At 36.2% G+C, this 72,089-nt stretch overlaps 1 protein-coding gene and 1 long non-coding RNA gene across 10 annotated transcripts; both read left to right on the top strand.

Annotated features, from left to right (window-relative positions):
• Positions 1-11,583: 11,583 nt before the first annotated feature.
• LOC145820447 (uncharacterized) lies at positions 11,584-11,978 on the top strand. Its single transcript, XR_014362011.1, has 2 exons — positions 11,584-11,716; positions 11,826-11,978. It is a non-coding gene; the product is annotated as an uncharacterized LOC145820447 (long non-coding RNA).
• A 14,046-nt stretch (positions 11,979-26,024) lies between these two features.
• On the top strand, positions 26,025-41,569 carry LOC114257122 (putative disease resistance protein At4g27220). Of its 9 annotated transcripts, none has more exons than XM_082916103.1 (6): positions 26,064-26,175; positions 28,640-28,703; positions 29,276-31,650; positions 31,735-32,088; positions 35,803-36,159; positions 41,084-41,569. In XM_082916103.1, the coding sequence occupies exons 3-6, from the start codon at positions 29,299-29,301 to the stop codon at positions 41,513-41,515; spliced, it is 3,495 nt and encodes a 1,164-aa protein (XP_082772229.1). In that variant the 5' UTR covers positions 26,064-26,175; positions 28,640-28,703; positions 29,276-29,298; the 3' UTR covers positions 41,516-41,569. The 9 variants fall into 9 exon arrangements, with proteins under 9 accessions (XP_082772224.1, XP_082772231.1, XP_082772226.1 ...); XM_082916101.1 differs by lacking the exon at positions 26,064-26,175 and adding an exon at positions 26,611-26,790; XM_082916098.1 differs by lacking the exon at positions 28,640-28,703 and having other exon boundaries at positions 26,025-26,175.
• The last annotated feature ends 30,520 nt before the right edge of the window (positions 41,570-72,089 follow it).

Raw genomic sequence — 72,089 nt, forward strand, 5'->3', positions numbered from 1 at the left:
GATGTCTTTCTTGCTTTGCCTTCCTATCTGATTATTGTTTGCAATATTTGTGCTCGGTGTTCGAATTATACTCTGCCAAGTTTGATCATTCAAATAAATTTTGGGCTTAATTTGTTCATTTTGTTTGAGGTTTTGTTTTTCAAACAAATCAACTTGGGCTGCTAGTTCCAACCTTGAGAGAGAATATTTCAAATGTATATTGTTGATGTGTGAGTTGCAATATGTTGTGAGAGGCATAAGATTGGCTTTTGGGTTTTCAAGTTCACAAAAAGGTTCATAGTTTTAATCTTAGCTTTGGAAGCTTCATGGGGAATCCACTACAAATCAGTTAAGGCCATGTTTGTTTGAGCGGACTGGATTATTAATCCGTACCTCAATTTTTTAACCAAATATCGGATTAATAATTTTATTGGACTATTAGTCCAATCCCAAGCACATGTCCGTCGAAACAAACATGGCCTAAGTGGATCAACAGAGCTATGAGATTGTTTGAAATAATCTAAATAAGTATATGAGAGGGAGATTTATGAGCTGGAATGGGCCATGGTAAAGGCCGGGCAAAATGAGGGGCCGAACGTGTTTGGGCCGTGATAGCTTGGGCTCGTTCAGATAAGGTTTTGCTCGGTTGAGGCCTAGGACCATGTTGGGACCGAGCTACTTGGGCTTGTCTATGTAGAAAATTGAGCTACTTGAGTTGCTCGGCCGAGATGATTGCCTGCCAATCTGGATTCCACGGTTCACGCGTTTAACACGGCAGGAAGGCCTTCGGTTTGCTGGCTCGACCTATCTTGAACTCGGCTTTGCCGGAATGCAACCGAGCTCGGTCGTTCTGGAGCTCGGCGAGTGAAGCACTCGGGTACGCTACGCAGCCCGGTCGTGAAAGGCCGAGGTGGTTCCGCCGTTCTGCTGGGCTCCGCCAATATAGCCTGACAGTTTGGTTAGGTGGTGATTACAGGATTTGTGCTGACAATGGGAGAGCAGCACCACATGTCAAGAGACTAATGGGAGTAGATTTGGGCGCAGAAAGTATATAAACGTGTCTGCGCCCCCCATGCTGGGGATGGAACATCATTTGGTGAGAAACACTCTTTGTGAAACACATCTCTTCCTCTCTCTCTCTCTCTCTCTCTCTCTCTCTGAGTGTGTGCTAACTTGACCGTCGGAGGGGTATTCCGGCAACACACCGCCGGGTAGCTCACCGCCGTTGTGCTCGCAAGTTGATCGGACAGACGAGTAGCTTGGACAAAAGGAGTACGGGCTCTGCGGAATATTTGCTCCCCGTACAATTGGCGCCGTCTGTGGGAATCTTGATAGACAAAATCTTGTCTTCCAAGCTCATCTGATCGCCTTCCATGGCAAATAACAACGAAATACCGTTGTCTGCCATCGACGGTGTTACCCCGGAATCAGCCAGACGGAGAGACGGACTCCCCGCCGTTCTGAACATGGTGGACCTGGAGACTTCCCCAGAAGGACATTCAAGAGATGCATGAGATAAGCGCACTAGAAGTTTTGGTCACTCGCGAAGCCCAGACGGACATCGGCGGCGAAGAGAATCGCACGCCAGACGTCTGGAGCACAAGCTAAGGAACTAGGACGCCGTCATCCGAAGAATGGCAGTGGAGATGGAAGCTCTAAAACGGCATGTCAAGGGGAAGGTGTTGCTGGAGTGGAAGACCACAGTGAGCGCACCCAACCACGTCGTTCAGGCAGTCAGAGCCAGCGACACACTCCCTCCCTTTCTATCACCAAAAGTTACAGGGTTGGAGATTCCGACGCGTCTGTAGAGAAGTCTAGTGTGCAAGATAATACCTACCAACCCTCACGTCCGGCGATGACGTCGAGATATTCCTACTCTGCTCACTCAAAGGACTTGCGGGTTGTCTTGAAGGAGCGGGCTCGCCGGCGAGAGACTCAAAGGGTGACGGCGCTCCAGCGGCTATCTTATGGGGGTCGCGCCAATGAGGAGGTCATAATGCCGCCACCACGCCCAACCGTGCCCGTCCTTCTAGACACAGATTTGGCGAGGCTGAACGCTACCCTCTTCTCCTTTGAGATAGAAACCACACCGCTCCCCACGGGTTTTCACCAGCCAAAGTTTACGCTCTACGATGGAAAGACCGATCCATACATGCATGTAAGCCACTTCCGGCAGGTCATGGCCGGACATAGGCGCAATGACGCTCTCATGTGCCTTATTTTTCCGTCATGTTTGGGCGAGCTGGGCTTGAAATGGTTTGAGAGGCTACCGGAGGGAAGCATCGAAAGGTGGCAGCAGTTGGCGGAAGCATTTGTGACTCGTTTCAAGACCAACACCAAAATGCCAAAGGAGGTGGACCATCTTCTCAGTGTCAAAATGGAGTCGAGCGACACACTCAAGGTATACAACTCCAGATACTGGGAAACCTTTAATGAAATTTTAGATTGCCCGATCAATTTGGCAATCACCCAATATAAGCGCGGTCTCCCGGTCGGACATAGGCTGCGGGACTCGCTTACCATGAACCAGCTGACATCCATGGGCCAACTAATACAGCGCATCAATGAGCACACCCGAGTCAAAGACGATGCAGCCACAGCTACCGTGACGACAAGTCCGATAGTAGAGAATAAGAGAGTAGTGCGAAAGGTTCACGCAGTCAGACAAGATGGTGGCCATGCAAACCACCATAGAAGAGATATAGGGAGTTCAGTTTTTAGAAGACGTCTATAAGAAGGCCGAGAAAAAGGGGCATAAAACTCGCAGAATGTAAATGGCCGATCCATTTTCAGAACATCGAACTTTGCCAATCTAAAGTTTTATTCTTAGTTCTATTTTTGTAACCCTTTTTGCCATTGGCACAATGAAATAAGTAGACAATTTTCTTGAGAATTGTTGTATTTTTGCCTCGTCAAGCGGATTTAGTGCGATCCAAGGGGCAACTAACAATCATTTTGACGGAAAGATCAAAATTCCTTGTAGGGCGGATTTTGCTCGGTAAGAGATTTATTGATGGTTTTGATCAACTTTGGAATTCCTTACCGGTCGAATTTTGCTCGGCAAGAGGTTTGTTGATGATTTTATCAACTCTGGAATTCCTTGTCGGATGAATTTTACTCGGCAAGAGGTTTGTTGATGGTTTTAATCAACTTTAGAATTCCTTGTCGAGCTGATCTTGCTCGCCAAGAAGCAAGTCGTGGAGCGGACCTAGCTCGCCTTGGAGTTCCTTGCCAAGCTAACCTTGCTCGCCAAGAAGGGAGTCGCCGAGCGGACCTTGCTCGCCGACCTTGGAGTTCCTTGCTGAGCTGATCTTGCTCGCCAAGAAGGAAGTCGCGAAAGCGGGCCTTGCTCGCCGACCTTGGAGTTCCTTGCCGAGCTGATCTTGCTCGCCAAGAGACAAGTCGCGGAGCGGACCTTCCTCGCCTACCTTGGAGTTCCTTGCCGAGCTGATCTTGCTCGCCAAGAAGCAAGTCGCGGAGTGGACTTTGCTCCCGCTCTTGAAGTTGCTTGTCGAACTGATCTTGCTTGCCAAGAAGCGAGTCGCGGAGCAGACCTAGCTCGCCTTGGAGTTCCTTGCCGAGCAGACCTTACTCGCCAAGAAAGGAGTCGCCGAGCGGACCTTGCTCACCAACCTTAGAGTTCCTTGCCGAGCTGATCTTGCTCACCAATAAGAAAGTTGTGGAGCAGACCTTGCTCGCTTTCTTTAAAGTTCCTTGCCGAGCTGATCTTGCTCGCCAAAAAGGAAGTCGCGGGCCTTCCTCGCCGACCTTGGAGTTCCTTGCCGAGCTGATCTTGCTGGCCAAGAAGAAAGTCGCCGAGCTGACCTTGCTCGCCGACCTTGGAGTTCCTTGCCGAGCTAATCTTGCTCGCCAAGAAGGAAGTTGCGGAGCGGACCTAGCTCACCAACCTTGGAGTTCCTTGCCGAGCTGACCTTACTCGCCAAGAAGAAAGTCACCGAGCTGACCTTGCTTGCCGACCTTGGAGTTCCTTGCCGAGCTGATCTTACTCGCCAAGAGACAAGTCGCGGAGCGGACCTTGCTCGCCTACCTTGGAGTTCCTTGCCGAGCTGATCTTGCTCGCCAAGAAGGAAGTTGCGAAGTGGACCTTGCTCGCCTTCTTTGGAGTTCCTTGCCGAGCTAATCTTGCTCGCCAAGAAGCAAGTCACCGAGCGGACCTTGTTCGCCGACCTTGGAGTTCCTTGTCGAGCTGATCTTGCTTGCCAAGAAGAAAGTTGCGGAGCGGACCTTGCTCATTTTCTTTGGAGTTCCTTGCCGAGCTGATCTTGCTCTCCAAGAAGGTAGTCGCAAAGCAGACCTTGCTTGCCTTCTTTGGAGTTCCTTGCCGAGCTGATCTTGCTCGCCAAGAAGCAAGTCATGGAGCGGACCTTGCTGGCCTTGGAGTTCCTAAACCAAGCAAAGTGGATCACCGAGCAAAAAGTATAGCCCGGCCTTGTAATGTAATCTCAGTCACGCTTGCGCGGACGGAATTAAGGGGCAATTGAGAGGGAGATTTATGAGTTGGAATGGGCCATGGTAAAGGCCGGGCAAAATGGGGGGCCGAACGTGTTTGGGCCATGATAGCTTGGGCTCGTCCAGATAAGGTTTTGCTCGGTTAAGGCCCAGGACCATGTTGGGATCGAGCTACTTGGGCTTGTCTATGTAGAAAACCGAGCTACTTGAGTTGCTCGGCCGAGATGATTGCCTGCTAGTCTGGATTCCACGGTTCACGCGTTTAACGCGGCAGGAAGGCCTTCGGTTTGCTGGCTCGACCTATCTTGAACTCGGCTTTGCCAGAATGTAACCGAGCTCAGTCGTTCTGGAGCTCGGCGAGTGGAGCACTCGGGTACACTGCGCAGCGCGGTCGTGAAAGGCTGAGGTGGTTTCGCCGGTCTGCCGGGCTCCGCCAATATAGCCTGACGGTTTGGTTAGGTGGTGATTGCAGGATTTGTGCTGACAGATGGGAGAGCAGCACCACATGTCAAGAGACTAATAGGAGCAGATTTGGGCGCAGAAAGTATATAAGCGTGTTTGTGCCCCCCATACTAGGGATGGAACATCATTTGGTGAGAAACACTCTTTGTGAAACACCTCTCTTCCTCTCTCTCTCTCTCTCTCTCTCTCTCTCTCTCTCTCTCTCTCTCTGAGTGTGTGCTAACTTGACCGTCGGAGGGGTATTCCGGCAACACACCGCCGGGTAGCTCACCGCCGTTGTGCTCGCAAGTTGATCGGACAGACGAGTAGCTTGGACGAAAGGAGTACGGGCTCTGCGAAATATTTGCTCCCCGTACAGTATACTTTTTGACTTTTTATGAAAAAAAAAATATGTAGAAAAATAAAGAGGTGATATAACCCAAATAAGTGTACTTATCTAAATAAGTACACTTATTTAGTTTATGCCAAATAATTTATGATTTAGAATAGGAACTATTAAAAATCTATGAGGGCTTAGATTGACATGGGTCAAGCTTGGGGATAAGGATAACGTTGTTGTCATTTTAGTAATTAAGCATAGAATAATTTCAAATTTGGTAGTGATCTAAAACAACCCAACAAATAAAATTTATTGTTGTGCTTTGATTGATCATAATTTTCTAAACTATGTAATCATAATGAAAGTCAATATTGTCTAATACTATTTGATATCAGGGCATATGATCATATCACCAATACATATATATATTTCACTATTATTATTTAAAATCATCATTATGATATTTTTTAATATATGATTTATACACCATATCTAGAAGACAAACCTATTAATCATGGACCACCAGTTCAGTCCATGAGTTTTTTTTGTTAAATTTTTATTTTTTAACGTGCCAAATATTAAAAATTACAAAATTATATTTTTCAAAAGTATGTTCTACCAATACAAATGGAGCTTTAGTTGGAATCCATTGAAATTTGTGTGTTAATTTGATTGTTTGGAAAAATGTTGGTGTAGTGCCACTGACATTTTCCTTGCCCAAACCAGTTCAATGTGATGGATGAATGTTTTAGACATGAAAATTATCAATAAGAAAAATTAATGATAATAATAATAAATAAATAAATAAATAAATTAAGTGAACTGTTGGACCTAAGTATTACAAAATGTTTTAAAGCAAACGAGTACAGTGTGATTTTAGAGAATACCGAGAATGTCAGTGTGATTTTAGAGTTATTGGGAGTGTTTTACCTAATATAAAATCAGATTATGAAGTATATATATATACTAATACTAGTGGTGGCACATGCGTGTGGAATTTAAATAAGTAAAAATAAAAATAAATAATAAAAAAGTTAGTATTATAATAATATGTATATTGTCTAAGTGATAAAAGTATTTTTAATGAAATCTAAAGTTGTGTGTTTAAACCTTGTGCACCACCTTTTTGTATAAATTTTTATTTTGAAATAAGAGAGATTTAGTCATAACCCCCTCACTATTTAATTTCTCTTTCAAAAGGATAAGAATTATATAAGTACTTTCAAAACTCCTTGATATTTTAAAACTTGTTTCTTTTACTATATTACCCTCATATCTATCAACTCTCCTATTAAGACATTTTCACTATGTATTTCAGAGTAAAATTTTACTCTGTATGAAAGTAAAATTTTACTCTGAATGAGAATAAAATTTTACTCTCTGAAACTAAAAGTAAAATTTTACTCTGTATAAAGGTAAAATTTTACTCTGAAAAATAAGTAAACTGTAAGACTCTGAAACTAAAAGTAAAATTTTACTCTATATCATTCTCTCTACATTTTCACTATGTATTTCAGAGTAAAATTTTACTCTGTATGAAAGTAAAATTTTACACTCTGAAACTAAAAGTAAAATTTTACTCTGTATAAAAGTAAAATTTTACTCTGAAAAATAAGTAAACTGTAAGACTTTGAAGCTAAAAGTAAAATTTTACTCTGTATAAAAGTAAAATTTTACTCTGGTTCTATCAAATGAAATTTGATGTTTACTCTGAAAAATCGATGAAACTTTGAGCTATGAGCTTTGAATCAGGCCTATAATCCTTGAATCAATCGATGTTTACTTTGAAAAACATTGAATCATGCCTATAATCCTTGAATCAGGCTTATAATCTGAAAATTTTAGAGAAATATCAATTTTTCATACCCCGGTTCTTCAGATTTTTCAGATTTTTAAAACTTTGAGCTTTAAAAAATCTATATATTCGAATTCAAATCTCAAAACATACAAACACACACATATATATATAGATATATATATATATATATTCGAATTCAAATCTCAAAACACATATATTCGAATTCAAATCTCAAAACACACACACACACACACACATATATATATATATATCTATATATCTCGGGAGATTAGAGATCGGAATCGTTCATGGTGCACAGATTTGAGTTGAAACCCTATATCGAAAGAAGGAAGAGAAGCTTGCGGAGGCTCTGGAGGATGATAAAGTCATGGAGAGGTAACGGTCGAGGACGGAGTCGATGGAGGGGTTGCCGAAGGTGAAGGTGTTGCCGGCGTTAGAGAAGGTGATGACGGCAGCTTCGGTGCCGCACAAGTTGCAGAGCTCGCCGATCTTCTTGAAGAGGCCATCTGTGGAAAGGAAGAGAGTGGGTATAATAGTCATATAAAATATTTAAATAATAAATTTGTCCTTTAAGGCTTTATAATTATGAAGGGGTTTAGAAAGTATAATTTTTTTTTTAGTCATTTTAACAATGAAAGGAAGGTAAAGGGGGTTTATAGCCAAATTTCCCTAAAAAAAAAATCTACCATGTGACATGAAAAGAAAACTTGAATATCAAATTGAGCATTCACTTAATAATAATAGGGCAAATTACGTGGAAGTCCTATTTAAAATAAGAGAAGCCTATTTAATCCTACAACTTTTTGGATATTCTCAAAAATCCATTACGTATTTTTCTTCTTCATTCTTCTCTATGCATTTGTTCTTCTCTGCCTCTTTTTCTTCTTGATTTCCAGCGATTGACGATCATGCCTTATTTCTTCTCTTTCTCTTTCTAATATATAGCCACCGGTGACCGACAACCACCATTGATTGAGGTTTACCGGCAACCACCAACCGCCAACCACCTACTTCTTACTTCACCCCACCGACATCGAAAGCGAGGAGTTTCCGGCGAAGAAGATGAGTAGATATACTTAAATTTGATGTAGATCTACATAAGATCCGACTAGATCTAAACTAAAAATAATTGTCGGAGTACAATCTTCTCTCTGTATTTGTTTCCCTCCTTCGATCTCTCAATTTTTCTACATTTTCTCTGCTACACACTTCTCTTTTCTTATTTTAATGGAGAAAATTCACAAGTTCTGAACAAGTTGCTTTCGAGTTTTAATTATAGGCGATGAAAACTGTAAAATTTTATAATTTCAGTTTTTTTGTGCTAAAATGGATCATACTTTAAAATTGTAAAATTTTGTAGTTTCATTCTTTAGAACTTTAAAATTTTACAATTTCATAGCATGTTTTCCAGTTTGATTAATAAGGATAAATGCTTAATAGAATCATATTTTGAAACTATAACATTTTACAGTTTTAAAACTTACTTTTCAATTTGATCAATATTAGAGATTATTTGCTTAAACCCTACAAAAATTGAAAAATAATATATATTTTTTCCCGTTGTTGTTTATTTGTTTTTTTTTTTTTTAGTTTATCAATATTTAGTACATTTTGCTATGTTTTTTCAGTATAATTTCTCCATTTTTTTTTCCGGGCAATATTCTAAATATTTCGGTGAGTCTCCAGCGATGTTATTGACGTCTAGCTAATATTTTGGACATTCCAGCGACTTCTAGTGACGTTTAAAACACTCCGACAATACTCTAGCAACTTCCTGGTGATATTGAATATTCCGGCGAGTCTCCAATGACTATCTGACGGAAGTCTAGCTGTGATGAAATGTAGTAGCGTTTTTAAATTTAAAAAAAAGAAAAGAAAAGATTTTTTTAGTAACAATTAAAATATGCAAGATTAATTGTTGTAAATATTTTATTTTGAAAGCAGACAAATTTTAAATATTGTATATGAGGCTTACTTGTAGGTGCCCCATAATAATATATAGGACAAATTATATATACCCCTCGAGATTTAGCAAAATTACAGATATTCCATGAGATTTGAGAAATTACAGATATCCCTTGAAGGTACTATTTACATAACAAATTAGGAGGTAAATTGTTATGAAAATATAAACTTCATGAGGTAATTTGTTATAAAAATAAAAATCTCAAGAGAATATCTATAATTTTTGAAACTTCAAAAAAATAACTATAATTTAACTAAATTTCGAGAGAAGTATACGTAATTTACCCTAATATATAGAAGCTAGTTGCTGCCCAGTCTAAAGTTAAAAATTTTAAAATTGCACAATTATGACCATGCCTAGAGTCTACCCATTGCCAGTATGTTCAGAGAGACAACTGATCACAAGCAGTTCATTTCATTGGAGGGGTTTGAATCTGACTATCTTAATTATAAAATTTCCATCCAAATTTTATACACACTGCAATATGTTGATTTTCTGGCTACTTTCTAGTTGGAATTTGAGTAATTTCCAAGCAAATATTTAAAGGGGTTGTTTGGAATGTTTTAAATAAGTGTATTTTTTATTTTTTTAGATTAAAAAGTTGAGGTTGAAAATATGAATGTTTGGGTTAACTTTTTGACTTTTTATAGAAAAATGTGTATTAAAAAATTGTATAAATTAATGTGTAGGGGAAAATTAGTATTGAGAGTTGTGCAGCCATAATTGTTGACTTTTGTGAATAGTGATAACTTTTTAACTTTTTGAATAACTTTTTGACTTTTTAATTTTTTTTTTTTTGAGACTTCTTAGCTTAAATCTTCAATTATGTTAAGATGAATAATACAACATGGCTATCTTTTTCCAAACGAAAATATGCATAAATTGATTTTTTATTGAAACGTAGCAAAAGATCTCAAAAGTCAATTATTGAAACTACAAATATTTCAAAAGTCACTGTATCGATGAGACCACTACCTTTTTATCTAGTGATAAAAATTTAAGATTGATTACACTTTATCGCCTCAATTATTGTCACTTGGTTCTATCTCATCAACTAATTTTTTCAATGGTTAATTGGTAAAAATTTCATTCTTATGGGTCATATGTTATTTAATTATGATAAAAATACGCATTGAAAATCACTGAAAAGTTGCTAGCGGCGACGAATAAGATGGACAAATAGGTATTGTTGGATCTGTAAACCTTGATAAATACTGTTCACTGAACCTTATAGGTCGGGGGGGTTTGGGGGCCTCCTTTTAAACGGGAGAGGTCCGTGAGAGTTTACCTCCTGGTTCGATTTTTTTGGATACTTCACTAATTTCCCTATTATTTTCATGTTGTCCTAATTCTATACTTATAAGAGAGTTGCATTATTTTCTTATCATAGTAAAAACCGTAGCAGCCGTGAATGTAATCTTATTCTGGAGTGATCTACGTAAATCCTTATATTCTTGTGTGTGTTTGATTTCTTTGATTCGATTACCTTTCTTGTTTGCTATTTTATGTATCACCAATCCTGGATAGGTGACACATGTACAGATAAGTAACATTTGAACATATAGACAGATAGCTAAATTTTGAACATATAAGTATCCTTTTGTATAGATAAGTAACATTTGAACATATAGATAGATAGCTAAATTTTGAATAGATAAGTATCCTCACCAAACCAAATAATGTAGAAATGGTTGAATGGAAAACATTTGTGAAACAACGAACTTCCAAAGAATTTAAGGTAAGTTTCCTCATAGAAACTCTCTAGTTTTTATGAACTAATTAGACCACCAAATTTCTCATAGTGATTCAATTATGAATTATTAATCATATAAATTATGACATTCTTCTTTTGTATATGTAGAAAAGGACTAAAAGATTTAGGGCAATGAAGAAAAAGCAAACCCTCTTACACACCATAAGTCGTAAAGGTTATGCATGATCAAAGGATGAAATAGTAAATTTAAGAGTGATTCAAGTAGTTTTGTAAATTGGGTATGAAGTATGGTTACTATGAGATTGTTTTTAATCATGTTGATTTTAATTTTCTATTTTATTTTCTAGAGAAGAGAAAGTCGAGCACCATCATCCATATCAAGAGTTGCTGTTTGGATTAAAGGGCATACGAGAAAGGAAGGAAAATCCATGAATGAAGTGCTTGACGCAACTGTGGTACCAATATTACTTTATTTTATTTTATTTTTATTTATTTATTTATTGTATTATAATTTGTATTCACATCAATTTATTAAGACATGCTTTATATTTTCGGGAAAAGGTTCAAGAACTTCATAAGGGTCCAAAATCTATAAAAGATGATGCGATTTTTTATACTTTTGGTCCCGAGCATCGTGGGAGTGTACGAGGGCTAGGATTTGGGGCATTACCATCTAAGGTTGATGCACAAGTACACTAAAATGAACACGTGAAAAAACTTAAAGGCAAGGTGCCGGACTTAGAACAACAACTTGATGAGATAAGAGCCATGCTTATCAGAGAAAGAAGGCAAAATGAAGTAAGAGGAAAAGCTAAACATGATAATATATTGTTTGATGATCTAATTCAAGTAAATTTTGATTCAAATCATTTGTTATTTTATATTTAAATCACTTGCATGTGTTGCCTTTGAGTGTAGGGCACCAATCCCTCCCAAAGAAGCTCCGATCTACTCCAATCTACTCCTCATGACAACCTTCCAACTTCAGTGAGTGAAAATACTATTTTCAGAACATTTTTATCTACTCTTCATGTCTTTAATTGTTGGAATTATGTGGTAGCTATATGCTTAATGAAGTGTTTTTATGGTTTTTTAGGTGAATGAAGTTGGTTCTGTTACTGAAAGCATTGAAGTTATGAAAATATCTAAACGTGCTGGTTCTTCACTTGCAAACCTTCCAACTAGTTTAGATACGGTAAGCTATGCTCTTTTTAGAAGTCTCAATTGTTATGATATGGTAATGAGTTATGGTAATTGGTTTAAAGACGTCTCAACCTCTGAAATGTTTATGATTAAAACCAAAAAATAGTTACAGAAATAAACCACAGAGAGTACAGACTGCTATGGTACTCTACCATGTTATTATCAAGCAGAATGCATCTTAACTAGCTTGCTTTGTGCAATGATGTGCAATAGCCTTTTGCTAGCTTGCTTTTATTATGCAAAGATATAGCTACTTCTTGATTGCTGAAGGGCATTTAGCCATCTGTGGAAGTTGAACATGCAACACTCTTTTTCCATAGCTTTGAAATGATTCAGTCTTCTTGGTGTTCACTTTTTCCCGTTTAATAGTCTTAATTAGCAGTAATATGAAAGGAGCATGTTAAGTGAATATACTCTACACTTTGATGTAGTTATTTCAGAGTAGTCTTCTAGAATGCATAATCAGATTGAATATAACATGTTTTCTTCCAAATTAATATCTTTATGTATTATGGATGTAATAATTATTGAAAGAGGAAAGCAAGAAATGGTAAATACCATGATAACACATTGGATAATGATAAAAAGAATAAGAATCATACCCTTCAACACACATTGGACAGTACCTTTTGAATTGTTTGTTGAACAAACAATAGGACTTAAATGCCTAATTTCTTAACCTGTCACCCCTTCTTTGGACCATCTCGCATTGTTAATATGCTACAAGTATTTTGGGAATTTAAGATTCATGTTTCAAATTAAAAGATTTAGAAGTTTAATCATACTAATGTTTTGAAAGTAATATTGAAACAGACATTTCAAGCCCCCCATGTGCTGCTATGACTCTATCAACATAAATAATTTTTTAATTTGGTTGAAGCTTTTTGACACTTTCATTTCATTTGTTGAACTAATACTTGGTAAATGGGATGAATGTTATGTAGCATACTTATATACTCCTAATTTTTGTAGGATCAAAGTAATGTCAAATGCAAGTTGTTGAATTGGGAGGGGACAAACTTGGTGGTTACAGAAGGCCAAATTGCATCAAGGGATCCTAATTCAAAGGTGCATCATGTGAACCTTGGACCTATGTGTTGGAAAGTATGGGTGAATCACGTAACAGCCAATGTGTCATTGTTTTGCTTTGCTCATGAAATGTATGATCTTCAAGATGCAATAGGAAGTATAGTTGCATGGCTTAGTCAATTCATTTTTTTGGACTAAATATTAGAATAAGTGATTTATGATTTGTAGTTATGCTTTTTGGATATTTAAAGTCGTAAATATTTAAAGTCGTATTTTAGAGATTCGTGAATCTTATGATTTGGATACTTTTCTTGGTTTGTATGTTTGAGGTTGTTATCAGCTTGATATGATAGAATTTGAGGATAGAAGTTAGTATGCAGGTTGTTTGGTATATGCATATTGGATTTTTTTGCTTACTTCATAGTTTTTGCTTCTGCTTGGTTTGTTCACATGTTGCATTTTATAAGCTACTGTCTACATACTGTTAGGCAAGGTTATATTCATGTATATATATTATATATTAAAAATAACCTTTCACGGCATATAAAATTATGTCATAAAAAGTGTAATGATTTATGATATGCAAGAAAATACCATAAAATATTATATATGGTATACAAAGTATGCCATAAATATAATAAAAATAATGTAACGCCCTCAAAATAATAACATTAACCCATCAATATAGACATACATTGACAATAAAAATAAACGTTCTTCTATTTATCAGAGTAGTTTCTTACAAAAGTATTACATGTTAATAACAAAAGCAAATGCCCTACGAGCTTACAGCTTTCCAAGTTAACACTTGGTTACAACAAAAGAGTATCAACTCCATTACACTTTAAGCCCTTGGCTTGAAATTACATGTAATACATCAAAAATAAAACGACAAAAGTGTGTCCGCCTCTAGCCTCCCAAGCTATGTCCTTGGAGGTGGCATGCTACCTGCACCTGAAAATGATATTCCCATATAGGGTGAGCCACAGCCCAGTAGAAATACACTAAACCAACCATGAACAATGACTAAAAGATTAGCAATTGATAGATGGCCAACACTGATACATCCACATAAATCACATTTTTATGTCATACGACTTATGAGTCCAAGTTACTTTTCATTTTCCCTTTTTTCAACAGGCAAGCATATTAGCTCCATCATCATTTCAACAGATATGTATATAAACTATATCCTACATTCACAAATAAGCATATAAGCTACATCCACATTTCACAAAGATAAGCATATTAGCCCTATCTTCACTTCTCTAGACAAGCATATGAGCTGTATCTACGGAGTTCATCCCCCATCTCCTCCCAAGTCTATCCGGTTTAGAGGTACATCCCCCATCTTCCCCTAAACCGCGGAGTACATCCCACATCTCCTCCTCTACACACAATGCATATAAACACAAGGGTTCTATACACAATCAATCAATACATAAATTTAATGTATTCAATCCACCGTCATACTCTATGACACATTCAATCGATGAGTTTTAGTTTGCCTAATCATCATGCATTGTCTACAATAATCATGACTATCCTCCACCGATAGCCCAAAGCAGTTATTTCTAAACAGAAAATAAATGCACAAATGGATATTAAATCAACATTTCACTTCAGTGAGTGATAAATAATTCAACTACACCCTTTAACCCCATGCATTCCCAATCTCAACCATTCCATTTCGTAACCTCATTTCTCACAATTAATTATCCCAATTAATCAACAATGTAATTAGGTCATTTTCCATAATTAACGTTACAACCCTTAAGGTTCCATTTTTATCAAAGATTCAACATTTATTCCATTTCTCTATGCCAAACATGCACCTAGGTTTATTACGAATAAAACCCCAACTTTTGTAAAATTACACAAAAGCCCCAAACTCTCACAAAATTACCAAACCAACCCCAACATCTCAAAATACTAAAATTTAAAGACAAAATCCATAGAGAGGAGTAGGATATCCCTACCTCAAATTCGGAGCCCCAAAGGAGAAGACGACAAAACCCAACGTGCTCCAAAACCCGAGATTTTCAGATTAAAAAGTAGCCCCCGACGATCAACAACTCTTTTGTAAAGGCCAAAGACAAGGAACTCACCCTAGCTAGATCAAAATCTAGAAAGAAGGTAAGATTTTAGAGAGAGAGGCTCTCAAAATGGTTTTTAGAAAAAGTAGGAGAGAGAAAGAAAAGTAAAAAGTGATTTAAAATCACCCAGCGGATAACTCATATACGTATGACCCGCTCGAGCGGAGAACACGACGCTCGAGTGCCAAGAACAAAATCTGGACACGCTCGAGCGCAATAAGGCCCGCTCGAGCGCCAAGACACAAGAATAAAGCATATCCGCTCGAGCGCAAGAATACCCGCTCGAGCGTAGATTTCCCCCTCCCAGAACTTAGACTCTGGAAGCACTACCCGCTCGAGCGCCAACCGACCTGCTCGAGCGCCACCGCTCGAGCGTAAAAACCACACCTGCAGAAGTTTTGCAGGAACACGAAAATACTGGAAGTGTGCAATCTCCGCTCGAGCGCAAGAAGACCCGCTCGAGCGGACCACCTAAAAACTGAACGACAAGGAATTGAAACCAAGGCCTAACCAACCTGTAACAACCTTCCTCAAAACATCCTAAAACTCAATCAAAAGGGAATTAAAGGACAACAACAAGGTAGATACCACTACCACTCCACGGAACCGAGTCCGGAATACAACAGAACAGTAAAGGGGCAACCGGGATCGCTATAAATAACCTTCTACGGAATGCAAAATTATGCCATGGAAAATATAATGATTTATGGCAGGACAAAAATGTCGTAAAAAATTATATACGACATACAGAGTATGTTATTAACATTTAATTTATTACTTTTTACAACTTTACTTGCATACCATAAATGATACTCAACTTTTCACGGCATGTCATATAATAGCATTTGTGTGTATGCCGTGAAAGAGTTTATACGGCATGCATTGCAAGCCGTAAAAATTCAATTTTATTATAGTGCCTACTCTTACTAGGCATTGGAAATTGAGTAAGCCTTAGTTGAGCTAAGCATCAGAAATTAAGTAAGGCTTAGTCGAGCTAAGCATTGGAAATTGAGTAAACCCTAGTCTTACTAGATATTGGAAATTGAATAAGCCTTAGTTAAGCTAAGCATCAAAATTTAAGCCTTAGCTGAGCTAATCATCGGAAAATGAGTAAGCCCTAGTCTTACTAGGCATTGGAAATTCAGAAAGCCTTAACCGAGCTAAGCATCAGAAATTGAGTAATCCTTAGCCGAGCTAAGCATCAAAAAATGAGTAAGCCCTAGTCTTACTAGGCTTTGGAAATTGAGTAAACCTTAACCGAGCTAATCATCAGCTGAGATAGCAAATGAATCACCTATAAAACATGGCTTATAGATATAGCTCAAACTTGTGCTACCTATTTGATGTACATCACATGGATTTGCGAGAACCAAGAATGAAAAAGATAAGATACAATATCAAGGATGATGGGATACCAAACAATGCATTAAAACCAATTGCCAAAAAAATTGATCTTGCTGAAAATAAGGAAAGACCTACGAGGGTCTACTTTCAAAGTTTGCTTAAAGGCAGTAGTTCGGCGACTAGGTCGTCAACTTATCTAACCAAAGAAATGAAAGACCTATGATAGTCCTACCAACATAATTGTCCAAAATAGTAGATTAGCAAAACAAGAAAGATGGCATACAGAAAATAAGTGACCACATCAGGGGCATCACATAGAAAAGATCAGAAGGCACGTGAAAAATATGTTCACGTTCTGCAAATCGAAGGCAAATAAAATTAGTTTATCACGGCCATAGGACAAAAATTCATTCGATTATAGAAGTAACAAAGATAAATGAGTCTATCAGAGATAAGAGAGAAATTTCCACTCTTTCTCACTTCGATCGACTAAAGCGAAAACTTGTGGGCAATTACAGAGGGATAAAAATTAATCATGTAAAGTGGCTCCACCCAATGCCTACGTAGAAATAGAAATAAGGTAATAAGATAATAACTTGCAATGTAACTTGCCAACTTGCCAAGTTGCTCTGATATACATGCCTCAAATGGATTTTGGGCCATACAAGTGGCTTACTTTTATTAAACCAAATTAGTGGCTTAAGCTCATTGGACAAAATGAGGAGCAAGGATTCTCTCCTTGAATCCTCTCCTTGACTTCCTACTTGATAGGTTATTGGATCCACTTTTGGGTCCAATTTTGATGATCCGAACCATTCACATTTTAGAACTTGTCATGTATATCATACCTGTAAAAAATCAAGTCGATTGAATATAAAAAATTACATGAACTAAAAGTTTTATTAAACAATAAAACTGTTTATTAAATTTCTTTTAATAAACTTTTTTTAGTTCTTCTGATATTCGATCAATTTTTACAGGTATGATGTACATGACAAAGTATAAAATGTGAACGGTTTTGATCATCAAAATTAGGCCCAAAAGTGGACCCAATGGCCCATCAAGTAGGGAGCCAAGGAGAGGATTCAAGGAGAGGATCCTTGCTCCAAAATGAGTGGCAAGTTAGCCTATATAAAGAGATGTAATCTTCAACTTCTGGAGAAGCATGCTTGAACTACTTCTTTAACTTGTTCAATTTCATTTAGATATATGTTATCTAACTTGATCGCCGGAGTGCCCTTCGGTCGGCAACCATCGGTCGGAAGGCACAAACTGTTTATTCTTTTGTAGATTCAGAATGGTGTAACTCAATTCTTCATTTATCTCTCAATTAATATTTCTGGGACAATTTATGCTTCCATAACTAAAATACTTATTTTTTTTTTATTGATTTTACTTAACGAAAATAGATAAATGATTTAAATTAAAAATAAATAAAAAATTTACGATTAAAATTGATAAAATTAAAAATACAGGGTTTATTTTGGTACAAGACTCTAATCCTAGGATTTTTTTATATAATTTATGCTAAATATTTTAATGTAACCATCATTCTATTCCACTCCATTCAATTGAACCAAACACTAAGGGTTTATTTGGAAAGTTGGCTATGTTATTTGGCTTTGTGTCTGTAACAACCCAGATTTTTAATTATTCTGTAGAATTTATATTAATATTATTTAATCTCAGTTCGGAAAATATATAATTTATTATATATTATTATGTGTATTTTTGTAAAATAATATAATTATTAAAAGTTTAGGGGTCAAAATATAAATAATAGTAATATAGATAATATAAATAATAATAATGGGTGTGGTACTAAAATAAATAATTAATTTTTCATTAGTATATGATAAAGTATAATTTAATTAAGAATTAATTTATTTATATAATTATATTAAAATAATGGGTCAAAAGTAATTATCTTAAATATCTATTAAGGATAAGAATAAATCTATATAATTATGATTTAAGCCGCGAAAGAGACATTTGCCACGTGTTGACTGGCTGTGGCTGCCTCCTCCCTAACCTGCGTGAAGGAAATAAAAGAAGAAAGAAAAAGAAAGAAAGGAAAAAAAGAAAAGAGAGAAAGAAGGAAAAAGTAGTGGAAGTTGAGAGGGTCTTTGATAGTAGAAAGAAAGGGTGAGGTATTAAAGTTAAGGTGAGTTATATTATATCTTGAGTTACCAAAATATATTTTACGTATATTTTGACTGAAACAAATAAGAGAGTGATATTGAGAGAGTAAGAAAACTCTTGTATTGAATGTATCTGAAAGTGTAAGAAGGGACTCCATTTATAGGAGTTGTTTGATACAACATCATTATGAAAGCAGAACATAAAATAAGATAAAGCAGCCGAAAGCGAAGGCACTACTCTGGCATCCTATAATAAGAGAGTGATATTGAGAGAGTAAGAAAACTCTTGTATTGAATGTATCTGAAAGTGTAAGAAGGGACTCCATTTATAGGAGTTGTTTGATACAACATCATTATGAAAGCAGAACATAAAATAAGATAAAGCAGCCGAAAGCAGCCGAAAGCGAAGGCACTGCTCTGGCATCCTATAGCTATATATGATATATTAATATATGCATTAGTATGATACAGCTATATGTTAATATAATATATACATGTTAATATAATATTAGGATACATTAATATAATACATATTAATATAATACATTAACAGCCCCCCCAAACTCAAGGAGGACAAATATCAACCAACTGGAGTTTGGAGACAAGTTCAACGAAGCGGCCAGGAGAATGAGCTTTGGTGAAGATATCAGCAGGTTGATCAACAGAAGAAATCGGATGGAGATGGACAGTACCACGAGTGACGTGTTGACGAATAAAATGGCAGTCAATCTCAATGTGCTTGGTGCGATCATGAAAAACATCATTGTGAGCAATTTGAAGAGCACTGTGATTGTCACAAAAGAGGTCAGTAGCACCAGAGGGGGTAACACCCATGTCAGCGAGGAGCCAACGAAGCTAGAGAAGTTCTTGAGTAGCATCAGCAAGAGCACGGTATTCGGCCTCGGTACTGGAACGAGCAGTAAGAGATTGTTTCTTGCTGCGCCAAGAAATAAGAGAATCACCCAGAAAAAAGCAGAACCCAGTAGTAGAGCGCTGGTCAGTAGGATCGCCAGCCCAATCAGCATCTGAGAAAGCACGAAGCTGAAGAGATGAGCGGGCGGAATAATGAAGACCATGAAACAGGGTGCCTTTGAGATACTGAAGGATACGAAGCAAGGCAGCATAATGAGGGGTACGAGGAGCCGACATAAATTGGCTGACAATATGAACGGCATAGGCAATATCAGGACGAGTAACTGTGAGATAGACAAGACTGCCAACCAGCTGACGATAGAGTGTAGTATCAGAGAGAAGAGTGCCATCAAGAGGTGTAAGACGACTCTGAGGTTCCAGGGGAGTAGAGGCAGTCTTGCAATCCGTAAGACCAGCACGTGTAAGAAGATCAGAGGTATACTTAGCCTGAGAGAGAAAAGAACCCGTAGAATCATGGAAGATTTCAAGACCCAAGAAATAGCTGAGAGGACCAAGATCTTTCATCTCGAAATGATGGCTAAGAAACTGTTTAAGGCGAAGAATACCATCGATATCATCACCGGTGATAATCATGTCATCTACATAAAGTAAAAGCAGGGTGGTCCCTTGAGCTGTTTTTCGGATAAAAAGAGCAGTATCATAAGAGCTGGAGGTGAAACCACATTTCTGAATAGTGGAGCTGAACTTGGCAAACCAAGCACGGGGAGCTTGTTTGAGATCATATAAAGCACGCCGAAGTTTGCAGACTTGATGCGGGAGATAAGCAGACCCAAGGGGAGGTTGCATGTAGACCTCCTCGAGAAGAACACCATTAAGAAAAACATTTTTCACGTCCAGTTGATAAAGATCCCATTGTCGAGCGGTAGCAACAGCAATCAAGCTGCGAACAGAGGTGAGACGAGCAACAGGAGCAAAGGTCTCCTCATAATCAATACCATATTCTTGATTGAAGCCTTTTGCAACAAGGCGGGCTTTGTAGCGCTCAATAGATCCATCAGAACAAGTCTTGATTTTGTATACCCATTTGCAGCCAATGGCAGTCTTGCCAGGAGGAAGATCAACAATGTCCCAAGTATGAGTTTTGCCTAAAGCTTGCAATTCATCAGTCATAGCTTGCTGCCAAAGAGGATTAGAGCGAGCCTCACGATAGGAGGTCGGTTCATAAGTAGAAAAAGCAGTAGAACCAACAATAAAGTCACGAAGACGAGTAGAAGGTTGGGTTACCCGATGTGGTCGAGCAGAGGGAGGAGGAGCCAGAGGAAGAGACTCAGCAGGAGGGGAGGATCCCGATGGAGCAAGAGCAGGACCATCAGAGGGAGCAGGTGCAGGGGACAAACCGGTAGGCAAGGCGATCTCGAGAGAGGTTGGCAGGGGCGGTGGAGCAACCGTATCAAAAAACTCGAGAGAGGCTGGCAAGGGTGGTGGAGTAAGGTCATCAGAAAATAGATCTGTGGAAGGGTCAGTAAAAAAAAGAGAGGGTGAGGGAACGGACAAACGGAAGGGAGAGAGAGAGGAAAACATTTTGTGTTCCCAAAAGACCACATGACGAGAGATACGAAGTCGTTAGGAGAGAGGATCCCAACAACGATACCCCTTATGTTCAATACCATACCCCAAGAAGCAACAAAGGCGGGAACGAGGTTCAAGTTTGGTACGTTCATGAGGTTGGAGAAGAACAAAACAGGCAGAGCCAAAGACTCTAAGGTTGGTGTAGGGGGGCGGGTGCCATGCAGACGCTCATAAGGAGTGTGATTATGAATGACAAGGGTAGGGATACAATTGATAGTGTAAGCAGCAGTGAGAGCTGCCTCTCCCAAAAAATGTTCCGGACAAGAGGAAGACAAAAGAAGAGCGCGAGTAGTGTCGAGAATATGCCGATGTTTCCGTTCAGCACGTCCATTTTGTTGAGACGTGCCGGGACAGGATCGATGAGGTTGAGTACCATGACTCTGAAGGAAAGAAAGAAAGTCAAAATCTTTATATTCCATGGCATTGTCGGAACGAAAAAGTTTAATAGTTTTAGAAAATTGTGTTTTAACCATTGCAGCAAAATTGTAATAAAGTTGTTTGAGCTCAGATCGATTTTTCATAAGAAACAACCATGTAAAACGAGAAAAATCATCTACAAAAACAACAAAATAGCGGGCGCCGCCCATAGTGGGAGTAGGAGAGGGTCCCCAAATATCAGAATGGATGAGATCAAATGGTGCAAGAGAAACAGAGTCACTTTTATTAAACGACAAAGCAGGCTGTTTGGCAAGTTGACATGACACACAATCGAAAGCATCAGAACTTACAGGACCTAAATGACCACGAGAAATTAAAAATTTTAAACGACTAACAGAAAGATGGCCTAAACGACAGTGCCAAAGCTGAAAAGGAGATAAAGGAGGAGCAGTGGTAGCAGTGGTAGGAGCTGTGATCTGAGAGGAATCCGGAACATGAAGATGGATAAGTTCGTAGAGACGTCCATGCTTACGGCCGATCCCAAGAGTTTGCCCCGTCCGAGGGTCCTGCACCAAACAACCAGTAGGGGAAAAGGTAATAGTTAGACCATGCTCACATAATTGACTAATGGATATAAGATTTAAAGTGAGAGCAGGCATAAGATAGACATGAGATAAAGATAAGTGAGAGGTGGAAACAGAACCAACATGACTTACAGATAGAAGAGACCCATCAGCAGTATGGATAGAAGGAACAGGAGAAGTAGAAGAGAGAAGAGTAAAAATAGTAGGGTCAAAGGTCATGTGATTACAACAAGCGGAGTCAAAGTACCAGGAAGTGTTACGTGCGGTGACAGACAAAGCAGGAGATGGAGGAGTACCGGAATTCTGCCAATTGTGAAACAGGGCTTCGACATCTGTGTGAGAGAAGACTGGAGTGGAAGGATCTATAGGGACAGAGGCAGGTAAATCCTCTGAGGCAGCAGCAGCAGAGCGTGGAGCAGGCATTGGTTTAGATGGAGTCCCAGAACGGTGAGAGTTGTTGCGGGAAAAATGCCCGGGGGAGGGACCATTGCGAGAGGCACGGGCAGGGTTGCGGAAGCAATCATGCTGGAGATGACCAGGACCAGTCTTGTTGCAAAACCGACAAAGACGAACTGGACAATTAACCAGAAGATGAGTCAATGGAAGACTGCGGTTGTGACAGTAGTTGCAGATAGGTGTCTTCTGTGGGGAAGATGGTGAAGGAGAACTTCGAATCTGGGGAGTAGCAAGAACAGAGTCCACAGGGTGTGGATGGAGAGTACCAAACCTGGTTTCCTCTGACAGTAGTTCAGAAATTGCTTGCTCAAGAGTGGGTAAAGGAGTGCGATGAAGGAGAGATGCGCGGACTGGCTCAAAACGGGGAGTGAGAGCCATGAGAAACTGAACCAAGCGTTGTTGGTCACGGTAAGTAGTGAACAAGGCAGCATCCTTAGTACAATCCCAGGGAGGTTCAGAGAGAGCGAGCTGATCCCAAACATAATACATTTGTGAGAGGAAATCATTAATGGTTTGAGTTGTGTCTTGGCACATACGGTGAAGTTGACTTAGAAGTTGATATTGGTGAGCAAGGCCAGTAGTCTGGTAGCGTTCTTGTAAAAAATCCCAGATGGCTTTGGCTGGAGAGGAAGCAGAGTCAAGTTGGAACTGACCAAACTGAAGGCTGATAGAAGTAATAGAAGTATTACGGAGCCAAGTGATGATTTGATAGTTTTTGCTATCCCAATCCTCCAGACGGTCAACATATTTGGCAACGGAGTCCGTGGTGGCAGCGGATTCTGTGGTGGCTGGGATGGGTTTGCACACATCCCTAGTGATGATGCGCCAAAGTTTCTTTCCTTTGAGGAACCTAGACATAGCTTGTGCCCATAAGACATAGTTAGTTCCGTCAAGAACAACGGAAATAGGGTGGTTGGAGGAGTCCAAGTGATCCATGAGAAAAAAGCAGTACTATCGAAGCCGAATCTGAAAAATCTGAGGTTACCAGTGAATGCAGAGGGTCGAAATCAGTGGGAAATGAGTGAACGGACCAAAAAAAAGATGACCAGAAGGCACTAAATTGGCTGGTCAAAGTTGGTCAACAATTTTGGTCAAAGATGATGTCACAATCTGGTCAAAGATGACGTCACTGCTGTGTCACAGGCGCGGCGCACGTTAGCACAGACAGGCGCGGTGTACGATAGCAGAGGAAGCAAGCGGCGCACGGAAGCAGCCAGGGCTGACGTCAGCTGACGTCAAAAACACGCGGCTTACGTTAGCAGATGAGGCCGCGGCGCACGATAGCACAGGGCAAGTGTGAGGCGCGTAGAGCGCGTCTGAGAGGCGAGGAGGCGCGTGGATGGAAGTTCTGGCCGCGCGTGGCGGCGTGTGGAACGTCGGATGATGATGAATCTGGTGGCGTTGGATTCGTCGTGAGGAGACGAAGGTTCTGGTGTGGTCCAATCTGTAATTTAGATAAGGACGAGATATGCAACAATCTGCTCAAAATTAAAATGCGATGCAGAAGAGACTAGGCAATACACCTGTGCTCTGATACCATGAAACAAATAAGAGAGTGATATTGAGAGAGTAAGAAAACTCTTGTATTGAATGTATCTGAAAGTGTAAGAAGGGACTCCATTTATAGGAGTTGTTTGATACAACATCATTATGAAAGCAGAACATAAAATAAGATAAAGCAGCCGAAAGCGAAGGCACTGCTCTGGCATCCTATAGCTATATATGATATATTAATATATGCATTAGTATGATACAACTATATGTTAATATAATATATACATGTTAATATAATATTAGGATACATTAATATAATACATATTAATATAATACATTAGCATTGACTTACCATATTTATCTTATACAAGTTATGTTTTATAAACTATTATAAATTATATAAATATTTCAGTTTCGTGATTTATTTTCTGACCACTATTTGTGAAAAGGAAACCCATAGATATGTTTGTCTATATTTTAAAGAATATTTGATTATAACCTTATATACAATTATATTTTGTAAGTACCACTACGAGAGTCACATGCCTTGGGATTTAAATAACCATTGGTCTCTGTTTAACCACTTTGTGGTCCTCTGCTTGTTATGGATCCATTGACCTCTGTTCTGTGCGGAGCTAAGTGCTACACTATTGTGGGAGCCACCTCTAGAATCTTTACGAGCCACCTCTTGAATCTGTACCTCTGTTCTGTGTGGAGCAAAGTACTGTGCGGAGCTAAGTGCTACACTATTGTGAGAGCCACCTCTAGAATCCGTACGAGCCACCTCTTGAATCCGTACCTCTGTTCTGACTGTTATTTCTGTGACCTTTGTTCTGTTCTGTTCTGTACCGCGGTTATGGTCATTTACTTACATAATTTCTGTAATTCAGTTTCTGCCACTTGCATGATTTGTTTACCAAATTACCGCGGTTATGGTTATTTATTTACATAATCTCAGTTTTGTTACTTAAAGGATTATTTGTTCCGACTAAGTTATCTTAAATGTTTTGGCCTAACTAACTATCCATGGTTATTTCGTGTCCCTTATACTCTTGGTATAATATTTCTCACTCTGTCATGTGCTTATAGTTGTTTACCAATTTTTAAGAAATAGTTTTTGGAAAGTCTTAAGCACACACAACACTTTTATTGATATTTTTCTATGTAAATATCGGCATTTTTGGTCAATATATTTTGTAATAAAAATAGAAACTGCAATGATTATTTTGGTACCCTTATTTAAATATTACCTCTGCTCGCTTTTATTAATTTGTTTAAGAATTGGCCGGAGGTAACCTCAGTTACTGGCCATCACGATGCTTAATCCTTGGATACGGGGAGCGGGTCGTGACAGTGCCTATTTTAGCCTGATTAAAAAAAGTTGTGTTTGAAATATTGATTGGCTTTTCTTTTTTTTTTTTTAATAGTTGATTTGATAGTTGTGATAGAAAAGATGAAATGATTATAGTTTAGATGTAAAATTTTGTTTTATTAATTATTTTAATTTATTTTATCTTTAGTAACTATTTTAATCCAAAATTATCTTTCCAAATAGAGCCTAAATAAAAAGTGTAAGTGGAGAGACATAGTACAAATTTATAGCCACAGATGTCCCGTATGCTTTTAAAGGGATGATGTATAATATTATTAATGTGAGAATTGTTATTAAGGGAATTGTTAGCATGTAAATTGTTACAGCAATGATAGGGGTCCAAATTTCTCAAGCTCGAATGGTTCGAATTGATCAAAACGACGTCGTTTTGAACACAAAACAACACAAAATGACGTCGTTTTGGTCAATTCGAGCCGCGAATATTGTGACGACCAAATATTTTTCAAATTGTTATTGAGTGAATCATGAAAAATTATATTTATTTGTGATATATTTTAGTGAAAGGATTAAGTATATAAAATATCATATATATCCTTTTGCAGTGTTTGATATATTTTAATATTAAAAGTTATATTTTATAAATATATTATTATATTAATTTGTTTTTATCTAAAAAATATAAAATAATGATTTCTTCAAAAGCAACCCACGGTTTCTCCAAAACCAGCCATGGTTTTTAAAAAGTGTATTTCATCCCATTCACACAATAATAGAGATGTTGCCTCATTTATCAACCCAGCAGCTTTCACTTCATCCATCTAAGGCCGGCGGAGCACAAGAAGGAGAACATCAATTTCAATGAGAACGAGGATATTGCCTCATTCAGGTATGATTTTTTTTTTCTTACTAATTTATGGGTTTGTGGATGTTTGAATATATATATATCACGGATGGCGTGTGTAATTTAAATAATTAAAAATAAAAATAAATAATAAAAATATTAATATCATAATATGTAAATTATTTAAATAGTAAATATGTTCCTAATAAAATTTAAGATTTGGAGTTCATATCTTACTTACGTTATAGTATAATAATTTTTTTATTTTAACATATAAAAATTTGTCATGAGAAGAAGGTTTGGAGGTTTGGATAGTAAGTTCAGTGTTTACATATATAATAATAGCTATTTTGCAAACAAGAATGATATATCTCACTAAAGTATTAATAGTGAAGTGAAAATTAAAAAAAAAAAAAATTTAAGATCAAAACATCACATCACTAAGTGAGACTCAGCACTCGTTTATTGCTCCCAATTTAGAGCTCCAAACATTTTTCTTTTGCAAACAATGGTGACCTCACTACTAATTTTAATCCCAAGCCACAACTCAGAAAACAAACGGGCTTTTGTTGATAAGTTTTTATTGGTCTTCTCTCGTCTGCTTCTTCTGGATGGATCTGAATGTCATCCTCAACTCTTCAAATTTTGTTAGCTAATAAGGTAATAAATATTATTTTCTTTTCTTTTTACTGTAGATGTTACTCTTTTTATTTGCTTTTTAGATTTTGATCACTGTATTTACTGATGAGAGTTTGGAGTTTAGATCTATACTTCAGCTACTAATTTTAAAAAACAAAATCAATTTTCATGTTTGTTCTTCTTAAAACAAGATTGTTTTGCTATATGGTTAATGAATGATCTGTTTCTTCTTCCTCTGAAAAAAAAAAAGTTCACTTTAATCTTTTTTTTAATTTAAATTATTTTTCTATTTTCATTAAATAAATTTGATGGAAAAAAATATGTTTTAGTCATTAAGGCCAAGTTTGACATGTCTTGAAAAAGACAAAAAATCAAAAAGTCACTATCCTATTTAAGTCACATCATCTTATTTAAGTCACATCACCTCTCTAACACACCACTTCAAACCCAACCCAAATCCAACCCATATTTCATAAAAAGTTAAAAAGTGCACTTATTTAGATCATCCCAAACAACTAATGTAAGTATACAGAAAATGTTTAAATTATATATTTTCAATGCGTTTAATGATTGAAATATATATATTTTTAATCATTTATTTAAGAAAAATTGGTAAATAATTTAGATTAAAACAAATTAAAAGATTAGAATTTAAATCAACAAAATTAAAAATGCAAGATTTATTTTGTTCCACTATTCAAATCTTGGATTTATTTATTTACTTTTTGTTGTAATTTCTCTTATTTTTTAATATTTTATTTAAAGGTTCATCTAATTCACAACCGTCAAGGGGATTACAAACAAATACACTCATGGAAATTACATAAAATACGAATTATTTATATAATTTGGAAAGTTATAATTATTTATTTGGTAAAATTTTTTATTAATAGAATAAATAGAAGAAAAAAAAAATTGATGATAAACCGAAAAAGAAATTATGATTATTTAAATGATCATGGACAACCAGGGTGGACCTGTGTCCGATGGCCCACTTGAGCTCATCTATATTTTTTTTTTTTTTTTTTTTTTTTTTTTAACTTAGGTCCCGTTTAGGAATAGATTATTTTAATACTTTTTTTAACTCTTTATAAAATGATGTGTAGAAAAATAGAGAGAATGATATGATAATTTTTTTAATTTTTTGATTAAAATTGAAAGTTGCCAAACGAAACCTTAGACGGCGAGACCCATAAATCACTCACACTAGGCAATTGTTGATTTTGGCAGATAAGATAGTGTTGGATTGGGTAAATTTTTGCAAAGAGTATGCCCTGCCAACCCTCCCTGATAATTAAAAATTATCTTGCAGCTTTTAATCCATTTTATGTGACATCATCTCTCATATTTTTTACACTTTTTTTTTTTATAAAAAAAAGTCAAAAGATTAATTTTTAACCATCTTTCCAATAAAGTTTTATAGATATTTATAATTGTATCTATATTTTATATTGTTTAACTTTTATCATCTGTAAGCATAAAATATTAAGAAAATTAATAAAACATTCTCCTCCAACTTTTGATAGTAGAAGAGGTCTAATATATACATATATATATATATATATTTTATTAGTTAAGATCTCTCAATAATATTATTAGAGAAATTTTAGCTCGTCACAAATTTCTTTGTGATGAATTTCTTTAATGAGTTGAAATTTCTGTGAAACTAAAATTTCTCTATTAAATTTCTTTTTGAAGAGCTAAAATTTCTCTATAAAAAATGTTGAGACTATAACTATTATGAAAATATTGCGCACATTTTATTTTATAAAATCTTAATATCAAGAACCTTAAACTAAAAATCTCTAAATTTTGTTTTTCTTCTTGATTATTTATTTTGTTAAATTCACTTTTCTTGAACTTAAAACAGAGTTCCAAAAAAGGGTTAGCAGAGCTGCAAGTTTTTAACAGTTGAACTACTCTCACATTTGCAGGTAAGTTTTAATGTTCAAAATCCTCATTCATTAAAGTGGAATTCGTCCCATTGAGCATCATAACTCATCTTGTGAGGTTGTAACAATTTACTGCAGCAGAGCTGAGGATCTTCTACTCCTCTCATTATCTTCTCTGCAAAAGATCACCTACAGGGCTACAAATACATTACCACATTCTCTCCAATTAATTGTTTGCTTTCTAGATCTAACATTACAAACCATAAAATTAAGTTAAAGCTCTAAAATTATATAAAATAGTAAAAAATATCATCCACCAAAAAAATATCGTCCACCCTTCTCAAATCACAAAAATTAGCCTTCTATATAATGTTATTTGTAGATTTAGTGACTGATTAAATTCAGTTTTGAGGTGAATTAAAAATTGAATGAGTCTTTGCGGTTTTAAAAATTTAGAAACCAAACTAAATCAAACCAAGTGAGAACTAGGAAATTTGGCAAGTAGAGCTTCTTTTCTTTTTGAGAAGCAGGGCTCAAAAGAAAAATGAACTCTTGAAGCTAAACCCTTTTGAACTTTATTTTCCTACTATCAATGTTGTGCCTTTTGTTTTCAGCAATTGACAAAAAAGAGACCAAAATGATTGGTTTGGGCGAAATCGCTAGAATGTTATATTCAGATGGTGTCCTAAAAGCCTGCAAAACTGGCTGGTCTCACCTTGGCTATGTGATTCACTACAAGAACAACATTCAAAAACTTGAAGATGAAATTATAGGGCTTGAAGATGAATGGAGAAGGATCGATGGAAGTGCCCACAGAGCCAGAGACGATGCAAGAGTTGTTGAGAATGATGTTAGGCAGTGGCTATTGTCTGCGTATGGAATGAAAGCAGAAGTCGAGGTGTTTCTACTAGACATGGTAAGGGAAAACAAGTGGTGCTTCAAATGCTCATGTCCAAATATATATTGGCGTTACTGGCTAGGCAAGGAGTCCGAAAACAAGACTGCTCGTGTTATTAAACTGAAAGGGGAGGGCACCAAGTTTATGACATGCCCAATGTCACACCGCGCACCTCTCCCAGACGCTGGATTCACATTCTCTCTAAAATATGAAGCATTTGATTCAAGGAAACGCATCTTTGAAGAGATCATGAAAACATTAGAAGATCCAAGCATTAAAATGATTGGCATTTATGGACCAGGTGGTGTTGGCAAGACAACAATGGTGGAAGAGGTTCGCCAACTAACAAAGAGAAATAAGCTTTTTGATTCTATTGCCATGACAACTGTGTCCAAAGTTGTGGAAAAGGAAAAAGTTCAAGGTGAACTCGCAAGTCAACTAGGACTAACGCTAGATGAGTTTGGAAGAGCAGGTAAACTATTGAATAGATTGAGCAATGGTCGAAAAAACCTTGTAATTTTGGACGACGTTTGGGAGCCACTTGATTTGGCAGAGATTGGAATTCCTACTACGGATGGTGGTAACAATGAGACACTTATTAACTTGCCAGAAATTGGAATTCCTTTTACAAATGGTAGTAACATGGTCTGCAAAGTTGTGATAACATCACGGAAACAACGTGTGTGCCAAATGATGCAAAAGTCTAATGAACTGAAAGTTTTCCCAATCGAAGTGTTAACAGACACAGAAGCATGGAGCCTATTTACGAAGATGGCTGAAATTTCAGTTAACTCTGGAATACCCCCTGCAGCAGAAGACGTGTGTAATGAATGTGGAGGCTTGCCAGTTGCTATACGTGCAGTTGCAGCAGCATTAAAAGGTAAGAACAACTATGCATGGATAGATGCACACAGACAGCTGAAAAATTCAAAGCTGAGGGATATAGTGGATATTGATCCAAAATTGTTCTCCTCCTTAAAGTTGAGCTATGATTTTTTAGAACCCAAGGATGCACGGTCATGCTTCTTGCTTTGCTCACTGTTTTCCGAAGATGCTGAGATTTCTGTTGAGGACTTGGTGAGATATAGCATCGGGATGAGGTTGCTTGATCAAATACACCTAAATACAGTTGAAGACGTTAGAGCTAGAGTACTTACATTGGTTGATGGGCTCAAATCATCTTGTTTATTGTTGGATGGCAAAAACCAAAATAAGGTCAAAATGCATGATGTTATTCGAGATGTTGCTATATCAATCGCGGAAGATGAGAAAGGATATCTAGTGAAACATGATATCAAAAAGTGGCCAGAGAAGGGCACATATGAACATTACTCGGCAATGTCATTAAGGTTCACCACAAATATCCGCGAGCTTCCCAATGAGTTGGAATGTAGAGGACTCCATACCTTGGTGTTGAAGAGCAACCATGACTACTCACGAACAGATGTTCCAAACAATTTTTTCAATGGAATGGAAAACAATCTTGAAGTCCTGGATCTGAGTGAAATTCCTCTAGAGAGCCTCCCATCATCACTTCCAACATTAGTTAAGCTTCGGATGTTATGCCTAAATGGCGGACTGAAGAGAGACATAGGCTTAGCTTTATTGGGGAGATTAAGGAACCTTGAGATACTTAGCGTTCAAAATATGGAAAAGGTTTTGCTTCATGACGAAGGTGGAACAGGGTTTTCTGAATTAAAGTATCTTGAAGTTAAAGAATGTTATCATGTTGAACATCTTCTTGGCACACCAGAAATGTTTCTAAAAGCTCATCCACGAAGTCCACCATGGTCTTTTTGTAACTTGTGCAAATTAATTGTTAAAAGTTGTAGATCTACATTTCTATTCTCCCTCTCCATTGCAAGAGGTCTTGTGCAACTCCAATATCTAAAAATCGAAGCCTGTGAGAATATGGAAGAAATTATTAGAAATGAAAGACAAGGAGATGATGAGGAAATTATTTTTCATCATTTAAAAAAAATGGTTTTATGGAAGTTACCCAACCTCAGAAGCTTCTGTTCGAGCACGAAGAACACTTCAACAATAGAGGCAAACAATTTTAACCCTTCACAACCTCTCTTTTGTGAAAAGGTTTGCTTTTTAGTAACTTTTTCTGTTGATTTGGCAATGTTTGGTAATTGAAAGAACATAAGTTTGATCTATTAATATTTGCAGGTGGCATTCCCTGCATTGGAGGACTTGGTTATTCAGGAGTTAGGTAACATATTAGGGATAGCAGGGGACAAACAATTAAAACACCCAATCAAAGAAGAAGAGGAAGAATCCTTTTGGAAACTAAGGAACCTACCGTGTCTCCAACATCTACATATATGGGGTGGTGACAACTTGAAAGCAATAGTAGTAGCTAATAAGGAAGGAGGTGCCTACGATAAGCCTCTCGTTTTCCCTAAACTGCGTTCTTTACAATTACGTGACCTGTTGAATCTGAAAAGTTTCTATGGCAATTGTGGGCCTAAAGAAGAAGAGGAAGAAGAATATCTCCAACCACAACTCCTCTTTAATGAAAAGGTACGACTACTGTAAGTTTTATGAGTTTGTAGAGCTACAAATTTTTTAATCAATCAAGTCATAATCTCATAAAAAACTCAAGGTGTTAATACTACCTCATGCGATTAAAAATTCAATAGCTGCATATCTATAACTTTTACCCTATAAATTTACTCAAGAACTTAAATGAATGGTCTAAACGCATTTTATATATGAATCCAGAACACATAAGTTGAATTTGAGCCGTCTATCTTCATTTTGGATAAATTTCTAGGTGTTTTTTTTTTTTTTTTTATTTATTTATTTATTTCAAAGATTTATTGTTAAATTTTTTTTTACCCATATTACCTTTTGTCGTAAGGTAGTATACCAATTTTTGTGGTGCTAGTTATTATATGTTAGTTATTATTGAATTTTTGGTTATGCTAAAAAAATAAAAAAATTATGATTTTTTTTTTTTGGATGAGCAATGTTATGCATTTTTGTGATTTTATTATGACTACTTGTGATAAAATTATGAAATATCGTATGCAGTGTGTATGAAAATTTCCCTTTATTCATTCCCAACCAAAATAAGATTGATAGCAACCAAAAGATCTTAAAACATAATTAAAGTTGATTCTGAAACAGAAACCTCATACATAAAATTAACTACCTCAAGAGATAACATTATTTCCTGACCCTCTATTTCCTAATCCCAAAACTTAAAAATTAATTCTTACATTATGTTTGGTTCTAAGATTTGTTTAGGGAAGTTTAAAAATAAACAAAAAAAAAATAAAAAAAAAAAGAATGAAAGGAAAGAATAACTAAGTGAGATGAACTGAATATATATTTTTTTTTATTGGTTAATAAATCGCCCTGTTTGGTTAGAAGTTTTCAAAAATAGTTTTTTGAGTTTTTAATTCGTACTCATGTATTTTTAATGATTTTTTAAAATATTTTAATCATTTTTTAAAAAAGTTTTTAGATTCACTCAATCTCAATATACTTAAAAGTATAGAATTTGTACAAAAATCTTTTAAAAAATTCATTGAATGCAACAAAATACAAAAATATATTGAATTTTTATATATTTTTGAATTTAGTAAATTTTTTAAAGTTTTTTCACAAATATTATATTTTTTTAAATATATCTATGTTAGGTGTATCTAAAAAATAAAAAATATATGTAAAATATTTAAAAAATTAAAAAAAATAAAGAAAATTACGAGAAATAAAAAAACTCAATTATCTGAGAAGTAAGTTAAAACCAAACAAGGTCATTATTTTTCTTTTTCTTTTTTTTTAATGCAGGAAAAATGAATAGGTACAAATAATTTTATTTTCATGTTTCTACTTTTCCTCAGTAAAGCTAGATCTAAACATAGCATAATTGTTTAAGCTTTTAAAAATAATGCCCTCAAACATTTGGTATTAGAAAGATAAAATTTTATCCTCAACCCAGACAATATATTTGTTGATAGAATTATGAACTCTGTTTAAGCATCTATTTGGCATATCAAATATATAGATATTGAAATAGTTATAAAATTATTTTTTGTCATTTGATGAAGTTGTTCGATGGGTAGATTGGACCACTGGTCCTCTACTTTGAGCAAAATTTTACTTTCACCCTCCAAGTTTTAATTTGAATAATTTGATCCTTATATTTTTAATTTTGTTGCAATGTGGTCCTTCCATCATACGTTATTAATATGTTGAACTGAAAAAAAAAAAATCACGTGACTGGTACAATGAATATATTACACTAGGATCCTTGTAGTTTGTTTTGAATTCCACTTTAGTCTCTTTAGATTTTTTTTTTTTTTTTGGTTCCAAATTATAACGGTAAATCATAATAGTAAGTGACAGAAGGGTCATATTGTAACAAAATTGAAATTATATAGACTAAAGCAATTATAGGGATTAAATTGTTTAAATTAAAATTATTAGTTGGTTTATTGATTTCGTACCATTAGATTCGCTGAATATCAAATTGGGGAAAATTTCAATGGAGTAGTGAGAAAAAAATTGCATTTTCATCATGGTGCAACTCTCTTATGTGCATGGTGCAAATTTATTCTTGTGCTTGGTACTACTAAATTTGTGTGTCAGAGTTGTATAAAAAAAAAAATTTATTTGTAATGCAATTTTTTTTTTTTTCCATTGCTCTATGCATTTGCAATTCTCCTATTGAATTGGAGGTCGTGTGAGTGTAATATTTAATTAAGAAAAAAATATATACAAATTCACTTTTTAGACTTTAATAATGTGTAAGTGAGATGATTGATTAATTGATAATAATTAGAGAAGATATGAGAGAGAGAGAGAGAGAGAGAGAGAGAGAGAGAGAAATAGCCCATAAAAGTGATTTGGTTGGTTGATAATTACCTTTAAAAAGTGAGTCTAACTTTTGAGTTAAGATAACACTACTCCTTAATTTATTAGTATGCGGGTGAATCCATTAATCTTATGTTAAAAGTAAATGCAAGGAACTGCATAAAATTTACGATTTTTATGTGAAAAAATCAAATAACAAAAATTATTAGACTAATATCTACCCAAGCAATCTACCTTTTCTAAGAATAAAGTACAGAGTTTGAACTTATAACTAAATAATTATGGGGTAACTAATTAAGCCTAATTTACTCTGCTATCTGGGAGGTTAAGGGAATCAATTTTTACTGAACACATCTCTCTGTTGTTGTATTGTGTTATTTATTGGTTTTATTACGGGTTTTTTTATTGTGGTATTTGTTTAGCTTGAGTTGTTTTATACTTTCTATTATGGGTTATTTCTTGTAGTGATTGTTGAGCTATTGGGTTATAATTGTCCAAATTAATGTCATTATTTTTATACTTATAATTAGAATTTGATCAATTGACAAAATATAAAACAAAATAAAAAAATTAATGAAGCCACTATTAGAGACTCAAAATTTTCAAAAAATAAAAATAAAAAATTCGTTTAACACAAAATTAACTAAGGGTAACTAAGACGTTTTTCCTCTTAATCTTATTTACACATTTTTTTGTTATTCTATCCTAAATTGTTTGTTTATTTTCACTATTTCAGACATCTTAAAAAATCATTTAGATATATATATTTCAATGATTTTGAAAACTTTATCTACATGATTTAATTGATATACTTTAATGTGCGAAAATATTGAATTTATAAAAATACACTAACAATTTGGAATATATAGAGTATATCTTAGATTTTCATGCATAACTTGATGTGTCTCCGGACTTTGTAATTTTCTACTTTATATTGACCAATCCTTTCCCGTCCCAAAATATAATGAGGTTGTTTAAATGGGCATTTGGAGACTTTTTTTCAAACAAACTAATTTTTAGTTAAAAAAACTTAAAATTTTTATTTATTATTAGTTAAAAATATCAAATATCAAGTCAATTTTTTTTGCTTATTAATAAAACAACTTTTTTTTAACAAAACCAAAAAAATAATTTTAAAAAGTCAACTCCAAACCCAACCTATATATAAGTTGAGGAATTTTCAACAATGAAATTTATTCAATATTTGTCTACCAAATTTATGCAAATTGGGTTGGTGAACATTTGAAGTGATGATTACAAATTGGATAGGAATATAGATCATCCGTCTCGCAACTCTGACTAGAAAATTAAAATGTACTATTTTATGTGTAAATTTCTATTGAAAGGACGTAAGTTTTTTTTTTTTTTTTTGGAACTCGAAAGAACATGAGTTTGATCTATTAAATTTTGCAGGTGGCATTTCCTGTCTTGGAGGACTTGAAAATTCAGTATGTAAAAAAAATATCAGGAATAATAGGGGACAAACAATTGAAACTTCCAGCCCAAGAAAAAGAGAGAGAATCTTTTTGGCAACTAAAGAACCTACCCCTTCTCCGGCATCTAGACATAAACAATTGTCTAGAATTAAAAGTAATAGTAGTAGCTAATAAGGAAGGAGGGGCCAACGATAAGCCCCTCATTTTTTCTGAATTGTGTTCTCTACAACTTCATTATTTGAAGAATCTGAAGAGTTTCTATGGCAATTGCGGACCTAAAGAAGAAGAAGACGAAGAAGGAATTCTCAAACCTCTATCTCTCTTTAACGAAAAGGTACGATTGCCATAAATTTTGTGTTTTTAGAGTTATTAGTTTAAATTCTTAAAACACAATCTTACGTGATTAAAAATTTAATAGTGCTAAACACCTATAATATTTACCCATGAATCATCAAGATGCATTTTATATATAAATCTACGTAAGTTGAATTTGAGCCGTCCATCTTCATTTTGGGTAAATTTCTAGTTCAATTTTTGCAAGTTCAAAGCTTTATTGTCAAAAAATTCTATACATATTAGCTTTTAATTAGTGGGTCCAATTACTATACACTCTTATCGTATCGAAGTTTAGCAATTTTTATGGTGTTAGTTAGTACTTTTTAGGGATTAAGGCCATCTCCAACATTTAACCAAATCCATCACCAAATTAAATTTGGTGAAAAAGTACACCTTTTTGGTCACCAATGGTTTCATCAAACCTGTATCAAATTGAGAATATCCCAAATCTTTCACCAAACTGAGGATGTCTTGCACCTTTCAGCAATATACTGTGCATAGCCGTTGAGTAGTGACCCACCAGACGACTAGCCGGATGTCCCCCTAGATGACCACCTCAAGGCAAAAATTTGTGAAAAATTTACATTGACCGGTCAACCCCCCGGATGACTACCTCAGCATCTTTTTTTTTATACCTGTACACCATTAGTGCTACTGTCATCATGTTCGACATGTATGAATTGACCCAATTGGAGTTTATCACTAAGAATTAGATCATCATGTTCATCAGGTAGAGAAACATAAGTGGCATGAGATAAATCTGATACCTTGAGGTAAAACCCTTGGTTTGGGAAGAGTTCACCACCAGCTAGTGTAGCGACAATGCTCACTACTTGCAATAGAGATGACCTGTGCTCACCAGCAATCTTCACGTTTGTGTTCATATGCTGTAGAAGCTTCAATAGAACAGCAGGGACCAAAGTAGCCATTGTTGGGGACTTCAATATGCATCACTCTGAGAAAACCCAGATGGAGAATTTCAATCTCTCCTATGAGAACACAACAAATCTTAAGGAGGCATTGGAAAACAACGGTTTTCACCCAGAAAATGAATCTTGACAGGTAGTAGAGAGGAGAAATGAAATTTGTTACCCAGAAAAGTTGAATCCTACAAAACCAAACCAAACCCAAAAAAGTTGTTACAAATTTTTTCGGATTGCACTTGCTGGTCAACCAACTGGACGACCTGTGTTTTGCTAACAGCTGAAAATTCACTGTTGGAGAGCTTGATATTAGATAGAGAAATTCGTCAAATTTTTACTCAGATTTGATGAAATATTTGGTGAACCGTTGGAGATCCCTAACTTCTTCATAGCAGAGTCGTTGAGTTTACAGAAAGCCAATTGAAAATAGACACATTAACCAATTTGAGTTCCACCAAAAATAAATCAGCCACCCTTGTACACTCTCCTTCATCTGATAACCTCTCCCTTTCTTCCCTCTCTATTTCTTAGAGCATCTTCAATCCTTCACTTTTTCTTTCATTAAATTTAAATTTGATGAAAAAATATTAAAAAATCATCTTCAATCCTTTCATTAGATCAAGGGAGAGAAATTTTTTTCATCAAATTGATTACTTAATCAAATTCTTTATCAAATTTGAATTTTCTGAAAATTTAAAAAGATGAAGCACTAGAGATGATATTAAATTTGGCATGAGAAGGTAGTTTTTTTTAAAAGATTTTGATGAAAATTTAATAAAAGAATTAGAATAATTCATATCAAATCAAATTGTTTACTCAAATTTAGAATCAAATTAGATGAAAAATTTAATGAATAATTGGAGATGGTCATATGGTCTCTCTACTTTCCCTTCCCTCTTCCCATGCCCCATCACCAACCACCACTACCTCCCTCTTCCCCAACCCTCGTAGCCAACAATCAACCTCAACCCATGCAGCCAACCACCGCCTCTCGCACTGCCCACTCATTTTCTTTCTCTCCGAGAGTCTCCCAACAACAATCCCACCACCATGCAGCTTCTATGGCTAATCCTATACTGCCTCGTCATCATTTCTAGTTTGATTTGCTCATTTTGGGCTCCATTTGACTTGAAAAAAATTCTTACCATCAGTCTGCAACTCATGGTGCAAAATTGCAGGGAACTTCATTACCTAATAGACAGGTCTTTTTGCAAGCAACACAGTGTGATTGGGTTTCTATATGGCTCTCAGCCATCTCAATTGTGGCCATTGTTGATTGGACTGTGGCAACAATGACCACAACTATTATAGAAATTTCAGTGGTTGGAGGTTGCAGAGGAGAATGGTGTTACTGTGGGTGGGAGATGCCGGATGGAAAGGAAGAGAGGGGGAAATTGAGACCTAGAAAACGTATAAGCTTCCCTCTATATTTTATCTCTTCATATCCATCTATATTCCTCTTATGGGTCTCAATTCAGACTCACTTTCATAATTCAATACATCTGCTCCATAGGTTTCATAATAAAAGTAATTCATATAAAAAATTAGATTTATCAGATAACTATAAACATAGAAACAAATCACGTTTTGTTTTACAAAATGAATGGTTTAATTTTACAATTCTATTTGCTATTCATTTTATAAAACAAAATATGATTTGTTCTTATGTTTATAGATGGTTTATAGATGTTCGATGAAATTAATTTTTTATATGGATGACTTTTATTATGGAACATACAAAGTAGATGGTTCGGATTATCGATGCGAGTCTGAATTTAGACCCACAAGAAGAGTATGGAGAGATGCAAGTATTGAGGGAAGCTTATCCCAAAAAGTCTCTTTCAAGCAATAGATAATCTCTCTGTATGGCCCTCAACTATCTCAGTTTATCTAGGTAGTCGGACTTGACACTGTTGATTGTTCTAGAGACAAGTAAGAAATTAAGGGGTGGGAAACTGAGAAGGGTAAGGAAATTATCCAATGCTTGATAGCTTAAAAGTGTATGAGAATATTAAAACCAAACTGATATAGGTGGAAAAGGATGGTTAGATGGTTGGGTGCCATAAACTTAAGGCTTATGGTTCAGCTGTGAAGACGTTATTCCCTTATTTTTATAGTGTATATACAGAGAGTAAATATTTTTTACTTTCGTACTCCTTACGTCTAAACTTTTGCGTTGCTCTGAACGACGTCGTATTACTTGAAAGCACAACTTAGGTGAGCTACTCGACGGGTGTGGTGCCAGAAAACTCCTCCGATGGTCAAGTTAACACCATTGGAAGAAGAAGGAATATATAGAGAGAGTAATTAGAAATTGTAGACCTTTTGTATGGAAGAGTCGTGCGCCTTATATAGCTTACTGCCTTGCCTTCCAAGATTGTGCGCGCACTACCTCGGTCGTCCTCTCTTGGACGTATGGATGTATTATCCTCTCTTTTCCTTACACGTGTGCGCGCCAATACTATCAAACAGCATTACCTAAACCTTCAAACGATATTGACGCGTACTATTGGTGGGTTTTCCTCCTTACATTCCAATTGGACGACGTAGCATATGGTCGCCGAGTTATCCTCAACCAGCCTAACTCCAACCAGTCTAACCCAGACGCCTTCACGTCTAAGCTAACTTTGGCCAGTCTGCTCCCACAGGGCTTTATTAGCCCGACTCGCTATATTCAACCCGATCAAGCTCCGTTTACTTGTTGCTCGGATGAACTCCGCATGGCCATTTACCTTGACTAAGATTCTTAACTCGGTAACGAGTAGCCACTCATCACCCTAGCCCAGTCATTCTCCAACACGTGGGCTTAGCTCGGTTGAGATTCTTCGCCTGGTCTATATTCGACATGCAGGCACAGCTCAGCCCATGGTCCAAGCTCATTCAGCTTGGCCTAACACCCATTTCATGCTAGTTCGGTTGAATGGTCAAAGGCCCATATGAGATTTAGGTCGATCCATTTGTTTGGCACAAATTCCCCTTTCAGTGTAGTTACAATGGTGCACACCATGAAATTAAAAAAAATAAAAATAAAAACCTTACTTACGAAATATTGTGATTATGTTATAAATGTTAAAAAAATTAAGATTTTTTTATGGTAAAGTTACCAATTATGTTAGGGAGCGGGGAAAAAAAATGAAAACCCACAATAAGGTCCTGTTTGGAAACTTGATTTTTTTTAGTACTTTTTAGTTCTTCGGTGAGGTGAAAAATATTAGTATGTTTAAAATGATTTTTTTAATTGAATATATATTTGTGAGAAAAAAAGAAGAAGAAGTAATTGATTAATATGTATATTGTAACATTTTGACTTTTTTGACTCCCTAATTTTTTTGTGACCTCTAATTATTTTAACTTAAAATAATAACCAAATTAACGAATTTAAAAAAATAAAATTTATTAACGTAGTGTTTGATTCATGAATTTGGATAAAAATTTAGAAAGGTAGAAAAAAAAAAAAAACAAGTTGTATGAAATGTAGTACCTGAGTTTGGGAGACATGATAAAACGATGCAATTAGGTTTGTGAACATTTGAAAAGATGATTACAACTTGGATAGGATTCATGAAAATACAGGGTCTATAATTATACCAATAAATCATCCATCTTGCAGCTGTGACTAGAAGTTCAAATCTATCTTTTCATGTGAAAATTTCTATTGAAACAAAGAGAGGATACTCACACTTGTATTCAGTCATGGTCCTTATAAGAGACAGTTTAATTAACACCATCAAACGGGTGACAAGTTCTAATTTGTTTGTTTGTATCTTGTTATTATGCAAAAATCAAATCAGTTCTATAAGTGATTGCAATCAATGAGAGGAAAGTATAAAAATTAAACCGACAGTAACAACTTTTTATAAAACTTATTGTTTGTTCAATTGTTTAAGAGATGGAAGCGCCTCCCTTTTTTTTTCTTTTTTCTTTTTTTTTCCCCTCCCTTCTATTAATAAAAAGCTAATAATTTTTTTCTTATTCCTTGTGTTATTATCAATGATACAGGTTGTGTTTCCTTGCTTGGAAGAGTTGAGGATTGGGTCCGTGGCCAACATTGAACAGATATGGATTAGCACACCTCCAACCAACTCCTTTAACAAACTAACAAGTTTGGGTGTGTACGAATTTTACAGATTAGTGCATGTTGCTCCATTAGAACTACTTGGAAATTTGCAGAATCTACAATCCATTTTTATAAGAGAATGTGAGTTCCTAGAAGAGGTATTCAAAACCAGAAGATCAAATGTAGGGGAAGGAATAGTTTTAAGAGATGAAGCAACAAGCAAACAAGTTGAAATCACTCATGTGCTTCCTCAATTAGAAAGGGTTTTCCTTAGAAATTTACCATGTTTGATAAGCTTTTGCTCTGGGTATAAATTGGCACCATCAGTACAATTGTCAATAGAAGAATGTCCCTCCTTGAGACCCCTAATGTAAGAGAAAATCAATAAATCTTTCCATTCCAATGAAGAGGTATGCCATTGATTCTTATTTATAGTTATCCAAATTGCACCCCCAAAAAAAAAAAAAAATGTTTATCCAAAACCTTCATATTCATTATTATTAACTTTGTCTAACACATGCTTATTGGTTAGAGTTTAACTTCTGATGGCTGTGCCGTAAATTTCTGGTTTACAGTTAACCCATAGAAGAATGCCACATTAGCTAATTTATGGTACACAAATAGTCACATTGTATTCCCTAATTGGCTCTGTTTCTTGGCCCATTACCCTGTCTTCCTCCCAATCTGGTTTCCTTCACCATGGAACCCCCAGCACCTCTTCTAACCACTTCTTCCCTGTTGACAACTCCCTTCCCACCTCATCTCCTTCCTCTCCTAGACCAACATGTTCTCCCTTAAACACCCGTCACCGGCCCATCGTTTTCCACATTTAACACGATAATTATGGCCAACGTCGCAAGTCCCAATCCATATTCCTTAACATTATTGCTGATATCAGAGTCCCCTCCCTAACTATTTTCTCAGTTCGTGAATGGTGATTTTGGTGTTTCGGTTACAATTTGAATTTTGCAGTTTTTGTTTTGAGTAAAAAAAAAGGTTGGGAAAGTTGGATACTAGTTTTGAGTGTCTTCCTTAGTAACAAGTGTGTTCATCAAATATTGATTTGATATGGGATATATATATACATGTATATTATATATGCAATCGTGTACTGTTTAAACTGTGGAGATGGTGGAGATTCGGTGGATGAATAGCTTTTGGGGATGAAGAGTTTGAATAAAGAAGGGACAATTACACGAATCACGATCCTCTCCTTCATTTCTCTCATTGCTTCCCTACTTGATAGGCCATTGGGCTCATTTTTTGGTCCAATTTTGATAATTTGAACCGTTCACATTTTAAGGTTTGTTGATTATATTATACCTGTAAAAAATTAAATTGATCGGATATCAGAAAGCATGCGTTCAAAAAACTGTTTATTAAATTTTTTTTAAAAATAGTTTTTAGTTCTATGATCCGAACACGTAGTTTCTGATATACGATCAATTTAATTTTTTATAAGTATGATATACTTAACAAATTTTAAAATGTAAACGGTTTAGATTATCAAAATTGGGTTCAAAAGTTAGCCCAATGGCCCAGCAAGTAAGGAGACAAGAAGAGAGATGAAAGAGATGATCCTGATTCCAATTACATTACGGTGATGACAATAAAATAATTATAAATTAATGAAAAAATTTATAATTTTAATTATTAACATTTATAATGCTTTTCATTATTTTGTAATTACTTTTCCTTAACATCTCTGTCAAGTTATTGCCCCCAACAAAGAATGGTAATGAGAGAATAAAGATCTGACGAGAGTGACCCTGAGTTCCACTCTAATGGTGGTGAACCGTAAGTAGTTTACTGTGAAAAAGCTAATTTGTTAGTAATGTACAATAGTAATTCCAACTTGTAATTCTAATGGTGCAATATAATTTGAAATAGCACAAGAATTAAATTACATAAGTTCATAGTTGAGATTAATTTGCATTATAATATGACTCACGCTTAAGAATGACAATGAGCAGAGTATGAGTTAAGAGTCCCTACCCCACCCCCATTTCCACCGCTTGCCCCCCACCTCCGACAGGACTCTCATGAAACTCTCCCCCACCCCCACTCAAACCCAAACCCAAACCTGCAAATGCAACCCCAACTCCCGACTCTACCTATCCAAAAATATGAGACACAAATGTGTTAACACCAGCCCGCAGCCTTTACTTTATATATTAGAATAGATAGATAGATATAGCGAGAATAAATAAACCTGCAAATAACTATTGGAAAGATAGTATTTTCAGTGAAAACAGATATTAGAAGAGAAATGTCCTGAAACAAATCAAACACAATTAATTATGGAATGAAAATTACACATACAATGGATGGAACATCAAAACCATTACAAATTGAAGTACACAAACATAGAAAATCAAATAAATTACGAGGGCAGCAATGCTGAGATGAACATTATTGTATGACAACAACATACAACTGAATCAACAACGTAGATTAACATAATCCAATTGCCTGCTTAGCTGCTCATTTCATTTGAAGCGATTGTAAGCGGTCCTGGATTGCGAGAATTGAATCCTCCTCTTCATTATCGAATGCACAATAAATATGAGCAATAAAATGGGAATCTTTGTTATAGTATGCCCAACCATTCTTGCTAATCTTCTTGTCACACACTTTACAGTAGACAGTTCTAGAAGTCTCAATGGGAAAATCGTAGCAAAGTGTAAGCGGATTTTTGTGCTTCTCATAGTAGACAGCATAGGGCGTGCCAGCACACGCCACGTGGAGATCGAACTTGCAAGGAGAGCAGTGGTAGTGAAAGCCCTTGCCAGGGTCACGACAAGCATTGCAATAGAACTTTCCAGATTCATAACGGGTGGAAGATCGGAGGGTGAGTGTTTCGCCACGATGAGATTTGTGTTTGATCTCTCGTGGAACATCTTTGCATGACTTGTGAATGAAGAATTCACAGTCTTGACAGCCCCAGGCTTTGCCTACAATGTCTGTCTCGCATATATCACATTGTACTAGGTCTTCCTCTAGCATCTTGTAGCGATGCAGGGCATGGCGATGGCTCAAGTGAGTTATCTCGTTTTTAACAGGACGTGTACCGTGGCGAACTTTCTGTTAAAAAAAATTATGTGATTATTATTATTGAATTAATTTAATAAATAATTTTTTTTTTTTGAAATCTAAAAAATAGTTTAAATTCAACATGCTAGTGAACCCATTATTAAGATATGTAACTACTTATTCCAAGATAATAAGATTTATTTGTGAAAAAGTGATTATAGATTATAACTTAACAGATTATGGCTTAACAGATTATGGCTTATAGCTGTGATATAAGTTGTTAATCTGTTTGGTGCGGCTATGAGATTATGGATTTAAGCAGCAGAGTAGTGTTTAGTTAATAAGCTGTAAAATAACTTTTTACTGTATAATTGTCCTTTCTGCCCTTATATGATATAAAAATGATTATTTTGTCATTTTTTTCAGTTTTAATTTAAAAAAAATTATTTCATTAATAAAAGTTAATATAATTAGTATTAATTAGTATCAATTAATATAAAAATTGATACATTTGATAAAAATGTAATGGAAGTATTATTGTTACAATTTTTTTCCATCATAAATTAATTAGTATCAATTAATTGCTTAATTAGTATCAATTAATACTAAAATTATTAATTAGTATCAATTAATGGCTTAATTAGTCTCAATTAATACTAAAATTATTAATTAGTATAAATTAATATTAATAATTAATTTTTATTAGTATCAATTAATATTAATAATCAACAATTATTATTAATTAGTATCATTTAATAATTAATTCATTACAAAAGTATACAATATTAATTTATTAATAATTAATACCAATTAATATTGATTTTTTTCTTTTTCTTCAGAAATCTATAATTTTTTATTTTTTAATTAATATAAAAATATACAATATGAATTTATTAATAATTAATACCAATTAATATTTATTTTTTAATTAATATTGATTTTTTCTTTTTCTTCAGAAATGTACAATTTTTTCTTTTTAATTAATATTAATATTTGGGTATTGACAAGGACATTTAAGTAATTTTAACCCCCACACCAACTGCGCGCTTAAGTTGAAAATTTAAGCACTCCTGACCAGCTTTTGACATAAGCTAAGAAATAGCTTAATTTAAGCTATAAGCTAGTTAAGTTAAGCTGCACCAAACACAATATTTTAGCTTAAATTAAACTAAAAGCTGAAATAAACAACTTATAAGTGCTACCAAACAGACCTATTATGTCTACATGGTAAATTAATAATACATGGTAATTTATTATTAATTGCGAATACTATTCGGTGATGAAGTGATATAACCGTTTTATAACTTGTATTAACTTTTTTAAAGAAAGATTCCCTCTCATGGAACTGCAGACTCCAATTGAGGAAAAATACTTGGGTGCAGATAGGGGACTGTGGGCCTACTATGAGATTCAACTCATTCATCTTAAGGTTTCCGTCATGTACATAATTTATGTAAGAAATGTTGATTAGATATTGGAAGATATTTAATAAAAATAGATGGTCTTGAAATCATAGTTACCACTTTTTTTGGGAAAAGCCTATGCTGGAAATGTGTAGTCTACTATAAATTAGCGTAACTTTATTATAAAATTTAAAAAATATGTAATTTTGTCATAAATTGACGTAACAAAAAATGTTATAACCAAATCACAAATTTTTGTAATATCAACCACAAAACTTTAAACATTTTGTTTTGTTAATTTGTGATGAGGTTATATATTTTGTGATTGATGTTACAAAATTTTATGATAACATTGTGTCAATTTGTGGTAAGGTGCATACCATATGATTTTCTTTTTTTTTTTTTTTTTTAAAGGGTAAATTACAAATACACTTCTTCAAGTTTGCTTAAGATACGAATTGTTCTATGTGATTTTAAAAATTACGTATGTCCTCTTGCCAAATTTTTTTTTTAACAGAGTTAACAAAAAACTAAAATTTCTAACTGCTCTTCTATACAATAATAAAATAACCTGAATTATTAATTGAAATAAATTCCTAACATCATTAAAAATTGTTAATTAATTTGATAATTTATTAATAAAATAGGATATTTGTTATGAAATTAGAATTTCAATGGCGAAATGTAATTTTTAGAATCACAGGAGACAAATCATATTTTAAGCGTTATTTGCATTTTACCCTTTTTTTTAAGACAAATTTGATTCAATTATTTGGTCAAGGAAAATGATTTACAAATAAAAATTTTATATAAAATTTTTTACAAGAATGATGTGAGAGTAGTGTACTTTGGAAATTGTGAATCATTTTAACGGATTTTTTTATTTGAAATGAATGAATATAAATATAAATTTTCTATGCAAATTTTTTTGGTTTATATATCATCACTCTATGGCTAATAATAATAATAATAATAATAAGGAAAATTAAAGAGACCCACAAAATTATTTTTTAATGTCTAAGGTCCCTAAACATATATCAGAGAAATTTGACTCTTTGCCCACGATTTCTGCCCTTCTTCTAACATTCCATCACCTAGTTCACTTTTTCTTGCGTACAAGCTACTCACTCTCAGTCCAATCCAATTCCAATTCAAGTCGATACACCCCCAAAATATATATATATATATATATATGTATCGTCGTTGATAATTTCTTCACGGGTCGGAAAGAGAACATGATGCACCATTTTGGAAACCCTAGGTTTGAGCTCATTAGACACGAATATAGATCCTAAGGCTTCCGTGCAGACGAAACAAGCAAAAGAAATCTGTTGGAAAGAGAATTTTTGCTGGTTTTTTTGGCTGCAATGGACCGTGTTTGGATAAAAAGTCAGTTCACGTCAGTGAGGCTCATAGGAAAGGGCTGAAAAAAGAATCCCTTCGGTCTGTGAATCCAGTTGTGTTTGATGGAACGAAGCAATCAGAATCAGGCCTGAGAGGTGGAGAGAATTTCGCATTCCCAATTCTTGATTCAGGGGAGGAAAGTTTGACAATTAAAAAGCAGTTAGATTTAGAAGAAGAACCACGACACTCAATTGAGGTTTGAAATTTTCTCTGACTCTATCCACAAATATTTGGGAATTTCTCTGGATTTCATAAAATAATAGTGTCTTTACAATCTATTAAAATAAACCCAGAGAAATTTGAATTTTCTCTGGTTTATAAACCAACTTAGAGAAATTTGAATTTGAATTTGAATTTAAACCCAGAGAAAATTGGACAAAATGATTTCATAAAATAATGTTGTGTCTTTATAATCCAGAGAAAATTGGTTAAAACGAATCCAAATTGTTTCTCTGTACTGGGTTTTTCTTGTGGTTGGGTTGATGATGGAAACAGTCCAGAGTAAAGATATGGATTAGAATGCGTCATGATTTGATATTGGAGATCGAAAAGAAGTCATGTAATTTGGTAATAGAAGAAACTGTGCTTAACAAAGTTAGATAGAAACACACACACACACACACACACACACAAACAACCTCAAGCAATTACAAATCTTACCTACTGATATGAGACAGAATGATATTTTTGTGCCACATATTCCGAACATCAACATTATTGAGAAGTTCTTGAAGAATTGCTTTTTCTTCACCTGGAAACTAATTTTCAGAAAGGCTAAAGAGGCCTGAGAAATTTAAAATTTCTCTGGATTAATTTTCTCTGGACCAATTTTTTCTGAACTAATTTTCTCTGGATTCAATTTTCTCTGACTTGAATTTTCTCTGGACCAATTTTCTCTGGATTGATGTTGAGGGACCTTAGACATCATGAAAATATTTGATATCCTTTATACTGTAAAATCATAATATCAGGGACCTTAAAAAAAATACCTCTTATTATTATTATTATTTTTTTTTTACAGATGATTTGCTCAGAAAGTACTAGTGATAAAATATTTGCATTACGGAGGTGGGGCTTGGAGGTAGGCCAACAACCCCCCTCAACTGCACCTTCTGGTCCAATTTTTGGACTAAAGAGAAGCTAGTCTCAATTATTTTTACTTTTTCTGAAAAATAAATACGGTATTATGTTTCGATATCTAGGAGAAAAATAAATAAATAAATAATGTGTTAAGTTATGAAAAAAAAAAGACAGATAAAGATTGTGTTTTCCACTCCTGTTTTGTTAAGCTCAAGAAAAATGGCAAAAAAAATAAAATAAAAAAATAATAATAATAAAAAAAAAAAATACGGTATTAATTTTAACCAAATCTTGTTTAAATAAAAGGAAAAGTTTATGGTGTACATCAATTTTATTATAAAATTTTATAACATTAATTACAAAATATATAATCTCACTATGTATTAATATAACAAAAAATATCGTAATCAAATCACAAATTTTTATAATATTAACCACAAAATTTTATATACTTTATTACGCTAATTTATGGTGAAATTACATATTTTTTTAATTAAGATTATGAAATTTTATAATAAAATTAAAAGAAGAAGGAAAAAAAAAATTTCTTAAAAATTAAATAATAGTTTTAGTGCTACATAAAATTAGTATCATTTCAGTTATTTTATCTCAATTGTCCAATTTTGAAGAGATTCAAAAGTGAATTGTAACATCAAATGATTAATCTTTCTTCCTTTACATTCCTCCCCTCTTTAATAACTCAAACAAATGATTAAGACCAAGAGAGGTTTTTTTTTTCCCTTCAAATCAATCAATCCAAATGGATTATAAATTATTAAAAAACAACACTACAAAATCAGAGTTACGAACTCAGAATTTATCCCAAAAAAAGAATCAGTGATTTTAATTCATTTTACTCATGTTAATCTCTATCATTTGGGATAAATTATGGATTGACAAAAATGGATTCATAGCATTTTCTATCAAAAAAATCCAAATCGAAAGAGGCCAATGACCTCAAATCCTGATTAAGAAAAATATTATATATAATTTCATTTCTCACCTCAACTCGACGGTCGAGGAGGATGACTTTAGTGATGGTGTTTTTGTGCTTGGTGGTTAGCACAACAGCTTCCTCACAGGGCCGGTCCTGAGATTTAAGGGCCTAAGACGAACTTTAGAAACGGGGCCCCCTCTTACATTGAAAAAAAAATTCATGGATAAAACGATAAGTTATAACTTTTTTATTTGCTTGTAACCACAAAAAAATTTACTTGCATATTTAATCATTAAAATTATAAACAAAACAATTTAATAAAACAAAATTAGGACAAAAAAATTAGGAAAAAATTATTCAATTAAAATTGATAAAGACCTAGGTAAAAAAATTTGCGCAAAATTATTTATTCCATTAAAATCTAATAGATAAAGAAGGTAAAAGAAAAAATTAGGGCCCATATATTGTATGTATTATTTTTCTTGAGCCCAAACACTTTTTTTTTAATATATTTTTTCATTTTAATAAATATGGACCAAATTACACTTATAAATAAATATAGGCTAAACCATACATAGACCTAATAAAATATTTTGGGGCATTTTAAATTGATCCTAAAATCCAAAAAAAAAAACATTGAACCTATAATATTTTACCAAATTTAGAGCCCTATTTTTGGGCCAAAATTTTGAGACCTAAGGCTCAGGCCTTACTAGCCTTAGGCCAGGGCCCACCCTGCTTCCTCACAAGATGATTCACCGTTTGATCTTCTAACTCTGTATTTCAACTCCTACTCTCTTCGCCAATTCTTTTCCACTACTCATATCTCTCTCTCTCTCTCTCTCTCTCTCTCTCTCTCTTTTTCTTTTTCTCTGTCTGTGCGAGTTATCTTGTGCTATGTAAGGATGTTTTGGGAACAAGTTTAAAAAAAAATTAGGCTCGGTTTGGTAGAACTTTATAAAGTTAATTTTACCCATCGATTTGAGTGTCGTGTTTGATGAGAACTTTTAAAAATTAATTCTATACTCACTGTTGAAAACACGTCTATTCGGTCATCCTTCCGGACGTTTCCCAAACGTCTAGCCGATTGACCGAAATAGTGTTTAGAGTTTAGTGTTTGGTTTTTTTTTTTTTTTTTTTTTTTTTTTTTTGGGCACCTGTTATTTTTATATTTTAAATAAAAAATATTTTTGAAATTTTTTTATGAGTTTTGAATAGAATTTAAGATTGTGTGTTGGGTTTTGAATTGCAAGTTTTTGAATCAAATATTATATCCTACATCAAAAATTTCAACCTGAATTTGAAACTATTTTCAAAACTCCTAATCAAACAAAATTTTCATACTCAAATCATAATTCCAAAATTCATAAACTCAAAATACAACTCCATTATCAAATCAGACTTCTAAAACTCTACCAAACGCACCCTAATTTTTTGGCTTTTTAATTTTTTTATATAAAAAAGTTACAAAAAAAAAGTCAATTTTTTTATTAAAAAAAAGGCCACAAAAAATTAAAATGCCAATTTTTAATTAACTTTTCAAAACACTCCGTATTCGTGGATTTATATAGAAAAAATGCTAGTATTATAGAAAAAATTATTGATTGCTTCTTGAGCGTCACATGATCATATCTTTCACCAATTGTAATGAATTATATTTTTTCATATTCTCTAATAATTCAATATAAATTTGTGAGCGTCACTTTCTCTATCAATCACAATCTTGTCACTTTCTCTATTAATCACAATCTTGTTGAAACACCACGTGGCGATCCCTAAGACCAACCAATAACTTCTCGCATTATAGAATTTTTTGTTTTTTTTTTTTTCTTTGCTTAATTGGGAAGTCATTCAATAATTGATATACACGGACAAATTTTGATTAGTTGGGTCATTTTTTGATGTATAAATTTATATATACAGACAGAAATTTGATGTATAATTTTCATAAAGAATGACTTGACTATATATACAGACAAAAATTTGATGTATAATTTTCATAAAGAATGACTTGACTCAAGGTTAATCATTCATTTTAAAATTTTTTAATTATATATAAAATTCATACAATAAATGTTGGATCATTGTAATATTGTTTTGGTTTTTAATAATTATGTATCTATTTATTTTGTGACCTTTTACTTGATCTATGATGAGGAATTTTGAAAGGTTATGAGTCGCGGCGGTGAGTAAGTTTTGGGGGTTATGAGAAGTCTCTCATTTCTCTACTTTGTATTCAATTTACGTATTTTTATAAAATCGTTTATGTAAATTCGTAAAAATTTACATAATTTTATTATAAGATTGCACATTAGAAAATTTTCCAATCTAAAATCTTTTATTGCAACAATAGATTAAAGAACTAATACTGGATTTGTAGGTCTTTTAATATTGTTAGCTCAGGCTTCAACTGAAAAGTAAATATTCTTATTGAGAATTAAACGTTAAACTCACGATAAACTTTGGGTTCCATAATTATATAGATGTGGGACTTCCATTTCATTGTGACACTACAACATATATGACTTGAAAATTGCTCAGGTGTGCAATGCACACCGTATGTAATCTTATTATAAAAATTACGTAAATTTTATAAATTTACATAAGTAATCTCACAAAAATACATAAGTTGAATACAAATTTACGTAAATTCATGAAACTTATGTGATTCAACGAATTTGGATTTAACTTGCACATTTTTATGAGATCACTTACGTAAGTTCGTATAAAGTTACATAACTGCACACCAGAGAAATTTTCATAAGGTGTTTTAAAAATTACTTTTTCCGTTCCCAAAAGTATAAATTTTGTTCCAAAAAACATTAAGAGACCAATTTCATTATCATGTGAGATGTTATCCCCAAAACTGTCTCAAAAAGTCTCAAAAAAAAAAAAAAAAAAAAAAATTGATGATAAAATTTTGAAAACGTCGCTCATAAATGCAATTTTAGGGAAAAATTATAGTTTTGTGCCGTAAAGTTTACTTTATGATAATTTTAGTTTCAAAACAATAATAATTCACTATTAAATGTCAATCTCGTAGCTAAAAATATAAAAATGATACATTTGACAGCTAAAATATTTCATCTCTAAAAGTGAATTCATTCTTAAATTTTTTACTCTAAAATCTTAATTTGCTGTAGTGTGAGTAGTTGATAATTTAATTTGTAATTTATTCACCCTATACACTCCACCTAATTAAACTTTGAAAGCATTAATTAAGAATATTAGAGATTATATTTTACGCAAATTATAACCATAGTCTTTCAGTCGTGTCATTTGTCCATTATAGTTCTAATTGTATCAATTCTATATTTTTTCAATTTAATCCAGTTAATAACATTCTATACTGAAATCAAATGACAAAATAGATCATTCAATATCTTAAAAAAGATTTGAGGGGCCAATGCCCAATTTAAAGGGTAAATTACATTTTATTCCCTTTATGTTTGTCCATTTTCTCACCTTGGCCCTTAAAGTTCGTTTTTCCTCACTTTGACCCTTCATGCTTCAAGTTTTTTCTCAATTTACTCCAAAAACTAATTTATGTCTAAAATTAAACAAAAAATGACACATTAACAATTATGTGGTATAAAAATATTTTATTATATATAACTCACACCTCTAACATAAACTCAAACCCTAATATAATAATATATTTTTTGTGTTATGTGATAATTAATGCGAAATTTTTTTTGTCTAATTTTGAACAAAAGTTAGTTTTATGAATAAACTCGAAAAAATTTGAAACATGAAGAGCGAAAGTGAGAAAATCAAATTTCAAGGGTTAAAGTGAAAAAATAACTAAACTTAAAGAGACAAAGTGTACGCTATCCAACTTAAAATGATTCATGCCCGTTTTGAATTGACTATTTTAGGGGTGTCCGCGGATTGGTTTAGGACGGTTTGCGGTTCGGTTTGGACCCGCCCGCATCTATGCAGCTTGGAAAAAAGTCAACCTGTAACCGCTCACAGTGCAGTTTGCGATTTGTGCGGATAGGGTTTGCGGATGTGCGGGCGGTTTGCGGATTGAAATTTTTTTAAATTTTTTTTTTTTAAACCTCTATTCCAATTGGATTACAAAAATTACAAATTCAATTTTAATAACATAACAGATTCAATACAGTCACAGATTCAATTTTAATTTTAATAACAGATTCAATACAGATTCAATTCTATACAGATTCAATACAAATTCAACAGAATCACATATTCAATTTTAATTTTAATAACATATTCAATTCTATATAGATTCAATTCCAATTTCAATAACAGATTCAATTCTATGCAGATTCAATTCCAATAACAGATTCAATACAAATTAAACAGCAGATTTAATTTAGATTGAACAACAGATTCAATACAGATTGAACAACAGAATCAATATAGATTCAATTTTCACTTCTCACAGATTGAACAACAGATTTTTAATTCCAATACCACAGATTTAATTCCAAAAACATAGATTCAATTCCCAAAAAAAAAGAAGAAAGAGACAGATCTGTTTGCATAAACACAGATTCAATTTTCACTTTTTTCACAGATTTATTGCTAAAAAAAAAAGATTTAATTCGAAACAAACACACACATTCAATTTGTACTTCTCATAGACAAATCTGTTGCTACAAAAAAAAAAAAAAACAGATATGATGAGATGAGAGAGTAAGGGAGACAGATCAGAGAGAGAGAGAGAGAGAGAGAGAGAGAGAGAGAGGTCTGATATGTTGCAAAATAAATCAAAGATCGGAGAAAGAGAGAAAGAGAGACAGTGATAGAGAAAGTGGCTTATTTGTGAGGTCGATTGATGCGATGAGAGAGTGAGGTCGATTGGTCGATCCTGCGATAAGAGAGAGTCGATCGGTGCAGATGCAAAACCAGAGAGTGAGAGACTGATGAGATGAGAAAGTGAGGGAGACAGATCAGAGAGAGAGATTTGTTATGTTGCAAAAAAAATTAAAATCATAAGGGCTTACCTGAGAGAGAGACAGAGATAGAGACAGAGACAGAGACAGAGACAGAGATAGAGACTGAGACTGAGACTGCGACTGAGACTGAGACTGAGACTGAGAGAGGGGCTTACCTGTGAGGTCGATCAGTGTGATGAGAGAGTGAGGTCGATCTTGTGACGAGAGAGAGTCGATCCGTGCAGTGTAGATGAAAAACGCGATAGTGAGAGACAAACTGATGAGATGAGATGAGAGTGAGTTCATGTTTTGGTTTTGGGGAGTTTGAGAGATAGATAAGATTAGGATTTTTTTTGGTTTGTTTGTTATATAGATAAGTGAGATGAACGGTCAGATTTGAAGGGAAAAAAAAATCAGATTTTAAAAAAAAAGGGCTTATGCAGGCGGGTTGGACGGGTGCGGTTCAAACCCGCAACTCGCTCGCAACCCAAAAATTAGATAAAATCCAAACCGCACCCTACCCTAATGTGTTTGCGAAACCGCCCATACATGTGCAGTTCGGATCAGGTAGGGCAGTTTGGGCGGGTCGGATAACCCTATGCCCAGCCCTAGACTATTTTATTCTTGATTTTTGTTCGATTTTTAAAGGATTTGATCAAATTTATTAAATTGACACAATGTGAAAAATTAAAAAGTATAATTGTTACAATTAAAATTATAAGGACTAAATTGACACAAATTTGTGTAGAATTTGTTTTTGTTGAAAATTTTAGTGGTATTAAAAACTTGAGCAATGCTACATCCCCTAATTCTCCTCTCCCAAACTTTCCCTCAATGATAGAGTTGATTAGTTGGTATTGTTTGCCACATCATTAGAAGAGTATAGGGAAGAAAAATTAGGGGGATGGATCATTATTGTAAAAACTTTATGTAAATCTAAATCATTACGTTTATCTCTATAAGTTTCGGCAAGCAAGTTTTAAGCATATGCTTATAGTATTTTTGAATGCTTAGGAATAACGAGTCTTAAAATTAAAATGTTGTCATAAGTTATCACATCACTTTTTCTAATTTCTAGTGTATTTTTTTATAAAAAAAAATTAAAAATTCACTAAAATAGTCAATTTCCAAACCACTTGAACAATAGGGAAGTAGAAGTAAATAAAAATTAATATATGTATTTATATACTTATATAGTGGCCCACTAGCACATTTTTAAGCATATGATTATATTGTTTTTTTTATTAAAAATAGTCTGGCTTCTATTCAGTTTTAGATTATGGAGGGCGTTGTTTGAGCTTATGTGATACATTATAAGTCTCATTTTGATAATTTGAACTATACATTTTATAGGACCCTTTATATATATTATCTATAAAAAAAATTAATAAGAAAAAAATTAGATTAATTTGATAATTGTAACATATTTAATTTATTGTATTTGTCTCTAACAAAATAGATGACAAGAGTGTTTTTCAAAACACACCATTTATTTTTTTATTATTTATTATATATATATATATATATATAACAAACACAAAGAAGTTATGATCATCAGATCGACCTAATATTTTTCATAAATAATAGGGTAAACTTTACTTTATCCCCTTATAGTTGCGGCCATGTACGATTTACCCCTTTAACGTTTAGAAATGACCACATAACTTTCGCGTGATTTGTGAATTGAAATGCACCGTTAAACATTTCGTCCAACTCAACAGAAAGTGTGAAACACATGTTAGACATATGAGAGTTATATTATATACTTATTTTCAAATTTCAAGTGAATAAATCACACATTAAATAAAATACAAAAAGTTAAAGTATCCTTTATCTCCTAAATAAATGACGAAATACATATGTATTTTATTCTTTTTCAACTTGTACTCATAAGGCTAGATGCCTTTAGCTGTGGTTGCGTAGAAAGTGCTGAAGAAGACTTTTGTGCAAGTCTTCCTTTTTATTATGGATTGGATTTTGTCCAATTCGACAGTCAAGTTCGGCCGGCTGTGAATTTATTTTGGGTCTACCTCGATAACTTAAATTATTTATGTTATAAAAAATTTTAAGTAAATTATTTATATTAAAAACTAGATTGATTGAATCTTAGGAATCACATGATCCGATCATATAAGTTTGAAAAATAATTAACAGGCAATATGATTTTAAAAATAATTCGTCTATTATCAATCTTTAAAAAAAAAAAAAAAGATGGTTCGTCTATATATTTGTTTTTTAGACAAATAAAATCAGATGAAGTAAATATAGATATTCGATCAACTTGATTTTAGTACAGATGATCTTCTCAGTGTTTTATACAAAATAAACAATTCAATTTATTGAAGTAAGACCAACCTGGAACGTCTAGTTGCTTTCTAAAGAGAAGCTTGACACAAACAATTATAAGTTACTCAATGAGAGGGTAATTTATACCTAAATTGGGCCGAGATGGGTAAATGGGCCAAGCTGGGTAAATGGGCCGTTCTTTGGGCCACAGTAAGAAGGGCTGGATGAAAGGGGGCTTGTAGTTATCCCGGTCCTGGTAAACCTTATTGTTATCCTGGTCCGAAAGAACCGTGAAGTTAGTCCGGTCTAGAGAAGCTTTGCATATAGCCCGGTCACCGTGCTCAAAGTTAGCCCGATCATGGCTTATCGTGGTTATCTCGGTCAGAACCTTGCTGTTGTTAGCTCGGTCTGATCACACCATGGTTTGTACATAAGAAACCGAGGTAAGAGCAGTGAAAGGAAGAACCAAACTAGCTATAGTTCGGTCTAGTCTGTGGCTTAGCATAGCCATGCTTACCTCGGTCATATTGAAATCCGACCATAGTAAAACCATCTCACTTGGTTTAAGCAGTGAGGGGGGTGTTGAAGGATAAGCATTGTCGTTCTGGAGTATGACTCCAAGGAGGACTCTACATGGATGAGTAAAAGTCCTACTAGGATTGTGCCACGCGAAACCTATAAAAGCTCATAACATCACCTATGGAGAGGTAACACAACTTTGATTCTCGAATACACAGAGCTTTGTCTATTTGTCTATTTTTGCTGACTTAGGCATCGGAGAGGTATCCGCCACACACCCGCCGGCTAGCTCACGTTTGTGTTTTCAGGGAATAAAGCGACGACGTACGGAGGAGCGCAGACTTGATCAACAGGATTATATGAGAAGGTTTATTTCTTTCCCGTACAATTGGCGCCGTCTGTGGGAACATCAGAACGAACAAAACCTCTTGATCGAGTTTCCCTTATTGAATGGCGCATAACGAAGATTTGCCACAGTCCGCCATCGACGGACAAACCCTAGAGGGGGGTAGGAGGCGAGAAGGATTGCCTTCTATTCCTCCTATGGCGGACTTAGAGCCCTAGCGACAGAATCCCCAGAGGGATACAAGGGGGAGGCGGAACAACAGCCCTCGTCGCTCTCGCTCACAAAGTCCTGAAAGGCAAAGGCGAAGAATCGACCCTCATGCTTTGGAGGATCGCGTAAAAGAGCAAGACGAACTGATAAGGAAGATAACGGCGGACATGGAGGCCATGAAGCGCCAGATCAAGGGAAAAGAGGTGGCGACGAGAGCGGGGCGCAAAGGCAATACACCGCCTCACTACTCCAAAGATCGTAGTAGGCATATCACGCCATCGCAAGTAGAGAGTAGAAGCCTCAGGACAGGCGACACTCAATCCAGGACTTCCAGAACTCGTTACTCCAAGTCTAAGAGAACGAGATCATTGAGGTCTTACACAGAGGGAAGTACCTATCGGCCTTCACACACGCACCATACATTATCCAGGCAAACGGAGTTGCCTAGATCGTCCGACTTATGGACTGTGCTTGAAAAAAGGGCGCGACAGAAGGAGGATGCTAGGACACGCGACCCACACAGAATTTCAGCCCGTCAGCGGTTGGCTCCTCAGACGCATGGAAGCGTCGAGGTTGGAATGCCAATACCGCACCTTGCCTACGAACCAACAAATAAAGCATTGGCAAGACTACATAGCTCGCCGTTCGTTCCGACAATTGAGAACGCACCATTACCCTCAGGCTTCATCCAGCCTAAATTTACCACGTACGAAGGGAAGACAGACCCTTACATGCACCTAAGCCACTTTCGCCAGGTTATGGCGGTATACCGGCGGAACGAAGCCTTGATGTGCATCCTATTCCCGTCCAGCCTTGGCGACCTAGGTTTAACCTGGTTCGAAAGGCTACCAGAAGGCAGCATAGCCTCCTGGGCACAATTAGCGGAGGCGTTCATGACAAGATTTAGAACGAACACCAAGACGCTAGTGGAGATTGATCAGCTACTCTCCATTGACATGGGCGACAAAGAAACACTGAGGTCCTAAAACAGTCACTACTGGGAGACGTTTAACCAGATAAGGGACTGCCCCACCAATCTCGCCATCGCACAATACAAAAGAGGACTTCCAGTCGGAAACAGATTAAGGGATTCGATTATAATGACTCCACCCCTCACGATGGAAGCCTTGATGGAGAGAGTGCACTAACATATTCGAGTGGAGGAGGATGACGCTCGTGCCAAAGCAAAATCTGGTGCAACAGCAAGACCAGACAAGAAGACTATAGCAAAGGCCAATACGGTAGAACGTCAAAACAAGAATGGACGAGGCAGGCGAGACAACGAAGAAGACTGAGATAAAAGATGGTTGAGAGTCCGCACTGCCATTACCACGGTATTCAAGAAACCAATCTACCGAATTCTCAGTGAGATACGCGATGAACCTTTCGTCAAATGGCCAGCTAAATTGGGAGAGGCACAGAAGGACTACGACGAAAGATCTTGGTGCACCTTCTATAAAGAAAAAGGGCACCGGAAAACTGCACGCCGTTAAGACAGTATCTGGAGGAGTTAGTGGCAGCAGGTCACTTAGACTGGTACATAGAAGGAGGGACGCAGCCAGGCCTCCAAAACCACGACCACCCAGACGGAACACCGAACGACGCCCCACCTCAAGGCGCGATAAACGTAATACATGGGGTATTCGAGCCTGAGCGAGTATGTGAGCTCAGGGGCATGATAAAGAAGGCAGAGTACTTAAGGGAGGTATTAAGTGCGCAGCCCACCATTAAAAAGGGGAAAACAGAAGCCACGAACGTCATATCTTTTTCAGATAGAGACTTGGCAAGGATATATTGCCCTCACAATGATGCATTGGTCGTCCCTCTCCGAGTCAAGGATTTTGATGTCAAGCTGATTTTGATTGACCAAGGGAGCTCATGTGAGATAATGTACTACGACACCTTCAAACAACTGAAATTGGAGGACAAAGACTTGGTATTAGCTGTATCCCCCCTGATCGGATTCAACTCAATGCCAGAGTGGCCAATCGGCAAGATTATCCTTCCAGTCAGGGCAGGAAGCATGACAAAACAAGTGGAATTTTGGGTGTTGAAGGTCCCTTCCACTTACAACATAATCTTGGGAAGAACATGGCTGCATGCCATGCGAGCGGTAGCTTCATCCTACCATCAAGTAATGCGATTCCCCAACGAAACCGGGGTAATTGAAGAGGTCTTTGGAGACCAAATTATGTCCAAGCAATGCTTTGTCACAGTTAATGGCAGCCGCGTTGCCAAGGGATATGTTCATTCGGTGGAAGAACCTGAGAGCAATGAACTGTTCGCAGATGTCGGCAAAGTAGCTGATCAAAAAGCGGTGGAAGACTTGGTAGAGGTAAGAATAGATGAAAAGAACCCGGATAAGTTCTTTTTGCTCGGTTCGTCGTTGTCCAGCACTAAGAGATTAGAGGTCTTGGAATTCTTGACCTCTAACATCGAAGTGTTCGCCTGGACGCCCTACGACATGCCAGGCATTGATCCAAACTTCATCTGTCACCAGCTCAATGTCTACCCATCCGCTAGACCAATCATTCAACGCACTCGTAGATCGGCACTCCACCATGCCGAGATAGTGGCGGAAGAAGTGGGAAATCTGCTAAAGGCAGGAGCTATCAGAAAAGTGCACTACCCCAGATGGATTTCCAACACAGTCGTGGTGCCAAAGAAGAATGACAAATGGTGTGTCTGCGTCGACTATAAGACAGTCAACAAAGCATGCCCAAACGACAACTTCCCCCTACCACGGATAGATCAACTGGTAGACCTAACGGCGGGGCACAACCGACTTAGCTTTCTTGATGCGTACAGAGGCTACCATCAGATCGCCATGTACGAACCAGACCAGGAGGTCACGTCCTTTACAACTCCAAGAGGACTGTATTGCTACAAGGTCATGCCCTTAGGCCTAAAGAACGCATGGGCAACATTCCAGAGAATGGTCACCAAGATGTTTGAGCCGTTGTTAGGCAGAACAATGGAGGCTTACATCGACGACATGGTGGTCAAAAGCAAGGATGAGAACGACCATCTAAGGGACCTAGGTGAGATGTTCCAGATTTTGAAGAGGCACAAGTTGCGCCTTAATGCATCTAAGTGCGCGTTCGGTGTAGGATCTGGCAAATTCCTGGGCTTCCTGGTGACCAACCGCGGTATTGAGGCAGACCCCTCCCAGATCAAAGCTATTTAGGATCTGGAGAGACCTAACTCAGTAAAAGAAGTGCAGCATCTCACCGGCATGGTAGCTACACTCAACCGATTCATTAGCCGGTCGTCAGACAGACTACGACCATTTTTTCTAGCATTGAAAGCCAAGTTCGAGTGGGACGAAGAATGGGACCGTGCTTTGGAAAACTTAAAGGAATACATGTCTTCTCCACCACTGCTTGTCACCCCAATACCTGGAGAAGAACTCTTCCTGTACCTGGCAGTTTCTCAGCACGCAATTAGCGCAGTGTTGGTCCGTGCGGAAGGAATCCAACATCTGTCCATCTATTATGTCAGCAAGACATTGCTGGGCGCCGAAACGAGGTACTTGCCACTGGAAAAACTGGCCTTGGCCTTAATGATGGCCTCAAGGAAGTTGTCGCACTACTTTCACGCCCACACCATAGTCATCCTCACAACTTTCCCATTAAAAGCTTTGTTTGAGAGGGAGAATTTTTCTGGGAGAATCTTGAAGTGGACAGTAGAGTTGGGACAATTCGACATCAAGTTCTAACCCAAAACCGCGATAAAGGCCCAAGCTTTGGCAGACTTTGTCGCAGAATTTACCCTAGGAAGTCATCATATCTGCCCAGTCAACTTGACTAACGCAACCGAACTAGGGATGGAAGTTGACACCAGAATAGCGCAACCCCTGGTGCAGGATACTCAGTCGGACCCCAAGGCAGACCAGAGTAAAGAGAGCAAGGCAGAAACGAACCATGCTACACCAAGCCAAGACTCACCAACAAATAAAGACTTGGTTCAATCAGAGAGCGAGGGGCAGACAACAAGTATGGACCTTGAAGAAAACACCAGCAACATTCTTGACCCCACGGCATCATCTGATCCCTCCACTTGCTGGAAATTGTTCATTGGAGAGATGTGGAAGCTCTTTGTGGACGGAGCATCCAACCGGCATGGTGCAGGACTTGGCATAGTCCTCATCTCACCAGACGGCCTGGTTGTGGAGCAAGCAGTCAACCTTGGATTCCCAGCATCAAATAACGAAGCGGAGTATGAAGCGCTTCTTGCAGGTCTCAAATTAGCATTCTATATGAAGGCCACCGAGCTAATGGTCTACAGCGACTCACAGCTGGTGGTAAACCAAATTTCTAGCGACTACGAAACAAAGGATGACAGGATGGCCAAGTACCAAGAATTGGTCAGAACAGAGATCAAGAAATTTGAAGTAGTAAGGATAGAACAGATTGGCAGGGAGAAAAACAGCAGAGCAGATGAACTAGCAAGCTTTGCTTCAATGGCAGATACATCCATCCCTCACCCACTGCTAATTGACTACCTACCAAGACCAAGCATTGAAGACCCCGAAGCAGAAGAGGTATGTTGCGCCGAACTAGGCCCCTCATGGATGGATCCCATCATACTGTTCTTAAAAGACGGCGTCTTACCGGAAGAAAAGAAAGAAGCCAACAAAATTAGAGCAAAGTCGCAGCGATTTTGGCTCTCCCCATCTATGGCATTATACAAAAAGTCATTCTCAGGACCTTACCTAAAATGTGTCCACCCCAGCAAAGTGGAAGCGTTCTTGTTCGAGATACACGAAGGCGTGTGCGGAAGCCACCAAGGAGGAAGATCGTTAGCCTACAGAGCCATTTCACAAGGATATTGATGGCTATACATGCAAGCAGACTCGGAGAAGTATGTGAAGAAGTGTGAGAAATGTCAGAAGTTCGCACACCAAATACATCAGCCAGCCAGAGAACTCCTACCATTGACCAGCCCATGGCCCTTCGCAATGTGGGGCTTGGACATAGTAGGACCACTTCCAATAGCACCCGGTAACAGGAAGTTCTTTCTCGCAGCAACAGACTACTTCACAAAGTGGGTGGAAGCAGAAGCATTGGCATCAATCAAGGAAAAAGATGTGAAGAAATTCATCTGGCAGAATATCATTACTCGATTCGGCGTACCTAAAGCCCTAATATCAGACAACGGCACTCAGTTTGATGGCAGAATCTTTAGAGGCTTTTGTGAAGAATACAAAATAGAGTTCTACAATTCTACACTGGCATATCCCCAAGCCAATGGCCAGGCAGAAGCATCAAACAAGGTTATCTTGGATGGACTGAAGAAAAGGTTAGAAAGAGCAAAAGGCAAATGGGCTGAGGAACTTCCTCATGTTTTATGGGCCTACCGCACCACACCTCGACGATCAACAGGAGAAACACCATTCTCCTTAGCCTACGGCATGGAAGCAGTAATCCCGCTGGAAGTTGGCCTCCCCACAATTAGAAGCGAAAATTTTGATCCAGACTTGAATAGAGAAGCCATAGCATTGGAGCTCGACCACGCCGAAGAAAGAAGAGAAAAAGCACTGGTTCACATTGCCTCATACCAATAAGAGTTATCCAGGAAATACAACAAGACAGTACATCCAAGGCAATTCAAAATCGGAGATTGGGTACTGCGCAAAGTGATGGGAAACACCATGATACCGGGAGATGGCAAGTTAGGGCCCAATTGGGAAGGACCTTACAAAGTAGTTGGATTAGCAGGCAAAGGGGCATACCACTTAGAAGACGAGGACAACAAAGCCATTCCCAGGCCATGGAACACTACCAATCTTAAACTATTTTATTTTTAGTTTTTTTTTAGCATTCTTGTAATTTTTCTTGCCCCAATAAAACAAGTAGTTTTCTTTTCAGCATAAGTTTTCTATTCTGTAAAAGTTGTTTCAGTAAGTTAGGGGCATTAAAAACATAGTTGGCCGGAATAACCAACTGTGAACCTTCCTAAGCCCAGGATAAGGATCCAGACTGCGGGACGTTTGGTCGGAATAACCAAACACTTTACTCTAGGTTGGCTAGAAAAACCAATCTAGAAGTTGGCTGGACAAACCAACACCCCTCCTAAGCCTAGGATAAGGATTCAGGCTGCAGGACGTTTGGTCGGAATAACCAAACACTTTACTCTAGGTTGGCTGGAAAAACCAATCTAGAGGTTGGCTGGATTAAACCAACACTTAGTACTCTTCAGCCGAAGTAAGAATATCGGCTAAAGAGTGGTTGGCTGGATTAAACCAACACTTAGTACTCTTCAACCGAAATAGGGATATCGGCTAAAGAGTGGTTGGCTGGATTAAACCAACACTTGGTACTCTTCAGCCGAAATAGGGATATCGGCTAAAGAGTGGTTGGCTGGATTAAACTAACACTTAGTACTCTTCAGCCAAAATAGGGATATCGGCTAAAGAGTGGTTGGCTGGATTAAACGAACACTTAGTACTCTTCAGCCGAAGTAAGGATATCGGCTAAAGAGTGGTTGGCTGGATTAAACCAACACTTAGTACTCTTCAGCCGAAATAGGGATATCAGCTAAAGAGTGGTTGGATGGATTAAACCAACACTTAGTACTCTACAGCCGAAATAGGGATATCGGCTAAAGAGTGGTTGGCTGGATCAAACCAACACTTGGTACTCTTCAGCCGAAGTAAGGATATCGGCTAAAGAGTGGTTGGCTGGACTGAATCAACTCTTAGTACTCTTCAGCCGAGGTAGGTATCTCGGCTAAAGAGTGGTTGGTAGCTATAATTATATTGTAAGATTAAGACCAAGATAATTATCTCGGCAAGAAAATGTTAGTCTGTATACAAAGTGAATGCAGGCATGGCACAGACCGAATAAAAAGATGAAAGGTTTTTCATTCAAAAGCAAAACAGAGCCGCAATAGTTGGAGACTCACTCTGGTTACAAACTTTTTTTCCAACAAAAAGAAGAAAATACTAAAATCAAGCAACAAGAAGAGAAGTACAAAATCAGGTGAATAGATCATCAAGATCAACATTAAGGTCAACTCGGACCCCAATTTCATTCGGTAGCACGGTCTCGGTTGGAAGCACGGTTTCAGTAGGCAGCTCGTTGGTCAGGTCTTCGACCATTGGCTCCGACCGAACTGACTGATTGATAGGGTCATTGACAACTGGGGTATCGTTGGGCACGATTTCTTCTTCATCATCTGAATCCTCAAGAAATTGTTGCTGAAGGGCAGCAGCATATTCCGCCATGGAGCTCGGTATGAAGTATGCAGGAGCGTTGAAGACCTCGGTCTCTGGACCGTGACCGAGCTGCACTACAGCTGCCCTCCACCCACATTTGAAGAAGAGATCCTTGGCAGCTTCACATTGTTTAATGTAAGTCGCCTCCCCCTTCTGGTAACCCCGGAGCTCGGCGTCATCCGCACTCTTCTTCAGCTTCTCAATCTTGGCGTTCTTCTTTCCTTCAAGCTTGGCTAGCTCTCGCAGGTATTTGTCTTTTATCATGGCCTCAGCCTTTTTCTTGTCTACTTCGGCCGAGCTAACCAATCCGGTCAGACGAACATTCTCGGATTGAAGCTCTGTTATCCGCTTCCTGGCTTGTTCTAGCTCGACAGTTTTTTCAGTCACTTCGGCCATGGCTTGCCTTGTAGTCTTGCGAAGTTCCAGCACACGCTTATGAGCGATGTGGTTCTTCTGCATGGCCTGCAAAAGAATGGGAAAACTTGTAATCAAACTGAGATGAAAGTTGTGCAAATTAGAAAGATTAACGGAAGAAGCTACTTACAAGCACCATGGATTTTGTGGCCGAGCGGATGGCCTTCAGCTCGGTCAAGTGATTGTGGTGCTCCATATCTGCTGGAAGGCAAACACTCTTGGCAAGATTGAATGCCATTAAGTGATCTTTTTCAGCAACCACCGAATCAGTGTCCTGAATAGCTCGGTTCTGGAAAGTGATTTTTGGAGCCCATTTAGAAGAGCTAGCTCGGTCCGAGCGCGCAGGTGGTGAGCTCAGTGGAGTGGTTTTGGGAAGGATGGTTTCTTCTTCATCAACGAGGCTTTGCTCGGCAGTTGTAGTTCGGGCACGCTTGCTCGCCCGAGATGACGAAGGTTGTTGGCTTGGAAGAGCTACCACGGCCTCAGTAGATTGACCGGTTTGTGGTACCTCGGCTTGGTGTGTTTCGGTTAGGAGGGCCCTTACTCTATTCCTCTTCGCCATTTCTTGTTCAGCAGTAGTACGGACCAGGTTGATTTGAGGCAAGTTTGGGTCCGGTTCAGGAGAGGCTTCTAGAAAAAAGTCAGTTACCTTCACTTTTCGTCGACTGCTATATCTGTATGTCGGTTCAAAGTTCAGTAGCTTGGCCTAACTTCTTTCAGGATATCGCAGTGCGGCGCGAAGTGTGTCCAAATTGGGGTAACTATACAGCGACTTGAGATGGGCTGAATCTGCATAATGAAGACAAAAGTTAGACCAGTTCAGGAATTGGAGACTGAAAAAAAGAGAAGCAGGCAAAGAAGCCGAAGTAATTATACCGGGGGTTCCTTTATTCCAGTTTATTCTACGACCAGGGATCTGTGCTTGGTGATCTTCAAAATTCCCAGATACCCAGAAGAAATCATCATCGTTTAAATCTTTGTCCGGGGTATCTTTGATTATTTTCTCTCGGCGGCGTCGTGTTCTCAAATAGTAGACCCAGCCATCTTCTTTTGATCCTATGGAATATTGGTGGAAAAGTTCAGCTAAACCGAGGTTAATACCAGCCCGGCGGTTTAGCTCGGCTACGCCATTTATTATACGGTATGAATTTGTGGAGAGCTGGGTAGGACATATCCTAGTTTGCCTAAGGAATTCACAGAGGAGAGGCTGTACAGGGAATCTTAGGCCGGTTTCTACAATGGAAAGGAGGGTAAAGGGAACAAAACCAGGGTTTCCTCAAGGTGTGACATCTAGCTCGGCTAAGGTGAGATGAACATCGTCGGGGATGTTATAATCCTTTCGGAATTCAGCCATTGCACCAGGTGAATTAAATAAAAACCTATACTTTCCCATTTGTGTTTTAAGTTATAAATAAGTTAAACTGGAGTTAGCTCGGTCAAAGAAAGGTGCTATATAGCTCGGTTGAGCGCTCAAGGGAGTGCCTGGGCAACCTAAAGTCTGCAAAGTGAAAAAATAATGGTGTTAAGTACAGACCGTTGGACCGTGCTAAAAGAAACAAAGGCAAGATAAATGAAGTCCTAGCTTGGCTATGTGAGATGCTACGGGTCTTAGCTCGATTCCAGCAAGGGGTTTGTTAGCTCGGTTTGAGCAAGGCACTTGTTAGCCCGGTTGAGCCTATAGGGGTAGCATTCTTAGTTCGGTTTGAATTAAGAAGGCTGGTTTAAGCCCCGAGTTATAGCTCGGTCATGGTCGGGGCTTTCAAGCATACTATTACAAACGTAGCACGGATCAATAGCCCGGCTAAGATAAATGAAACGAAAGATGGTTCGACCTGATGAAACTACTAGTTTAGCATGAAGTGCTAGTCCGGTTGGTAGTCTGGCTAGATTGACATCAACTACAAACAACTTCCTAGTTCGATTATGTTGTGATTTTGGATCAAATACAGTGTTCTACAGATTGCTTAGTGAAATACAAGTGGTTCTTGTAAGGTTTTTCCCAGAAAACGCAAGGAAAAGCAAAAATCCGATTTAATAAAATAATAAATAAATAAAGAACACTTATCTTGTCATATAGTTTTACCTTTTGTGGGAGTAAATTTTTTTAAAACAAATTTTAAAATATCTTTTTAATATTTATTTTTTTCAAATTGATTTCTATTTTCCTTAAAAATATTTAAAAAAAAAAAACTAATTCTAAAGTTGAAACCAAGCATAGGATTTGGGATGACTGCTACTCAAAGCGCATAGTAGCCACTTTTGTGTAGCATATTAGGCATATTTCGTGCTAATTTTGATGATCGGAACTATTTAATTTTTAAAAGATATCTAATAAAATATACTTACAAAAAAATAAGCTGATAAGACATCAATAATTCTTTCACCAAATCTCATTTTTATTTAGTTTCATATTTCAAATTATACTTTTCATTTTCTCTTAAGATATAAATATGATTTGATAAAAAGTTTACTAATATCCGATTAATTTTATTTTTTTACAAGAATGTTCTAGTCAATCTTTCTTTTAATCATCAAAATAAATCTCAAAATGAGTGCAATATGCTGCACAACAGTGGCCACAAGTGTATAAAGCGCTGAAACGAAATTACTCAGCAGTCTAAAACTTTAGTGTGTTTGGTGTTGAATTTTTTGAACATAAATTTTGAACTTTTAAGTTTTTCGTGTTTTGTTATTATTAGTGTATTTTTTTCATATTTTAATATATATTTTTTAAATCTACTTAATTTAAGTACATTTAAAAAATAAAAATATTTATGAAGAAATATTTTTTTAAAATTCATAAATATAAAAAATACAAAAATATATAAAATTTTGTATATTTCGTATTTAGCATTTTTTTTTAAAAAAAAAAAATCACAAATACTTACTTTTTAAATGCATCTAAAAATTAAAATAAATTTTGTTAAGTTCCTGCGCGTTGCCAATTTCGCGAACAAACTTGGGTTTGCAAGTTGTAATTTTCCCTCTATTTTTGGCTTAATCGCTCGAGTAGTGAAAGCTGCGCTCGAGCGGAAAATCAACGCTCTTAGAAGTTTTGATTCTCTGCAAAAGTACTAGGAGGTGTGTTTTTATGCTTGAGCGAACATTCCAGCGCTCGAGCGTAGATCCTTGTTCAGAAACACATGTTTAAGTCACACCGTTCGAGCGGCCATTCCTGCGCTTGAGCGGTGATCACGAATCTGACTGCTATAAATCTACGGTTTAATCAGTTTCTAGGGTACGACTTCCAGATCTTCTTTAAGGGAATTAGGGTTTTCTTCTGGAGTATCTTTACTAGTTTCTTTGATGTTTGTATGAGTTCAACTCATGATTAGATAATTATACATCAAAGGGTCGTTTGATTGTCCAATACAAGAGTGTTCTTCTTCGGTGGATTCTAGAAATTCAAGCGTGGAGTCTTTGAAGGAGTTCGAAGTGGCACATAGTCGTTGATTCGACATGGATGTTGTGGATTCGATATCAAGTTGATCAATTCCGAGACGAAGGCTTTGGTGAAAGAGAGACAGATTGTTGAAGACAAGTTTATAGAGTTTGGGTAAATTGTTTGGTATTTTTTGTGTTCTTTCTTCCTTCATAATGGATTGTTTAGTGGCGTTTCGCCCGTGATTTTTTTTTATCACAATTGGAGGTTTTCGAACTGTGATTTTTTCCCAAAAAAAATCGTTTGTGTTAATTTATTAATTGTAAAACAACAATCTAAATCACTTTCGTACGTGCTAGATTATTTAGATTGTTAGTTTTATTTGTTTGGGAATTGTTGCAATTAAATCTGTTACGAATCACGAAGCGCGTAGGTTTTTCAATTGGTATCAAAGTAGGTCACTCTTTGTTTTTAATAAAACTATAGGAGTGTGATTTTGTGTGATTCGTGTCATTGATTCAATTTGCAAAGGTAACTCGACTCATAGACCTCCTTTATTTGATGGGTCAAACTATTCTTATTGGAAAGCTCACATGAGGGCATTTTTAAAATCTATTGATGAGAAAGTTTGGCACTGTATCATCTATGGGTGGAACAAACCTAGTGTCACCATCGATGGTGTTGATAGCCCTAAACCTTTTGATAAATGAGATGCATTTGATTATCAAAACTCGAGTTGGAACAGTAAAGTGCTCAATTCTCTCTTTCGCTTCTTCATACCTGAAGAGTTTCGTCGTATTTGTACGTGTGAAGTAGCAAAAGAGGCTTGGGACATTCTTCAAAAAATTCATGAGGGCACTACTGCTGTTAAAAGATCAAAACTTCAACGTCTCACATCTTTCTTTAAAACTCTTTTTATGCGAGATGATGAGATGTTTAATGATTTTTATGCCAAATTTAGTGACATCGTGAATTCTTGTTTCACGTTCGGTGAAAAAAATTCTTGAATCTAAAGTTGTTGGAAAAATTTTGAGGTCCTTATCCGATAGGTGCCAATCAAAAGTGACAGCTATAGAGGAGGTTCAAGATGTTGAGAACCTTAACCTTGATCAGTTGGTTGGAAACTTGCAGACTTATGAAGCCTACCAGATTTCTAAGAAAAAAAATAAAAAGATAGCGTGGCTTTTACTAGTGTTCATGAGACTGCTAAGAACCCTGAGGTTGAAATTGATCTACAGTCCGAAATGACGGCTATGTTTACCAAACAGTTCAAAAAAAATTTAAAGAAAAATAAGCCTAGTTTCAAAGACTCTAGTTCAAAAGATAAGGGTAATGAAAAATCCAAAACTTTTCCACCAAAAGGTGCTCCGAAAGTTGAGAAGAAGAACAAGAGAGGACAAGGTGTCAAATGCTATGAATGCCAAGGGTTTGGACATATTACACTTGAATGTTCATCGAAAAAGAACTGAAAGAAAGTCTACACAGTGACTTGGGATGATGAAAGCGGGTTAGAGTAGGAAGCGAAAGGAATCGAATCCGGTGAAGACAGAGACAGTACTTACATGGCATTCTACTCCTGCTTCATTTAACCGATTCCAAAGCCGGTTGTGTTTGCTCGTGGTCCTAGTGTGCATCGTGTGTAGAATGAGAGTCTATCTTAGAGCCTTTGAATCTGAAGGTTAGCGCACAATTGAGGAGAATGTTGAAGCACCATTTATGATCGATCCAGTCACCAATTAAAAGGCTGCCATGCCGACTGAGGAATAACGTGTTGTTGAAAGAGCTAACATGAAAAATAGTGAAAGAGTTTTGAACACCATTTGTGAAGCCATTTTTGAAGAAGAACAACAACGGATTCCTCACTGCAAGAATGCTAAAGAAGCATGAGATGTTCTTATACAATTTCATGAAAGAAGAGAGTTATCTTTTTAACCATTCAGCAATGTTCATGCCTTAGTTGCCTGACTAGATGCAGTCAAGGAACAAGGGAACCGAAAAGAAGATGATGAAACCTCAGAAGATAATGATGAGAGTGATGGTGATGAACTTCAACAAGCCTATGAAAAGCTACATAGTGAATCTCTAAACTTATCAAAGATGAATGATGAACTCACTATCAAACTCAAAGTGTGTGAGAGTGAGAATATCAAGCTAAAGGAAGAGATTTCAGCAGCAAGGAAGGATGTCATCAAGATCTCAAATGATAGACGAGAACTTTGTGCAAAGCTCTTGACTTGTGAAACTGAAAGGAATGAACTTCTGAAAATCTATGCCACATATGAAGAGAAGATGGAATCTCTTGAGATGACACAATGTGCATTGGAAGAGCTAGTTGGTCAGAAAGAGGAAGAACTCAAAGATGCTAGAGCCACGATTGATATGTGGAATAGAGGGCCAAGGACACTAGAAGACATCATCAGGTCTCAACAAATGAGTTGTGACAAAAGTGGGATAGGCTATGGTGATACAACACCTCAAAAGGGAAAGGCCTTTACTTCACATGACATCAAAACTCAAGCAAAAAGAAAACTAAAGGTTCAACCGGATTATAAATCTCTCCATCAACCTAAAGGGGTAAGCTCAATAAAAGGGAGGTAAAACCTGTTTTTGTTTGTCATCATTGTGGTAGGTATGGCCACATTCGCCCTTATTGTTATAAGTTGTTTGGTAAGGTGTCTCAAAAAGTTAGAAATTTTAATACTTCAGAGGTTAGGAGACAACCTTATATGTCTAGGCAGAATACCAAGATTCATGATGGTGTTTACAATGCTAAGATGTTTACCAAGACTACCAGTCCCGCTTTTGTTCAGACTAAAAAGATTTGGGTGAGAAAGAGTGACCTAACTTGTTTTGTTGTTCACACTGCTCTGAAAACACATGACTCACACTTGTGGTATCTTGATAGTGGGTGCTCTCCTCACATGTCAGGTGACAAATCCTACTTTACATCTCTTGAGAAATATGAAGGAAAAATTGTTACCTTTGGAGATGGCGGCACTTCTAGAGTCATTGGTAAGGGCTCTATAAGTGTGGCCAGTCTATCCAAGCTTGAAAATATCTTACTTGTTGATGGCCTTAAAGTAAATATTTTGAGCATTAGTCAAATGTGTGATTCTCATCATAAAGTATTATTTTCAAAAATAAATGTGAAATTTTGGATAAAAAGTGAAATACTGTCATACATGGGATTCACACATCTGATAACTGCTATGGGATTGTTACTACAAATGATCTCACTTGTCATTCGGCTATCATAAGTAATCTTGACTTGTAGCATCAAAGATTAGGTCATATGAATTTCAAAGACCTAACTAAGATTGCCAACAAGGAGATTGTGAGAGGAGTACCCAAAATGGGTAAGAATGTGAACCATGTGTGTGGGCCATGTCAATTAGGGAAGCAAACGTGTGCCCCTCACAAAAAGGTGAATAGATTAACAACCAAGCGACCTCTTGAACTTTTTTATATGGATCTTATGGAACCCATTCATACTGAAAGCATTGGAGGTAAAAGATATATATTTTTTAACTATTGATGATTACACTTGTTTTTTTTGGGTAAATGTTTTAAGAGAAAAATCTAATACGTTTGATGTTTTCAAGTCATTAGTCCTGAAAATCCAGAATGAACAAGGTGTTTCTATTGGACGTATCATAAGAATCCGAACTGATCATGGTCGTGAATTTGAAAATAGCTCGCTCTCGGATTTTTGTGATATGCATGGAATTAAGCATGAATTTTCTACACCTATTACTCCATAGCAAAATGGAGTTGTTGAGAGGAAAAATAGGGTAGTTTAAGAGATGGCTAG

This window comes from Camellia sinensis, chromosome 2, assembly GCF_055761805.1.
Source record: "Camellia sinensis isolate YWXY chromosome 2, ASM5576180v1, whole genome shotgun sequence".
Classification (NCBI taxonomy): Eukaryota; Viridiplantae; Streptophyta; class Magnoliopsida; order Ericales; family Theaceae; genus Camellia; species Camellia sinensis.

Coding starts and splice junctions, on each gene's coding strand:
- LOC114257122 (XM_082916098.1), top strand. CDS start 26,148: ATGAGAACGAGGATATTGCCTCATTCAG. Junction 26,176..29,275: donor GAGGATATTGCCTCATTCAG/GTATGATTTTTT, acceptor TTTTGTTTTCAG/CAATTGACAAAAAAGAGACC. Junction 31,651..31,734: donor AACCTCTCTTTTGTGAAAAG/GTTTGCTTTTTA, acceptor TAATATTTGCAG/GTGGCATTCCCTGCATTGGA.